Source organism: Carcharodon carcharias, chromosome 14 (genome assembly GCF_017639515.1).
Source record: "Carcharodon carcharias isolate sCarCar2 chromosome 14, sCarCar2.pri, whole genome shotgun sequence".
Classification (NCBI taxonomy): Eukaryota; Metazoa; Chordata; class Chondrichthyes; order Lamniformes; family Lamnidae; genus Carcharodon; species Carcharodon carcharias.
This window is the reverse complement of record NC_054480.1, coordinates 76,338,011-76,397,279: the sequence shown is the minus strand read 5'-3', so window position 1 is coordinate 76,397,279 and position 59,269 is coordinate 76,338,011. Positions and strand designations below refer to the sequence as shown.

Here is a 59,269-nt window from a genome sequence, read left to right as displayed (position 1 = left end):
CCTTGTTCGGAATTTTAGCTCTAGTCGTCTCTGTTCTAGCTGCATTTCACTAAATCTAGGTCTGAATCTTCTGGTCGGCGTGCGGGGGCGGACCCCGCTTGCTGATGTGTAAAATGATCCACGGTGATGTTGGCTGTGCGTCCCAATGTCACCCCGCGTCATTCCAATCTTCAGTTTGGCGGGTGCGCGCCAGAACTGGCTGCGCACCCACCCAAGCCCGCTAACACTCAGCCCCCCCAACGGGGAGAAAATTCTCCCCCTAGTTTTTCTTTATCAATTTTCTCAGGCTTGCAATCCAATTCTCTGGCCATCAGTTTTCAAATTTCCTGGATTTAACTCCAACTCCTCAGCTACACTTTTCAACTCCTCAAGGGACAGAACCTTTAAGTCTTCAAAAGTAATTCTGATCTGGTCTATGAAGGAACTGGCATCAAATGCGGGCATGGATGTTGGTATTGTAGCACTGTACACAAGAAAGCCTGGACTGATGTTTTATCACATTTATGTCTAGGAATTAATTTAGTTCCCATTTCCAATTACTCTCATTGCCTGTGGACTCAAGCCCCCAAATTTCTGTTAGGACCGTTGAGGACGCTTGTCAGGTCTTGACCTTTTTGTTTCACTCCTCAATTGATCATAACAAGGTTTTATGTAATATATAAGGATGAATGTATTAATTCAATATCTGCGCTTAACCATTTACATGCTAATTGCAAAGAAATAAATTTGACAGGCTTTCTCGAATTTAAAACACATGGGGTTAATTTTTATTGAGCTAAAAACCAACCCAGGTCATCATGAGACCATGCCTCTTTTTTTTTGAAAATATGATTTTTCAACTTTCAACTGACTGGAAATTTTGCAAGTTGAACTGAGGCAGAGCAACCTGGAGCTCACGCAGCGGCTGGAGCCACTGTGGCGCATCCGTGAGGCTGAGAGCCATGTGTTTGGAAAATTCAGAAAGTTGGTCATACCACAGGCGAGGGGCATAGAGGTAGAAAGGGAATGGGTGACCACCAGGTAGTCTAAGAGAAACAGGCAGGTAGTGCAGGAGTCCCCTGAGGTCCTGCTCACTAATCAGTTTTCTGTTTTGGATACTGGTGAGGGCTTTGGTTCCTCGGAGGAGTGCAGTCACAACCAAGTTTGTGGCACCACAGGTGGTTTTGCTGTACAGGAGGGGAGGATGAAGAGGGGAAGAGTAGTAGTGATCGGGAATCATTAGCTAGGGGAACAGACAGGTGGCTCTGTGACTGTAGATGTGACTCCAAGATAGTTTGTTGCCTCCCAGGTGCCAGGGTACCAATGACTTAGGTAGGAAAGGGAATGAGGTCCTGAAAGCAGATTTTAGGGAGCTAAGAAGGAAATTGAAAAGCAGGATGCAGTGAGCTCAGGATTACTTCCAGTCCCATCAGCTCATAAGCAAAGAAATAGGAGAATTGAGCGATTGAACATAGAGAACTGGTGTAGGAGGGAGGGCATCAGATTTTTGAGGCATTGGGATCAGTTCTGGAGCAGGTGGGTCCTGTATGAGATAAACAGGCTGCATCTTAGCAGGACCAGGGTTAACATCCTCGCAGAGATTTGCTAGGTTTTTTTTATTCATTCATGGGATGTAGGCTTCGCTGGCTAGGCCAGCATTTATTGCCCATCCCTCGGTGCCCTTGAGAAGGTGGTGGTGAGCTGCCTTCTTGAACCGCTGCAGAGTCTATGTGGTCCAGGTGCTCCCATTGTGCTGTTAGGAAGGGAGTTCCAGGATTTTGACCCAACAACAGTGATGTTGGGGAGGGTTTAAACTAGATTGACAAAGGGATGTGAGCCTGAGAGGGAGCTCAGATTCTAAGGAAGTGAAACTGGTAAAAGGAAGTAGAAAAGTAGAAAGCAAAAAAGAAGACAAATGAAGCATAGGCAAACATCAAAATAGGATCAGAATAGAGAATGAAGTTAAAAGGTCAGAATTAAAGGCACTCTATCTGAATGCATGTAGCATTCACAAAAAGATTGATGATTTGGATGCACAAATTGAGGTAAATGGGTATGATTTAATTGCCATTACAGACACGTGGCTACAGGGCAACCAAGATTGGAAACTGATAGGGATAGGCAAAAAGGAAAAGGAAGTGGGGTAGCATTCTCAATAAGGGATGAGATCGGTACATTTGTGAGAGAGGATCTTCAATCGAAGGATCAAGATATATAATCAGTTTGGGTGGAGCTAAGAAACAGTAAGGGGCAGCAAACATTGGTGGGAGTTGTTTAAAGGCCACCAAATTGTATTGGTAATTTTGGGCATGGTGGAAATTGGAGATGCATGTAACATGGGTTATACAGTAATAATGGGCAATTTCAATTTACACATAGACTGGGTTTACCAAATCAGCATTAATGCTCTAGAGGAAAAATTCCTGGAATGTGTATGAGATGGGTTTCTAGAGCGGTATGTTGAGGAGCCAACTAGGGATCGAGCTTTTTTAGGCTTTGTGTTGTGTAATGAGAAAGGGCTAATTAATAACCTTGCTGTAAAGGAGCATTTGGGAAATAGTGACCGTAATATCTTAGAATTTTGCATTCAGTTTGAATGTGGTATAATTCATTCTGAAACTAGGGTCTTAAATCTGAAGAAAGGAAATTATGAAGGTATGAGGGGCAAGTTGGCTATAGTGGATCAAGAAAATAAACTATAAGATTTGATGGTAGACAGACAATGGCTGGTATTTAAGAAAGACTACACAGTTTATAACATTAATACACTCCTCTAAGGCACAAACACCCAAAGGGAAAAGTAAATCAACCATGGTTAACATAAGAAGTTAAAGATTGCATTACATCAAAGGAAATGTCTTATAAGGATGCCAGGAAAAGTGCTAAGTCTGAGGATTGGGAGCAATTTAGAACCCAGCAAAGGAGGACCGAAAAACTGATGAAGAAAGGGAATATGAATGCAAACTAGCCAGGAACATAAAGATGGACTGTAAATACTTCTTTAGGTACATGAAAAGGAAAAGATTAGCGAGGACAAATGTGAGCCATTACAGGTGGGAACAGGAGAATTCATAGTGGAGAACAGGGAAATGGCGGAGAAACTAAATAGTTACTTTGTATCTGTCTTCATGGAAGAAGCTACAGAAAATCTTCCAGAAATGCTAGGTGACCAAGAGACTTGTGAAACAGAGGAACTAAAAGAAATTAGTAAATTAGTAAATTAGTAAATATGCTAAGAATTACACTGACAACCAATTTAAGGTTGTCAGTCAATCTCACAATGTGGCACATTTAAGTACATTGGAAGCCACATATATCAATATACAGGGCACTCTTCTTAGCAGACAGAAAGAACATGTACATACATTGCGTCTGACAGGAAAAGGAATTTGAAATGGCAAGGTTAGAAAAGGAAGAAAGAGAGTAGGAAAGAAAAAGGGTGTATCAGCTTAAAAAGCTGGACTTTAAAAAGGAGACCTCAAATGCTGAGGGAAGTTCTTTTGATGAAAAAACCTTTAAACTAAAATTAGTAGGGAAATGTTTAAATTTGTGCAAGCTCTTCTGAAGTTTATGGAAAGAGACATGGAGGCCCTCTTTATTTCATTTGAGAAGATAGTTAAACAGATGAAATGGCCACAGGAAAACTGGACATTGTTGTTACAATCTAGGGTTGGTGGGTAGAGCACATGAGGTTTCTGCTTCACTGTCAGAAGAAATGTCAGTGGACTATGATGTGGTAAAAAAAGCTATTTTGAGTGCATATGAGTTGGTTCCTGAGGCTTACAGGCAGAACTTTAGGAATATGAGAAAACAGCCTGGGTAAACTTATATTGAGTTTGAGAGAGTAAAACAAAGTAATTTTGACCAGTGGATATGGGTATTAAAGATAGAGATGACATATGCAGCTCTTAGGGAAGTAATTCGTTTGGAAGAATTTAAAGATTCTATTCCTTTGGTAATTAGAACACGTGGAGGAACAGAGGGTTAAATCGGTAAGACAAGCAGCGGAGATAGATGATGATTATGAGTTAGTTCATTGATGTAAACTGTTTTTTGTCACCCTTTTAAATCAGAGAAGGATAGAAAGTGAGAAGATGAAAGGAAGATAGATATTCAGGGAAGAGAAGGTGTAGGTGAAAATTCCCAGAAAGATTCTTTCCTAGAATAAAAATGAAGGTGCTGAGGGTAGAAGTGACATTCGAAAGTTCAGGTGTTTTCATTGTAATAAAGTTGGGCACATAAAGTCAGTATGTTGGAAATTATAGGGAAAATCTGTTGGGATTATTGGGATGCAGAAAAGTTCTGGAAATAGAAGTACTGTGGGTTCTGAGGTTCAGGCACAGGAGAAATCAATGGTTTGTGTACAGGTAAAACATGAAGAATCAGTGATAGATAAAAAGTGGGAATGTGTTCACAATTTACTCAAGGGAGTTCTGAGGAGCAGATTGCAGAAATGTTTAAAGATTTTGTATGTGAAGGGGAGGTATTTCCATATGTACAGGGTGGAGTAGGTAAATATATTAAAATGTCAAGAGACACAGGGGATAGTCAATTCTTAATGTTATGGGACAGTGATATTTGTTGTTCAGAGGGAGTATTGCAGGAACAGGTGATTATAAGCAGGGTTCATGGAGCTGCTAAACCTTTCCATTATGGATGGTAAATTTAAAGGGTAAGGGGAAAACAGGTGAGGTGATTGTTGGAGTAATGGAAAAATTATTTTAGGTTCAATTTATTTTAGGTAATGATATAGCTGGGTCACAGATGTGGGTGATGCCTATGGTAGTTTAGCAGTATGTAGAGGTGTTTTCAACAGAATTACTGCAGAAACAGCATCCTGCATTGTTTCCAGATTGTGTGATAACAAGATCACAGGCTCATATGTTAAAACAGGAAGAACAGGAAGTTAAAAGGCAGGGAGAAGGTGTTGAAGTTCAATTAGCTGACACTGTCTTTGATAAGATTGTTCAGGAAGAAAAAATGGAAGATAATATAGCTTAAGGCAGTTGGTATAGTTACAGAAAAAGGATACAGAAATAAGACAGCTATATCAGCCAGCTTAGTCAGAAACAGAGGCAGAATGTATTCCAGAATGTTATTAACTTAAGGATAATGTGTTAATGAGAAAATGGTGGCTGCATCATGTTTCAGCAGATGAAAGCTGAAGGGAAGTGCATCAGATTATTACACCATTTGGATATAGAAATGAGATCCTGAGAATAGTTCATGAAATTCCAATGGAGGGACATTTAGGAATTAGAAAGAGACAGGCAAAAATTACAAAACATTTTTATTGGCCTAAATTGCATAGAGATGCAGTCAAATTCTGTAGAGCATGTCACATATGTCAGGTGATAGGGAAACCACAAGCAGTGATTAAGCAGGCACCTTTAATTCCAATTCCAGCATTTGAAGAATCTTTTACCAGGGTCATGATTGATTGTGTAGGACACCTCCCTAAGACTAAAAGAGGAAATCAGTACTTACTGACAATAATGGATAAGTCTACAAAAATTCCTGAAGTGATATCTTTAAAAAATATTACATAACAATACTTGTGGAAGAGTTGGCTATCAGGCAGAATTTTCAGGGTGATGTGCGGGGGGCGGGCCCCGCATGTCAGTGCGTAAAATGGGATGCAGTGACATCGGGTGAGCATCCCAACGCCACCGTGCGCCAGCATGATATTTAACTGGGCGGGCGCGATGAAGTGCGACACGTGCCCGCCATTAATTAAAGGGCTAGTTAAGGCCCTTAACTTTAGCAATTGTGCCAATTTTCAGGCACCCGTGCGATCTTCAGTTTGGCGCGTAGGCACAATGGGCAGGCGGGTAAGAGACTTTTTAACAAAACACATCCACGGGCAGGATAAGAGGGCTCAGTGGGGCTGTCAATCTGGTCTGTGAAGCATTTATTGCAGAAAGTGTTTTAAACCTGCCTGTGTGATCTGTAGCAGTTCAGGATGAATTCCAGCAGCTTTCTGTGTCTTTTGAACTTTCATCTCAGCACTTTGCTGTCAGTAATCTTTATCAGGCTTGCAGCTGTCTAGAGGCCTCCCTTTAGCCTGGGGGTATGGGTTCTGACATCTCCACTGGAGGCATCTCCGAGGAGGAAGAGAGGGCTAGAATAAGGAGGAGGCCAGGAGTGGACAATCAGCCTCCAGGGGAGCCCCCTTTGGGAGTACAGGCGCAGGCACAAGGGGCACAGGGCCAAGAGGTTGTCCAAGGTGGAAGGGGCCACAGAAGACCCCACTATCCTGCTGCCAGGGTATACAGGTGGCAAAGCAGCTACCTCAATATGACTTAAGTGCAGTGCCGAAGGAGGCTCCGGCTGTCAAGGGAGTCAGTCAACTATATCTGTCAGATGATTGGCCCTGAGATCTCCACTAACTGTGTGGGCGAACACCCCATGCCAGCGGCTCTGAAGGTCACAGTTGCCCTCCACTTCTATGCCTCTGGCTCCTTCCAGGGCTCGGTGGGTGATCTTTGCGGTGTCTCCCAATCAGCTGTCCACACTTGTGTCAAGCTGATCACAGATGCTCTGCTCAGGCATGCATTGACATTCATCCACTTCTGCTGCTGCCAGGCAAGTCAGGCACAGCGAGCCAGAGGCTTCGCGGCCATTGCTGGCTTCCCCCACATCCAGGGTGCAATGGGCTGCACACATGTGGGCATCAAGGCGCCAGCAGGTGAGCCCGGTGCCTTGATCAACAGGAAGAGCTTCCACTCCATGAACGTGCAGATAGTGTGTGATCACAGGATGTTGATTCTACAAGTCTGTGCAAGGTACCCAGGCAGCTCCCACCATGCCTACATCCTCAGACACTCCCAGGTGCCGGGGCTCTTCAGTGCTCCGGCTCGGCTGGATGGATGGCTGCTGGGTGACAAGGGCTATCCCCTCAGAAGGTGGCTCATGACGCTACTACACCATCCAAGAACAGAGGCTGAGCAGCGGTACAATAGGAGCCACGCCTCCACAAGGTGGAGAGAACCATCGGTCTTCTCAAGATGCGCTTCTGATGCCTGGACCGCTCAGGGGGCGCACTCCAGTACCCCCCAGATCATGTCTCTGTGATAGTGGTAGCATGCTGCGCTCTGCACAATCTTGTGCTGGAAAGGGGGGATACAGTGGACAATGAAGACCTTGACGCAGTGGATGAGGCTGCACATGATGAATCCAGCAGTGGCTCAGAGGATGAGGAAGCACAGGGCAATGATGAGGGGTGGTACACTGACCCGGAACTACACCAAGGAGGCAGGGACACCCGGGGCACTTTAATTCAACAAACCTTCAGCTAGCTCCACACAAATGAATCTGTAGGACCAGCATTGCTTGGCGCATCCATAAGCGGCACTTAAGTGCTACATCTTCCACTTCATCAGCTGCAACTAAGGGCTTTGTACATAAACCTCAATGTCCACTCAAACACTCATGATATGTCTGTGAAACATACAAATACAGCACAAAGAAGCCACCCTCAGCCATGGTAACACATGTGGATTTCATTTTCATCCATGATATAATGCAACAAAATTAATTTCTAACATTGTTACAACGTCAAAAAATATAAATTCCCTAATCTAGGGCCAACACCCGTGGAGTGCCTAACGTGCCTTCGGCTTACGTTTACAGGTGCTAAGTCTAGGTGCTGCCCCATCACTCAGAGTGGCTTGTGAGACATCCTGCTGACTCTGCTGTCTTGTTGACTTCGATGACCTTGGCAGACGTCCTCTGGCCTGAGAAGTTTGTGCTGGCCCCGCCTGGGAGGGAGTGGCCAGTTCCACAGCTGGCATCTCCCCAGTTGTTGCAACCTCAACGGATGCAACGGTCACTGGCAGAGGGGCGGAGGAGCTGCTGCCCTCATCCAGAGTGCCCTGAGAGGAGCCCGCAGAGGCGACAGGCAGCTGCTGCGCCGACGTAAGGTCGCTTCGGACCTCCCTGTTCACGGTAAATGGATGGGCACTGAACTGGGACACATGGTACCCAGGCCATCTCCCACATTGCCAATGACCAGCTATGGCCACTGGTGCTGTGAGGGGTTGCAGATCCAAACGTATCCCCAGAAGAAGCTGGTCATTCTGCTGGAAGCCCCTCTCCAGGAGAGTCTCCAATCTCTCCATAGAGGAAGCCTGATGCTCTGACATGAGGTTCATGGCATCACTGATGCTCTAGTGGATTTCTCCAACTCCAGTGCCTGCTGTTTGAAACAGCTCAAGATGACAAGCTGGGCCTGGCCGCCTCCAGTGCGCAAACATTCATGCGCATTATGCACATTTTTCTCCTGCCGAACAAAGAAGACTATTTATAGGGGCTGATCGCTCCCAACCCGCCCTCCCAACGGTCACCTTGGACACATTCTGCGTCCATCACTTTCAGAAGTGCACAGTCTTAGCTCCCATGGCAAGGAGGCGCACCTAGGTATGGCACCAAGGCCAACAGATGGCTCTTGGCCACGACACCTTGAGGGTCCCCTTCCACCATCTCATCACCGTGAATAGGACATGTGTTGGAGCGATGAGTTTCCACCTAACTGCCTCTCCTGCAGGTTGCCCCCAGACTACACAAGTGCGACTAAGACCAACACATGGTGCGGGGACAACCCATCTTCTCATTAACAGCTAAGGCTGATGTAAGCATGGTGACTCTCTGCTTGACCACCCAGTGTGCGCCAAATGCTCAACTTGAGTCATTGTGGTCACGACACTAAGACGTGGTGGGGGGTGGGGGGGGGGTCCCTCAAAGTCTAAGGCTACCTGCTGGGTTAAATGGCCAAGGCCAACATGGTACTCATCCTTACAGAGTACAACAAATCGTTGAACCCCTTATGGCACTGGATCCAGGTTCGGTGCAGCACGTCCCGGGAGCTCACCACCTCTGCCACCTCCTCCCAGGCACGCTTCATCATGTGGGGGGCCTCATCCTACCATCCTGGGGACACAGCACCCCCCGCCATGCTGCCACCTCCTCCACAAGGGCAACAAGGCAGTCATCGGAAAAGCGAGTGGCACATTGGCCCCCCTGCTACCTACCCTGCAGCCTGCCCTGCTCCTGGCCCACACCCTGCAGCCTGCCCTCCTCCTCTGGCCTTCCCTCGACATTGGCCTGCTGTGCAGACCCCTGCGGTGCCACCTGCAGCTGGCCATTGTAAAGAAGGCTGCCTGGCCTTTTTTTATATAGACTGCTGGGTTGCCATTGGGCGCGCCCACCGCAAATTTAAGACTCCTTCTCTCCATGGGAGTGGGAAATGCGCTGGGCAGGCCTTAATTGATCCGCCCACGCAAAATGGCAGTGCCGGCCTGATCGTTGCCGGCAATCGGATCCATGGCCGCCCGCATCAGCTTCAGCTCCGCCCGCCCACCTGCCTAACGGAAAATTTAGGCCATATGGTTTTCCAAAAGAAATGCAATCAGATCAGGGTTCAAATTTCATGTCACAGCAATTAAGGAAATAATGAACAGTTTGGGCATAAAGCAGTTTAAGTCAACAGCTTATCATCCTGATCACAAGGGGCTTTGGAAAGATAATAATTTATTATTTAATAAATACTCCAGATAGAAGAAAGAAGCAGAGGGTGTGTCATGTAAAAATGATTAAAAAGTACTTTAGGGAAGAGAACCAAAAGGAGATATTAGTGGTGGTAGATAAAGAGAAATAGGTAGAAATGAAGGATTCTGAATTTGATTTTCCTCAAATCAAGTTGGATAATTGGTATTTGAAAATTTAAATGTAATGTTGAGTTACTTCCAGATAAGTGTCAAAGTGATTTGGAGAAGCTATTTCAGTCACACAAAGCTATTTGTGGGAATAGGCTGGGGAGGAAAATTTAGCTATACGTGACATGTGTGTAGAAGTTTCACCTTCAATAAGGCAACATCCTTGTAGATTAAATCTGGCAAAGTTATCACAAGTACAGAAAGAAATTGAATTAATGCTTCAAAATGACTTAATTGAGTCTAGTTGTAGTAACTGGAGTTCGCCTATTGTGATGGTACTAAAACCCGATGGAACACAAAGACTGTGTGTGGACTATCGAAAGGTGAATGCGGTGACAAAAGCTGATTCATATCCTATACCATGGTTGGATGATTGCATTGAGAAAGTGGAACAATCAAGGTTTATCACAAAGATTGACTTGCCGAGAGGATATTGGTAAGTATCATTATCAGAGAGAGTAAAGGAGATATCGGCTTTTGTGATGCCAGATGGACTATATCAGTTTAAAGTCATGCCATTTGATATGAAAAATGCACCTGCAACTTTTATAAGACTGATAAACAAAGTAATTGCAGGACTGAGCAATTGTGCTGTTTATATTGACGGCGTGATAGTTTTCAGTCAGACGTAGGAGGAGCATTTACAACACCTGGAAGAATTATTTACTCAACTACAAGGAGCTAATTTGGTGAGGGACTTGGCTAAAAGTGAATTTGCTCAAGCGCAAGTTATATATCTAGGCTATACCATTGGACATGGCAAGGTGTCTCCGAGAGATGTGAAAGTCAAAGCTATTATGGATTTCCCCATGCCTACAACAAAACAAGAGATTTTGCGATTTCTAGGCATGAATGGATTTTACCGGAAATTTGTACGTAATTTTAGCCGAGTGGTTGCTCCATTGACTGAAATATTAAAAAAGAACAAGAAGTTTCAATGGACACAAGAGTGCTAGAAGGCATTTGACAATTTGAAAACTGTATTGACTGTGATACCAGTTTTGCCACTACTCAATTATGCCAAGCAATTTTTAAGTTGGCCATTGATGCAAGGGATAGAGGCATTGGGGCTGTACTATTACAAGAAGATGAAACTGGATAACTCAAAGCCTCCAGATCAGCTGTCTCCAATTCAATTAAATCCCCCACACACACACACACAAAATATCTAAACCCCACTATTAACCCACTTTTACAATAAATCATAATAATATTATGAAAATTATTATATTTTCATGACACCCCCATATATATATATATATATATATATATAAACTCACTTTGAATTTTCCTAACCAGGGTATTGTGTTGCTTTGCTTGGGTCTGTTTAAAACTAATTGTTTTTTTATTGTTGCCTTAATGGGGGTGTAACTGGAAGCCAGATTGATTAGGGGTTTTAGGAGTTATTTTGGGAGTAATTTGTATGTATGTGCTTGAAATCTTTTTTTTTGTTAATAAGTGTTTAATTTAGTTTTCTAAAACCTCTAAGGTCGTGGTAGTCTTAATACTTCTGAATTCAGGGCATGCATCTCGAAATAAAATCCAAATTGCAAAACAGTTGTGACTGCGTGATCAAGTTCCCCTCGTGGATTTGATCCACCTGGCACACATCGTCTGCCACATCATAACAGATGGAGAATGAAGAACTACAGACCTGTTAGTTTGATGTCAGTAGTCGGGAAATGTTAGAATCTATTATTAAGGATGTGATAACTGGACATTTAGAAAAGAATGATAAAATTGGGCAGAATCAATGTGGATTTATGAAAGGGAAATCATCTTTGATAAACTTGGAGTTTTTTGAGAATGTTACTTGTAGCATAGATAAAGGAGAACCAGTGTATGTGATGTATTTGGATTTTCAGAAGGTTTTTGATAAGGTCCCACACAGAAGATTAGTAAATAAAATCAGAGACCAGGGGATTGGGGAAAATACATTAGTTATGGATTGAGAATTGGCTAATAGACTGAAAGCAGAGAGTAGGAATAAATGGGCCATTCTCAGGGTTACAGGTTGTTATTAATGGGGTGCCTCAAGGATCAGTGCTAGGTCCACAGCTGTTCATAATCGATATAAATGATTTGGATGTGGGGATCAATTGTAATATTTGCTGATGACACCAAACTGGGTGGGAATGTATGTTGGGAGGAGAATGCAAGGAGGCTTCAAGGGGACTTGGACAGGCTAAGTGAATGGACTGGAACATGGCAGATGGAATACAATATGAAGGGTGAAGTTATTCGCTTTGGTAGAACAAACTGAAAGGCAGAATATTTCTTAAACGGTGAGAGATTGGGAAGCGCAAGTATCCAAAGAGACCTGGGTGACCTTGTTCATGAGTCACTAAAAGTTAGCCTGCAGGTGCAGCAAACAATCAGGAAGGCAAATGTAAGTTACCGTCTAAGGAAGAGATGTTAAAAATGCAAAGTACTGGGTGTTGAACCAATGGCTGCCACAGACAGACACACCCAAAACCTCTTGGAAATACACAACGGCTGAACTATTTCAAGGCAATGCTGCCCAGTCACTAGAGAGAGATTGCAAGTGACACAAGCATTGTCAAGGAAGTCTTCAGCAAAGGAAACAGGCTGAAGGCTGCTTTCTCTCTTTTGGAATAAATGCATCACCCCATTCAAGAAGACAACTCTACCAGAAGCCTCCCAGTGAACCGAGATCTCATAATAATTGCTACATCTTCTACGTCTGACCACTTCCAAGAAACCAGCTAACCCAAATTGGTCACAGCATTTTAAATCTATGCCTCAAGGACAATCAAAGGACACTTAACCGTATATTCTTTTACTTTTTTTTATTGGACTCTAACTCCTCTTATTTCTGATACGTGTGTGTGTGTTGGGGTGGACGGGGTGCTGAATGACTGCATGAGGGCCAAATGCTTGATGTCATGTTTTTATTATTTGTCTTCATTTGATTGTTAATAAATTTGCTCTTTGACTTGCTTGATTGGCTTCTTATTGCTCACAGCTTAAAGAACTAAATGCATTCTGATTTGGAAAAGGCATTTCTTGTTAAAAAAAACTTAAACCTTTGTTATGACCAACTGAGGAGTTTTAGAGAGGGGAGCCAGTTCACCTATTCTCACCTGGTCGTAACAAGATAAAGGCATAAAGATATTTAAAAAGGAAAACCCATTTCCTGACCTTCACAAAACACACACACGCGCGCACGTGCATACACACACACAAACCATGCAAAATTACAAGCTCTACAGTAGGAAGTTACTCCTTGCCAAATTAAATTTCACTGATAAAAGGCAAAAAAAAGAGAGTTCCCTGTTTATGAGTCTTTTGCTGGCATCTGTGGCTGAAGCAAAGTTTTTCCACATTGGTCTTGAAATTTTAGTAGAGTTGAAGCTAATGTAAACTGCAATTTCTGGAGATAGTGAATTTTTTATTTTTTAGATATCTTCTTCATCTTCTCCAAAAGTTGATAATATTACACTTGATGTTCCTTTCAATGGAAATTCTCTATCTCTGTGCTGGATTTTAAACTGTAATAGAGATAGGGCTTGAACTTGAGAGAGTGGAGCAAGAGGGAGCTGGTGTTACTGCTCATTTGGCAGATTTCTTCCAGAATCCTGTTTTAAAGGTTTTGGTATTGTAATAAAATACATTTTACAATGTTTTTTCCAGTCACATGACCTCTCCCATAGTGATTTCAGAAGGTAATTGATTAGCTCATGTCTGACAGACTGTGACTCTATTGTTTTATGGCCTAGGCGATTGTTCCCTTAATGTCCCAGCCATTAACTCCTGAATGATTCGTCCTCCACCTTGTATATAGCCATTGTCCCACTAGACCCACTGTCTCTACTTGAAGGATAGCTTTATAGAAATATAAATGGTAAGAGCCCCACAGTTTCAGTTCATCTTTTGTGGTAGTTCTTGACATCAGCAGGTGTGAAATTCCATATGAGGTTGTTTTGGCATGTCTCAACTGTCATTCACATCAGAACTTTCCAGAAACTGGTTAACTTGGAATACTAACCAGGTGACTTGTGGCAGCCATCTTTAGTCTGTGTCTTAGCTTGATTTTTAGAAGTCCCTTTAGAGCAGTTTGATATATATTTGATCAGCTGATGAAATTAAAGATTAACATCACACATGCACATGTCACACCATGTGATGTGTGGTTGCGGATAAGCTCCTCCTTCAGTACCCGATATTGGTCAGTGAGAAATACTACATCTGATTCCCTGGCCTTTGGGACCTTTGGTTAAAGTGCGCCCAGTCTATCACTAAGTCTTGCTTTGGGCTAAAATGTGTGTTGAAGGCTTTGAGAATGGCGTCAAAGTCTGCAGAGGACTCTTCCAACCTCTACCCCAGAAGAACATCATTGACTACTGAACCCATGGCATAAAGAAACAAACTGGCCTGACATTTCTGTTGTTTAGCATGAAGGCCCGATGCTGCTTGATTCAGAGGAAGTGCTTTTTCCATAACCCCATCTTGGCCTTTCTGTGGGCCCTCAAGTCATTCAAATGGGCGAGGTAGGGGCTGTGACTGTTCACCAGGTATGGACATCGTTACCTCTCTCCTCTTGCTCCCTCCTTCGGTACATTTGTAAATTCGTGTTGCTACCAAGTTTCCCTTCATTCTCTTGCCGTGATTCCATCGATGGCATCAATCTGTGGCTAGATTGGTGTCACCACCGATGCTACATGTCTACTATGCTCTTGGCATGGTTGTTGGCTTCTGGTATGCATGACCTATCCCCCCCTAGATTGACTGTAGTCTTACTCTGGTACTTGCTTTAAACAGGTTTATTAGCCCTATATATGAGACGGGTTACAGTTTAGGCATGTTTCTCCTGAGTACAGAGTGTTCCATCCTCTCTTGAAAGAGCCTATTACATGATGATGATGTAACTGACAAATCATCATCGACATCACTCATTAGCATATCTATTCTACTAACCCATTGCACTACAATTACTGCATCCAGCTGGAATACAGGGTGTGCCATTAAAACTGGGCCCAACCATGACTCTTTACTTTAAACTTTTAAACTTTACTTTGGGGAAAGAAACCTGCCACCCTTACCTAGTCTCATCTATATGTGACTCCAGGCCCATTCCAACTTAGCTGAATCTTGATAGCCCTCCCAAGTAAGTGAGCAACCCACACAAAGTACATTACAGTGATTCATGAAGAAGGCCCACTACCACCTTCTCAGGTTGACTAGAGATGGGTATTAAATGTCAGTCTTGCCAACAATGCCCACATTCCAGGAACAAATTTTCAAAATTAGGCCATTTCCATGCAGAAGGGGCCAGGAGACAAACAAAAGATAAAGAAGCTTCCTGCCACTCCAATAGTGGGCAGAGAAGATGGTTATAGTGAAGTAACATTTTCTGGGTGAGCACACTGTATTATACATCTCCACCGACTCCTAACTCCCTCCCCCCAACTTCCCCATTATCCTGCAATGCTTTGGGAACATCTGCAAAGGCGAACATTCCCATAGGATAATCCAGCCCAGGATTTCACACCACCTGCTAAACAACAGTGTACACCTCCATTCCCCACCAGGATGGTCTGAGGGCCCTTAGCTTCTTCCTCGAACAGAGGCCCGAACAATCCCCATCCACCACTACTCTCCTCCGTCTGGCTGAACTTGTTCTCACGCTGAACAATTTCTCCTTCAACTCCTCTCACTTCCTCCAAATAAAAGGTGTGGCTATGGGTACCCGCATGGGCCCCAGCTATGCCTGTCTCTTTATGGGGTATGTGGAATATTCCTTGTTGCAGTCCTACTCTGGCCCCCTTCCACAACTCTTTCTCCTGTACATCGATGATTACTTCAGTGCCGCTTCATGTTCTCGTCGGGACTTGGAAAAATTTATTAATTTTGCTTCCAATCTCCACCCCTCCATCATTTTCACGTGGTCCATCTCTGACACTTCCCTTCCCTTCCTTGACTTCTCTGTCTCAATCTCTGGTGATAGACTGTCCACCAATATCCATTACAAACCCACCGACTCTCACAGCTATCTCGACTACAGCTCCTCACACCCCGCTTCCTGTAAGGACTCCATCCCATTCTCTCAGTTCCTTCGCCTCCGTCGCATCTGTTCCGATGATTCTACATTCAAAAACAGTTCCTCTGACATGTCCTCCTTCTTCCTTAACCGAGGTTTTCCACCCACGGTCGTTGACAGGGCCCTCAACCGTGTCCGGCCCATCTCCTGCGCATCCGCCCTCACGCCTTCTCCTCCCTCCCAGAAACATGATAGGGTCCCCCTTGTCCTCACTTATCACCCCACCAGCCTCCGCATTCAAAGGATCATCCTCCGCCATTTCCGCCAACTCCAGCATGATGCCACCACCAAACACATCTTCCCTTCACCCCCCTTATCGGCATTCCATAGGGATCGCTCCCTCCGGGACACCCTGGTCCACTCCTCCATCACCCCCTACTCCTCAACCCCCACCTATGGCACCACCCCATGCCCACGCAAAAGATGCAACACCTGCCCCTTCACTTCCTCTCTCCTCACCGTCCAAGGACCCAAACACTCCTTTCAAGTGAAGCAGCATTTCACTTGCATTTCCCCCAACTTAGTCTACTGCATTCGTTGCTCCCAATGTGGTCTCCTCTACATTGGAGAGACCAAACGTAAACTGGGCAACCGCTTTGCAGAACACCTGCGGTCTGTCCGCAAGAATGACCCAAACCTTCCTGTCGCTTGCCATTTTAACACTCCACCCTGCTCTCTTGCCCACATGTCTGTCCTTGGCTTGCTGCATTGTTCCAGTGAAGCCCAACGCAAACTGGAGGAACAACACCTCATCTTCCGACTAGGCACTTTACAGCCTTCCGGACTGAATATTGAACAACTTTAGGTCGTGAGCTCCCTCCCCCATCCCCACCCCCTTTCTGTTTCCCCCTTCCTTTTTTTTCCAATAAATTATAAAGATTTTCCTTTTCCCACCTATTTCCATTATAAAAAAAAATAAAAAAAAAACCCCACTAGAGCTATACCTTGAGTGCCCTACCATCCATTCTTAATTAGCACATTCGTTTAGATAATATCACCAACTTTAACTTTAACACCTATGTGTTCTATTGTACTATTGTCGTTGACATCTTTTGATGATCTGCTTCTATCACTGCTTGTTTGTCCCCACAACCACGCCCCCCCCCCCCACCTCTCTCTCTCTCTCTCTACCTCTCCGCCCCCCACACACACACCTTAAACCAGCTTATATTTCAACTCTTTCTTGGACTCGAACTCAAGTTCTGTCGAAGGGTCATGAGGACTCAAAACGTCAACTCTTTTCTTCTCCGCTGATGCTGCCAGACCTGCTGAGTTTTTCCAGGTAATTCTGTTTTTGTTTTGGATTTCCAGCATCCGCAGTTTTTTTGTTTTTATTTCATTATAAAGCTGTTTCAAACACAAGGAAGCTGAGCTGAAGTAAATCTGATTCAGGAGGCTATAAATCCTGGGGTTTGATAATTGATAATTGCTCCACAGTCTTTTAACAATGTAATTACCTTGTTTTCCTCGGTAAACAAACACTTTAATTAGTGCACACAGTGTACATGAGGCAATGCACTCAATGTCTGCCATTTAGTTTCAGTTCACTTAGCACTGGACAAGGGACTTCAAGTGAACAGAGAACACCAGGCCCAGCTTTTGAGATTATCTTGGAATTGCTGCCCCCCATTGAAGCTTGTGTGAAGTCAGCCTTCTGTTGAAGTTACAAAGACAAGCTGAGGGGGTGGGGTGCTCGAGATTGGCCCTATAATTGTTAATCCACCTGTGAATCTTGATCCCGTAGAGAAACCAAGAGGGAAAAAAAGAATTGCATTTAAATAGCACCTTTCACAACCATTAGAAGTCCCAAAGCGCTTCACAGCCAATAATCAAGTGTAATAAACTAATCAAGTGTAGTCACTGCTGTAATGTTGGAAACACAGCAGCCAATTTACACACAGGAGGTCTCACAAACAACATTATTGATGAAATGATGTGTTTTTGAAGCTTGAGAAGTAAATATCAGCCAGTATGCTGGGGGTTGGAGAATAACTCCTCTACTTTTCAAAGCAGCAGCATTGGATCTTTTACATCCAGCTGAGAAGGCAGACAGGGCTTTTGTCTAACATCTCACCTCAAAGATTGTACCTCTGACAGTGCAGCACCCCTTTAGCACTGTGTTGAAGTGTCAGCCCAGATTATGTACTTAAGTCTTTGAAGTGGAACAGGAGCTCACAACCTTCTGATGAGAAGCAAGAGTGCTACCACTGAAATATAGTTGACACTCGTCTCTTAAAAAACAATTTGCTGGCCCTCGTTGAAGACAGGGGCCCAGGCAGATGGGGGCAGGGCAAGGGTGGCTGAGTGTGTGAGAGGAGCAATGGAATAATGGGTGACTGGGGGTGGAAGCAGGCCCCACACTGTCAGCAGTCGTTCCTCATGGAACCAGGCCCTGGTTTGCCCCATCTCGCGCCTGAAAAGAGCATGGTTAGTGAGTGACAACCCCATGTGGTGGACAAAACAAGAGGAAAAACCAGTTCAAAATTTTCAAATCCCAGTAAAAATCAGTCATACTGGCACCACCAATCTTGGAGTTTCATTTTAAGGTATACAAGACCAGTTCAGACAAGTTTTACTGGTACCATTCCTTTTCAGGTTTTACTGGTTTTTCCACATATATGTGAGGGTGGATGTGACCCTAGAGGAACAGCATGCTCAAGGTAGAGAAAGAAGGTGAAGCCTGAGGGTTAGCAGCAGATTAGTAAGTTTAAAATTAAATTTAGTTTTAAATTAAACTGAATTGAATGAGAATACAGGACTGAATGGCTGCAACACCACTAGCAGTGTGCTGAGAGATAGACCTTGGCGAACCAGCAGTGTCACCTAGTGTTGGAGGTTTGAATGGTAAGTGTCCTGGCAAGTTACCTACCCAACACTTAATAGTAATGCCCAGGCATAACAGAATCATGACACAGGAAGTAACTGTGGCAAACAGGAAGTTTGAGCTAGGTGCAAGACAAGGGCCTCAATCGGAATACTTGTCAATTGTCCGGTTAAGTAATTTCAAAGTATGTGACAGACTAGCAAGTCCCACATTCTGTTCCTGGGGCAGCTGATCACACCCAGGCTGGTTGTACGGATTCAATGATTGGCCCAAATGCCTCGAGTTGCGCCAGACAGTAAAACCAGCTGATTTCTTGCTCCTAATATCTAATCCTCTGGCCTCTTCTGAAAATCCATCTGTTAGATATTGAGTTAAGACAGAATTAGACTTCACTGTGGTGGTCAAAAGGCCTGTGGACACCCAGGGGAGTTTTTCTATCTGCCTCTCCAACCTTGGCATGACATAATTTTCTTGGTTACAAATTATCATTTATCCTTGACTGACTCCTGGGAGCATCCTCAGCACCTAGTGGAAACCCACCACTTGTCCGAGCAAAATACAGTTGCTACTAGCTAGATGTAATAAGCTTAGAGTGCAGGACTAGTTTCTTTTAAGAAACAGTATTTATTTACAGACTCCAGATGAGGCTACATGCATGTTCCCAGACCAAGGCTAAAAAGCTCCACCCTTAAGATTCCCCGCACTTAGGGCTGATTCATCGATACAGTCACATGATCTCCATAACAGTAAGAAATGGTTTAACTTACGATCATTACACTCCTCCCCCTTTTATTTTGTTTTACCTTATTATTTACAAAAATATCTTAACCCATATTATATACAGTCCATGCCTTTATAAATTTAGTCTTTGAGGAGGTTTTCGGATTCATGTAGAGTGACACAACTCAACAACTGGAGGTTCTTCCATTGGATTAATTTGCTGCAGGAACTGCAGCATCAGGGATATCCTTAGACAATGGCTGTTCAGAATTATTTATCTCATCGGTATGTCTATTCTTTGTCGATCTGGCACCTCAGGGTTGAAGCTTTGGCTTCGCTTTCAGGTGGAATAACTGGTTATTGGAGGGTTTCTTGACTGCTGAGATGATCCACAATCCTATTTCCTAACAATCCTGTTTTCCACTTGAACTTGATAAGATAAAGGTCCTGTTTCGGAAACAATTGTACCAGGGTCCCATCTTGGTCCAGTTGCAAAATTTTGAACAAAAGCTGTCTCTCCCACAACAAACCCTCAACCTTTACTATGAACATCATGATTCAATTCCTGACTATCCTGGTTTCTCTCCACCTTCCCCTCTAGATTAGGGAATACTAGACCCAATCTTGTGCAAAGTCAATGCTTCATTAACAATTCTGAAGATGTTAAACCAGGGGTCGCATGAGGAGTTGTGCGACAGCTGAACAGAAATCTTGAAATTTGCTTGTCTAATGTTCCCTCTGTTAGTTTCTTCATGCCTGTTTTAAATGTTTGCACTGTTCTTTCTGCTAACTTATTGGGCGAGGAATGATATGGTGCTATTCTGATGTGTTTAATCCCATTTAGATTCACGAATCTTTGGAATTCACTGCTGGTGAAAGCAGTACCATTATCAGATTCAAAAACTTCAGGTAAACCATGAACGCTGAAACTCTGGCACAGTTTTTCAATGGTTGCAGATGAAGTGGGTGATCTCACTTCAAACACATCCATCCATTAGGAATGTGTGTCTATAATCACCAGAAACATGGAACCTAGAAATGGACCTATATGGTCTATATGTAGCCTAACCCAGGGTCGACCAGGCCATGGATGCAGTGAGGCTGAAACGGGCCATGCCTGCTGTTGCTGACATTGGAGACAGTGTTTCAGCATTTTTTCTATATCACTGTCTATACCTGGTTACCAGATATAACTTTATGTGAGTATCTTCATTTTCGAAATACCAGGATGTGCACTATGAAGTTCTTCCAAAACTGGCTCTCTTCCTTGAACAGGGATAATGACTCTTGCTCCCCATAATAAGATACCATCGTGACAACTCAGTTCGGATCTATGTACAAAGAATGGTTTTAATTCTTCAGGGACTTGTGCATTTGACCATTCTCGTAATACTTGTCCATAGTCTCTTGCTAAAATTGGATCCCGGTTTATCCAATCCTTTACCTGTCTCGTCCAGCCTGGTGAGGAGTCCAAGAAATTCAACATAAGCATTACCTTTTGAGGTATTGGAACATGCATAATACTATCTGGCAAAGGGAGACGACTAAGGGGTCTGCATTTGCTATATGCATACCATGATGGTGCATGAAAATGTCCTCATATTCTGACAAAATTAAGGCCCGTCTTTGAATTCTAGCAGAGGTTGTCTTATCTTCACTAACCAGCCCTAACAGCAGTTTGTGAGCTGACAGCACAGTGAAGTGTCGGCTGTGCAAATATTGATGGAGCTTTTTTACTTCACACACGATAAATAAGCAAAAAAGCAAAATACTGCGGATACTGGAAATCTGAAACAAAAACAAAAATTACTGGAAAATCTCAGCAGGTCTGACAGCATCTGTGGAGAGAAAGACAGAGTCAATGTTTCGAGTCCATATGACTCTTCTTCAGAACTAAAGAGAAGTAGAAATGTGGTGAGATATATACTGTTTAAGGGGGGATGGGACAGGTAAAGCTGGATAGAAGGCCAGTGATAGGTGGGAGCAAAGGAGAGATTACAAAAGATGTCATAAACAAAAGGTGGCAGGGGTGTTGATGGTGGTGATACTGGCTAAAGGAGGTGCTGCTAATGGTGACATTAAGAGTAGAAAGCAGGATGGGCAAGTGACAGTTGGCCCTCGAGGGGGTGGGGTGGGGAAAGGGGATGGTGTGGGAGAAAAGATCGAAAAAGGTGGGGATAAAACAATGAATGGAAATACATTTTACAAATAATAATAGAAATAGGTGGGAAAAAATATATATATAAAAATTAAAAGATAAATATTTGAAAAAAGGGATCAAAAAGGGGTGAGGATGGAGGAGAGAGTTCATGATCTGAAGCTGTTGAACTCAATGTTAAGTCCGGAAGGCTGTAAAGTGCCTAGTCGGAAGATGAGGTGCTGTTCCTCTAGTTTGCATTGAGCTTCACTGGAACATTGCAGCAGTGTGGGCATGACAGCAGGGTGTGTGTTGAAATGGCAAGCGACAGGGAGGTCTGGGTCATGATTATGGGCAGACCGAAGGTGTTCCACAGTCTGCATTTGGTCTCTCCAATGTAGAGATCACATTGGGAGCAGTGAATGCAGTAGACCAAGTTGAGGGAAATGCAAGCAAAGCGCTGCTTCAATTGAAAGGAATGTTTGGGCCCTTGGACAGTGAGGAGGGGGAAAGAAAAGAGGCAGGTGTTGCACCTTCTGCGATTGCATGGGAAGGTGTCATGGGGGGGATTAAGGTGTAGGGGCTGATGGACGAGTGGACCAGGGTGTCCCGGAGGCAACAGTCCCTGTGGAATGCCGCCAGGGGGTTGAACGGAAGATGTGTTTGGTGGTGGAGAAGTTACCCATTTTGAGTGTTGGAAAGTTCCATGATTTTTCCTTCCAGTGCCTCTTTTGTCTCAATCAACTGATTCCTCAGTTCTCCTGTCTCCCTTTTGTATCTTTTGTTTTCCTCTTGGAACATTGAACACTGTTGGGTTTTTTCTTCCAATTGTTTCTTCAGTTGGTTCAGAGTGACACTGTATTTGTTTAGCTTCTTTTCATGATTTCCCTGTGGAACTAACTCTGACCTAAGGGATCCTTGCTTCCTGTGAAGGTCTTTCGGTTCTTCCACCTCATTCCAAAAGACACCACCATATTCTCTTCTCAACTCAGGATTTCTTCTTGCTCGGACTTGAAATATTTCTGACCAGTTTAGTTTGATTTCTTTCAACCGGTCACAGCCCAGGAGACTAGTTCCTTCTCCTGATACAACAATTACTGGCAGCTGACCTGTCTGTTGCCTGTATGATACAGGTACAGAGGCGATGCTTTTCGCCTGTGTGGCTTCTCCTGTGTATGTTTTTAACTGAGCAGCAGTTTTCTCCAAACTTAATGGCTGGGTACCTTCTCTGAAGAATTTAAAGATGTGTTCTCCCACTACTGTGGTTGACTCTCCTGTGTCCACCTCCATGGGCAGAGGCTTTCCATTTACTTGATGTGTAATAGTGACTGGTTCAGTTTTCCTGGCCTTCAGATTGTGTAGGGAATAAACGTCAGCCTCACTAGCTTCTGACCCATCTATATTGTGCACTTCATTTAACTAATCTTGATGTCTGAATGGCTGTCTTGATTTCATTCTGCACTGTTCAATAACATGCCCTTTTTTGTGGCAATAGTGTCATTCTGCCTCTTTAAATCTACAGATTTTGGGTACATGAATCCCCCATAACGATACCACTTTAACTTCTGGATTACTGGTGAGCCACTTCCAGTATTTCTTTTTATTTTACGAGCAGTAAGGGCTGTGCCCCACTTCGTGGTAGCCTCCCTGATCTTTGCAACACACCTGGTGGCAGGTTCCCACCCTAGCTGCAAAACAGTGCCGTGTTGCACACTCTACAAAGCCTGCGAGTCCCGCTCAGCACTCTTCATTGCTAGTGCTATCTCCATGGCACGCTTCAGGTCTATCTCAACTTCTGCAAGTAAATGGCGCTGAATGGCATCATAGTTTATGCCACAAACCAAAGGATCTCGCAATATGACGTTTAAAGTATCACCAAAGTCACAGTGCCCTGTTAGCTGTTTTAACTTTGCAATGTACATTGAGGTTGACTCACCGGGGGCCCTTATTTGAAAGTTAAACTTGAATCTTTGCATGATCACAGAGGGTTTAGGCTGATAATGTCCTTTCATGAGGTCTACTAGCTCGGTGAAGGATCTGGAATTTGCCGCATTTGGACCCATCTATCTACGGATTAGGGTATAGGTTTTGCTCCCGCAGACACTTAAGAGAATTTCCTTCTGTTTTTCCTCCAACATTATTTTGTTAGTTACAAAGTAGAAACCTAATCGACAAATGTATTGACTCCAGTCTTCGACGGATGAATCGTAGGCGTCAACTCTACTGAAGAGTGACATTGCTGGTGAGTATACTTCTTTTCTTTCTTCCCTTAAAATATCAGAATATTCACAGTCATGAGGTGATGTGCTGCGTCGGCGCAATTTAGCCTCGTCGCCAGTTGTAATAAATTTGGAATGCAGGGCTGGTTTCTTGTAAGAAACAGTAAACTTTATTTACAGACTCCTAGTGAGAGTACACGCTCGTTCCCAGACCAAGGCTAAAAAGCTCCGCCCCTAAGATTCCCTGTGCTTAGGGCTGATTCGTCAATTCAGTCACAAAATCCCTATAACAGTAAGAAATGATTTAACTTATAATTATTACACTAGACTACTGCAATAATGGTCAAAGTGGATGGAGGAAAATTTAACACTGAGACAGAAGCTCCCAGCAGACAAGGAATTGAAAGGATAAAGGGAATTGAAGGTCCAATAGGCCCCTACTAATCTGTCTCCTTCCATTAGCTGCTGCATCTAGTAGTCCTGAGGGTAGATGGGAGAAAAATAGGTCATGAACCTAGTTGTTATGTCTCGGGCAGTGCATACGTTTTAGCAGATGGGTGGTGGAAGAGTAGGAGGTGACAGACCCTGAGGGATAAAGATTGGCCAGGACACCAGGGAGCATCCCTTTCCTCTTCAAATAGTGCCTTGGGATCTTTTACATCTTTACATCTCATCCAGAAGATGGAATGTCCAACAATGCAGTGTTCTCTCTCAGTACTGAATTGTCAGCCTGGTTTATCCACTCAAGTCTTTGAAGTGGGAGTCAAACCCATGATCTCTGACTCATGATGGCTGTTTGGGTGAATTAGTAAAGATTTCTAGTCCCTATAGAACGGCATTTCAGCAAAGGACAGAGCCATCAGGGGAGGAAAGAAGGCAAAGAGAATGGCTTTGAGAAGGAACAGATTGTGAACAGAGCACATAGGCTGCTCCCATTCACTGCTCCCCGAGGCATGTAATTCCTGTTCAATCATCTTCAAATCTCAGGAACCCTACTGCGTTTGGGATTGCACAGACTGAAGACTAGACACAAACTCACAGAGCGAGAGAGAGAGAGAGTGTGTCACTCAAGACAGCACTCTTTAACCTGCAAGAATAAAAGTTAGAAGATTCTTTCAGTTTAAGACCTGCAACTGTTTACATGCCTTCCTTAAAAATAACCCAACCCATTTTGGAAAGGGATTTGTGATCTGTCTCATTCTCTTTGATCTTCAGGACCAGTCCTAACACTTTCCCCATTTCACAACAACAATAACAACAACTTGCATTTCTGCCAAGCCTTTAGCTCAGAAAAATATCCCAAGGCAATTCACAGAGGTGTAATCAGAAAAACTGGCAGCTCTCCCAATTGTCAGCCTCTTTCAGCAGAATCCTGGGGAGACTAGGATTGGGGCTGGTGATAATGTAAAACATGGAGAAACTTGAGAGAGGGGCTGGGGGGAAAGACCCAGAGACAGAGTCTGAAACTCAGCCCAGCATTCATTTTGATCCCAGCCTTAACAACAACTCTGATCTCAGTAATACACCTAACCCAAACACTAACACAAAAACTTCTTTTAATCTTGACACAAATATTAACAATCCTCTTAAACCACAGACCAATCCTAACATTAAAACTAACCTTAACACTAATAGTAATGCTAAACCTTGCACTATTTTATTCCTAACACTAATCCTAAATTTATAACACCAACACTAACTGTAACACTAACACACCTTTAGCATTAACAGTAGTGCTAACCCCAGCATTAACACTAACATTCTGCTATCCTTAATACTAACACCAACAATAATGTTATCACCCACTCTAACGCCAGTACTAACACTAACATTAATCTACTAACATTAATACTAACAAAACATCAAAACTAACCTTAAAATTAACATTAAAGCTAACATTAACAATAAAGTTAAATACAGCACAATCAATAGTATTACCACTAACCCCACAACTTATATTAATAAAAGCCATTAAGGCTAGCTATAACACTAAAGCTAACATTAACAAGGGCATTGACATTAGCATTACTAGAAAAGCTTGGATTTATATAGCGCTTTTCAGAACAACCGGACATCCCAAAGTACTTTACAAATAATGAGGTGTAGTCACCGTTGTCATGTAGGAAATGCAGCAGTCAATTTGCACACAACAAGCTCCCACAAACAACAAAGTGATAATGACCAAATCACCTGTTTTTTATGTTGATTGAGGGATAAATATTGACCTGAACAACAAGGATAACTCCTTGCTATTCTTCAAAATAGTATTGTGTGATATTTCCATCCATCCAAGCAGGCATATTGGGCTTCGGTTTAACATCGCATCCAAAAGGCAGTACTACAAAGCACAATGCTCCCTCAGCACTGCACTGGAGTGTCAGTCTTGAATTTGTGCTCAAACTCTGGAGTGGGACTTGAATGCAGAACCTTGTGATTCAGAAGTAAAAGGGCTCCCAACTGAGCCACTACTGACACACTTACAAACCTTAACATGAGCTCCAACCAAAGTACCAACACTACTATTAATTTTATCACAAATGCAAACAGTTAGAGGTAATGTTAACACTAACCTTAACACTAATACTATTCCCAACAATAACATTAACCTTAACACTAACAGTAACACTAACACTGACATTAACAATATCACTAAATACTTTTATTAGCACTAATCTTAGACAAACCCTAACACTACTACTAGAGTACAGCTAACACTAACACTACCCTAACCTCAGTACTAACCCTGACAATAATACTGACGTTAACAGTGTCACGAACAGCCCCACTAGCTCCGACACTAACACTAATCATCTGACTAGCAGTAACATTAACATGAACAAAAAGCTTGCATTAGCACAAACACTGACATTGCTAGTCAGTTGTGTGTATTATGAGGAGGTGGTTGTGAAGGTTACTGCCAAGTGGCACACAGCCAACTCCCTCCCTTCCTCCTCCCCTGTCCTGGCTGTGTTCCAGCTGTGTACAGGTGTGTTCCTTTTGCCGCCATCCATCCAGCTTCACCTGTGAGCAGTGGCGGGAATGATTCCAAACATTGAACACAAAGGTGCATATCTCGTAAATGAGGTCACTTGAGGCTCAGGTACTGCATCATTTTATAAAAAGTGATAGGATTATAGAGCGGTACAGCCCCTTGATAGAGCAGTACACTGCTTACTGATAACACAGCCCCTCTATTGAGCAATACACACACTACAGAAAACACAGCCCCTCTATAGAACAATACATAGATTACAGATAACACAGCCCCTCTATAGAGCACTACACAGACTACAGAGCACAGCCCCTCTATAGAGCAGTGCACAGACTACAGATAACACAGCCCCTTCATAGAGAAATATACGGACTACAGATAACACAGCCTCTCTATAGAGCAATACACAAACTACAGATGACACAGCCCCTGTATAGAGCCGTACACAGACTACAGGTAACACAGCCCTTCCATAGAGCAGTACACAGACTACAGATAACACATTCCCTGTATAGAGCAGTACACAGACTATAGGTAACACAGTCCCTGTATTGAGCAATACACAGACTACAGATAACACAGTCCCTGTATAGAGCAATACACAGACTACAGATAACACAGCCCCTCTATAGACCAGTACATAGACTACAGATAACACAGCCAATCAACTACTCTCAAATTACCCCAATAGCACCAAAACCTGCAGGACATAAAGCACACCAAATCATAAACTAATGCACCCCAAGAAATAATGTGTTGTTTCTTATGTCAACTCATGCTGTAGGTATTATATCCTTATAATAATTTTATAATATTGTGAACTCATTCAGTGTAATATTCTGCATTTTTAAAATTTCTGTTACAAACAATTTATATGAATGAAGGAGTTGATTGTTGATCCAGCAGCGTGTGGGAACAGCATCTCATTCCTGAATCACCAGCTCAGAACTCCCTAACTCCACTCCACCACTCCCACTAGACTCCTCAGCTGCTCCACTGGTCAGCAGTAATCCTAGATGGAGGATGGTGGTAGGGAAGCTGTTCACTGGTTGTTAATGCTGTGAAAGGGGCAGCTCGTCGGGTGAAAGGTCAGAGCAAAGTGTCATTCAGCGGTCAGTTCTGAAACATTTAACAGTGTAAGTAAACATCGATACAGATACAGTGTCAGCCCAGAGTATATTGTGTGTGCTGTGTTCAGTTAAAGACAGGGTCACACCAGTCCTGCCTTGGCCCCACAGCATGGCCTGCCAATTAGCACCACTGGAACCAGAAGAGACCATTCAGCCCCTCCAGCCTGTTCTACCATTCAATTAGAAAATTAAATGAGATGAATGACCAGATAATCTGTGTTGGTGATATTAGTTGAGGGATAAATATTGGCTAGAAAGTAACTACAGTAACATGATGGGAGTGTCACTGGGAAGAGTGGCATTTATTGCCCATCCCTAGTTAACCTTGAGAAGGTGCTGGTGAGCTGTCTTCTTGAACCACTGTGGTCTGTATGGTGATGGTCCTCCCATAGTATTGTTGGGTTAGAAGTTCCATGACTTTGACCCAGCTACCATGAAGGAATGGCACTTCTAAGGCAAGATAGCGTGTGACTCGGAGGTGATCGTGTTCCTGACGTGGCCATAGCCGCTTCTGTTGAATTCACCACCCGACATCCTTTTTATTTATACCTGAATTGCTTATTTTAGTTTGAAGCTGGGTTGATAAGATCGGGGGTGTGGCCTGAAAGTTCCCTCAGAAACAGAGTCTAGAGCGGGAAGAAAATCCCAGAGAGATTTAGAAGGGATTTATCTGGCCGAAACCAACCCAAAATGCAACAAACGAACACAATCCCGCGCTGCGAAATGAATGGAGAGGTGCTCACTGGGTTCAGCTCTCTGAATCCCCAATTAATTTAATCCCCATTAAAAAGATCAAGGCTTCATCGGTTTGACTTTTGACCCGGTAATCTCTCTCTCTTTCTTAAAAATGAGCCAGCTCCCTGTGTTTCAATGAGTCTGTGATCTATCTCACTCTTTAAATTTGCCAATTTCCCAGCCGTGACAGCCCCAGTTAAATACAAGGAACAGGAATGGTGTATCGTAAAGGATAGTACAGCCTTTAAAACTCCCTTTGGCCATCTTGTTCCTGCTGGTTGTAAAGCGCACTCCCTGCTTATTCTCTGTTTTCATACACGATTCTCCGTTTATCTCAGCAGACTGCTCAGTGTTAAATGTGCTTGGTTTATCTCCATCTCTCCCTGAACTGGCTGGATAGACGGGGGCGAGAGAGAGAGATACCAGCTTCCCTCAGATGGGACAGGGAAATCGCATCCCCATTCATTCCGACACTCGAAGTGGGGAATCACTGATAACAGTTCAGCTCTGTCCTTAACCCCGGCAATAAATCCCGCAGGAGACATAGCAAGTTCCTTTCAATAAAAGAGCTCATTTTAAATGGAAACATTTGATCTTTGGGCCCATAGGCATTGCAAGCCCTTATTTTTTGCACAATCTGGTAGTTTGAGATTGTGACAGACCCCAATAAATGCAGTTGTGTTGGAGGTGGCGATGTGCGGCTCCTCTGTCACTCTGCATTCATGTATCACATTCTGCTCTGTTACAGTGGTTGCCATGGCCACCGGGTGGCGACGCTTGTTCATGAGAGTCTGGAGGAAGCTCTTGTCAATCCAGAGCTCTGTACACGCGGTGTTGCTGGGTGGAGGGGGAGGGAGCTGCGTTCATGTGTGGAGCTTTCCTGGGTTCAGATCTGAAACTTCACTGGGTTAATGTATAAAACTCCTCAGGTCGATGTCTGCTTGGAGGAGCCCTGCTGATCCAGTGTCTGTGTAGCTGACACCAGCTCCACTCTGCTCAGTGTCTGTTATTTCCTCTTTTTATTCTTATTATTTTCAATAGTTTTGTGAAGTGTTAGTTTGTGAAAGTTAATTACACAACGCTAAGAGGCATTTGTCATTCTGATTACATTAGTGGAAAACGATCTCAGACTGTCAGGTGCAAAATATGGCAGTGGAGGCTGGGAATTGTAGTTCACAGACCAGCTGTCAGTCAACATGTCAGACGCAGCAAAAACAGAATTACCTGGAAAAACTCAGCAGGTCTGGCAGCATCGGCGGAGAAGAAAAGAGTTGACGTTTCGAGTCCTCATGACCCTTCGACAGAACTTGAGTTCGAGTCCAAGAAAGAGTTGAAATATAAGCTGGTTTAGGGTGTGTGTGTGGGGGGCGGAGAGATAGAGAGAGAGAGAGAGAGGTGGAGGGGGGGAGGGGTGTGGTTGTAGGGACAAACAAGCAGTGATAGAAAACAAAAACAGAATTACCTGGAAAAACTCAGCAGGTCTGGCAGCATCGGCGGAGAAGAAAAGAGTTGACGTTTCGAGTCCTCATGACCCTTCGACAGAACTGTTCTGTCGAAGGGTCATGAGGACTCGAAACGTCAACTCTTTTCTTCTCCGCCGATGCTGCCAGACCTGCTGAGTTTTTCCAGGTAATTCTGTTTTTGTTTTGGATTTCCAGCATCCGCAGTTTTTTTGTTTTTATATTTTAAGCAGTGATAGAAGCCGATCATCAAAAGATGTCAACAACAATAGTACAATAGAACACATAGGTGTTAAAGTTAAAGTTGGTGATATTATCTAAACGAATGTGCTAATTAAGAATGGATGGTAGGGCACTCAAGGTATAGCTCTAGTGGGGTTTTTTTTAAAAATAATGGAAATAGGTGGGAAAAGGAAAATCTTTATAATTTATTGGAAAAAAAAGGAAGGGGGAAACAGAAAGGGGGTGGGGATGGGGGAGGGAGCTCACGACCTAAAGTTGTTGAATTCAATATTCAGTCGGAAGGCTGTAAAGTGCCTAGTCGGAAGATGAGGTGTTGTTCCTCCAGTTTGCGTTGGGCTTCACTGGAACAATGCAGCAAGCCAAGGACAGACATGTGGGCAAGAGAGCAGGGTGGAGTGTTAAAATGGCAAGCGACAGGGAGGTTTGGGTCATTCTTGCGGACAGTCGAAGGGTCATGAGGACTCGAAACGTCAACTCTTTTCTTCTCCGCCGATGCTGCCAGACCTGCTGAGTTTTTCCAGGTAATTCTGTTTTTGTTTTGGATTTCCAACATCCGCAGTTTTTTTGTTTTTATAACATGTCAGACACAACCTTCAGATTGGATAAAAGCAAAAAACTGCGGATGCTGGAAATCCAAAACAAAAATAAAAATACCTGGAAAAACTCAGCAGGTCTGGCAGCATCAAGGAAAGGAACACAGTTAACCTTTCGAGTCCATATGACTCTTCAACAGAACAAAGGAAAAATAGAAAGGAGGTGAAATATAAGCTGGTTTGGGGGGGGGGTGTGGTTTGTGGGACAGGTAGAGTTGGATAGAGGGCCAGTGTTAGATGGAGATAACCAAAAGATGTAATAGACAAAAGGACAAAGAGGTGTTGAAGGTGGTGATATTATCTAAGGAATGTGCTAATAGGTGACATTAAAGGTAGAAAGCAGCACGAGCAAGGTACAGATAGCCCTAGTGGGGGTGGGGTGAAGGGAAGGGATCGAAATAGGCTAAAAGGTAGAGATAAAACAATGGATGGAAATACATTTAAAAATAATGGAAATAGGTGGGGAAAAAAAATCTATATAAATTATTGGGGAAAAGGGGGGGGGGGATTGGAAAGGGGCTGGGGATGGAGGAGACAGTTCATGATCTAAAATTGTTGAACTCAATATTCAGTCCAGAAGGCTGTAAAATGCCTAGTTGGAAGAGGAGGTGCTGTTCCTCCAGTTTGTGTTGAGCTTCACTGGAACAATGCAGCAGGCCAATGACGGACATGTGGGCATGAGAGCAGGGTGGTGTGTTGAAATGGCAAGCGACAGGGAGGTCTGGGTCATGCTTGTGGACAGACCGAAGGTGTTCCGTAAAGCGGTCACCCAGTCTGCGTTTGGTCTCTCCAATGTAGAGGAAACCACATTGGGAGCAACGAATGCAATAGACTAAATTGAGGGAAGTGCAAGTGAAATGCTGCTTCACTTGAAAGGAGTGTTTGGGCCCTTGGACGGTGAGGAGAGGGGAAGTAAAGGGGCAGGTGTTGCACCTTCTGCGGTTGCATGGGAAGGTGCCGTGGGAGGGGGTTGAGGTGTAGGGGGTGATGGAAGAGTGGACCAGGGTGTCCCGGAGGGAACAATCCCTGCAGAATGCCACCAGGGAGGGTGAAGGGAAGATGTGTTTGGTGCTGGAGTAGGCGGAAATGGCGGAGGATGATCCTTTGAATGCGGGGTGATAAGTCAGGACAAGGGGGACCCTATCATGGTTCTGGGAGGGAGAGGAAGGTGTGAGGGCGGATGCGTGAGAGATGGGCTGGACACGGTTGAGGGCCCTGTCAACGACCATGGGTGGAAAACCTTGGTTAAGGAAGAAGGAAGACATGTCAGAGGAACTGTTTTTGAAAGAGACATCATCAGAACAGATGCGACGGAGGCGAAGGAACTGAGAGAATGGGATGGAGTCCTTACAGGAAGCGGGGTGTGAGGAACTGTAGTCGAGGTAGCTGTGGGAGTCGGTAGGCTTGTAATGAATATTTTTGGACTGTCTATCACCAGATATTGAGACAGGGAGGTCAAGGAAGGGAAGTGTCAGAGATGGACCATGTGAAAATGATGGAGGGGTGGAAATTGGAAGCAAAATTAATACATTTTCCCTGGTCCAGACAAGAGCATGAAGCAGCACCGAAGCAATCATCGATGTACCAGAGAAAGAGTTGTGGGAGGGGGCCGGATTAGGACTGGAACAAGGAATGTTCCAAGTATCCCATAAAGAGACAGGCATAACTGGGGCCCATGCGGGTACACATAGCCAAACCTTTTATTTGGAGGAAGTGAGAGGAGTTTAAGGAGAAATTATTCAGTGTGAGAACAAGTTCAACCAGACGGAGGAGAGTAGTGGTGGATGGGGATTGTTCGGGCCTCTGTTTGAGGAAGAAGCGGAGAGCCCTCAGACCATCCTGGTGGGGGATGAAGGTGTAGAGGGATTGGACGTCCATGGTGAAGAGGAGGTGGCTGGGGCCAGGGAACTGGAAATTGTTGATATGATGTAGGATGTCAGAGGAATCACGGATATAGGTGGGAAGGAACTGGACTGGGGAAGAGATAATGGAGTCAAGATAGCAAGAAATGAGTTCCGTGGGGCAGGCATAGGCTGACACGATCGGTCTGCCGGGACAGTCCAGTTTGTGGATTTTGGGTAGGAGGTAGAAGCGGGCTGTCCGAAGTTGGGAGACTATGACATTGGAAGCTGTGGAAGGAAGATCTCCAGAAGAGATGAGGTCAGTAACAGTCCTGGAAACAATGGTTTGATGTTCAGTGGTGGGGTCATGGTCCAGGGAGAGGTAGGAGGAAGTGTCTGCGAGTTGACGCTCAGCCTCCGCGAGGTAGAGGTCAGTGCGCCAGACAACAACAGCACCACCCTTGTCAGCAGGTTTGATGACAATGTCAGGGTTGGACCTGAGAGAACGGAGTGCAGCAAGTTCAGAGAGAGACAGGTTTGATTGGGTGAGAGGAGCAGAGAAATTGAGACGACTAATGTCACGCCGACAGTTCTCAATGAAAAGATCAAGAGAAGGTAAGAATCCAGAGGGAGGGGTCCAGGTGGTGGGAGAATATTGGAGGTGGGTAAAAGGATCCGTTGAACGGGTAGAGGACTCCTGCCCAAAGAAGTGAGCATGGAGACAAAGGCGGTGGAAGAAGAGTTCAGCATTGTGCCGAGCCCAAAATTCCTTGAGATGAGGGCACAAGGGTATGAAACTAAGTCCTTTGCTGAGCACTGAACGTTCAGCATCGGAGAGGGGAAGGTCAGTAGGTATAGTGAATACATGGCCGGGGCTGAGATTGGAAGACGGGATGGGGACAGAGGGATGGTCAGGGGTGGAGGGTCCTGGATGGGCATTGGTGTCGATGAGTTGTTGGAGCTTGCGTTCCTTTGCACTGGAAAGAAAGAGACAAAGTTTCTTGTTGAGGCGTCGGATGAGACGAAGAATAAAATAAAACTGGAGCATGCGCAGCTTAGAAATAGGGTGCAGCGGTGCTGCTGAAGGGAGAGGTCGAGTGTGTTTATATGGCGGCGCATGGCACTGAGTGTGGATCTCAGAATGCTCATTGGATACGTTCCTGCATGTGAGATAAAAGCAGCTAACTACATCATGGGCATTTGGGGCTGTCCAAGTGATGGGAATGTTTACCTCTTCCATTTCTGCTTCTGGTCCTCTTACCTTATTCTCTCCTTCAGTCCTCCCAGGCAACCTTAAACTGCTCAAGAGAGAGGGAGGGTAGAGAGAAGGAGGAACGAGAGGGAGCGAGGGAGAGAGGGGGGAGGAAGAGAGATAGTGAAGGAGAGAGAAGGAAATAAAGGAGAGAAATAGAGTGTTGGATTCTGGTCACTAGTTTAGTTGAACTAATGGATCCGAGTTGCACACTTGTTTCAGGATGACTGAGTTGGTACCATAGAGATAGCAGTTCAGCAGACAGGTCTTATGTAGAACACATGCTATTTATTTAACAATCGAACTCAGCAGCTACACTTGTGTGCTTACAACTGAAACCCTGTCTCTACATTACAGACTGTTATCCTAGACTACTCACTACTCACTACAGAGTATTTATTACTGACTACTAAGGAAGCCTGCGCTACTCTGTCTTTGGATAATAAGATCATGTGATCTTCCAATATAACATTCTTCTTAAAAGTATATTACACGTCAGTTTACTACATTCTTCCCCGTTTACTCAGAAATATATTTTACAGTTACAATTACAATTCACAGGTAAATAATTTACAAATTCAGTCTTTCTGGAGGTTTCCTTGCGTGTGTAGAATGTCTCAGCTCTATAGCTTCAGATGTTTCGTCAGGAACCTGCTTTTTTGGTGTTTTCCGAACAGAAGGAGAAGTTGATGCAGTCGTGAACACTGGGAGAATCATCTCCTGATACTTTGTTTCTCTCCTCCTTAAATGATCTATATGTCTCCGTATGACTCGGTCTTCCACTTTCAAGTGGTAGGAAAGAGGTCCAGTGACTGCACTTATTTCACCTGATAACCACTTAGGTCCTTCAGCAAGATTTTTCACATATACCTTCTCTTCTATGCTAAACTTTCTGTCATGACTATGCCAATCATGCACAATTTTCTGGCTTCCCTGACTCCTTTCCACCTTCCCCCATAAATTTGGCATTATTAAGCTCAATCTTGTCCTGAGACGGCGTTTCATCAACAATTCCGCAGGTGTGACAACTGTTGTCATGTAAGGGGTGGTCCTATAATGGAAAAGAAAACATGCTAACTTGGTGCTATGGAGTCTCCAGTTAATTTCTTCATAAAATTTTTGAATGTTTCAACTGCTCGCTCGGCCAGTTCATTCGAAGGAGGGTGGTACGGTGAAGGTTTTACATGAATAACACCGTTGAGATAAACTATTGAAACTCAGCGCTCGTATATACCATGCCATTGTCTGATACAACCACTTTTGAAAGTCCATTGATGGCAAAACTTTGTCGTAGCTTGTCAATTGTAGTAGAAGATGTTGGTGATTTTACTTCATATACATCCATCCATTTTGAGTGAGCATTAACAATAATGAGAAACATTGTTCCCCTAAAAAGTCCCACATAGTCAATGTGTAATCGCACCCGTGGCCTTCCTGGCCACTCCCATGAGTGTAACAGAGCAGTTGGAGATAACTTTTGCACTTGCTGACACTGCATACAACTTCTCACTAAGCTCTCTATTTCTCCATCCATTCCAGGCCACCATACATAGCTGCGTGCTATGGTCTTCATCCAGGGAATATCTGGATGTGCACTATGTAATTCAGTTAACAAAGGCTTTCATCTTTTTGGAGGAACAATCATTCCAGCTTTCCACAGTAAACTGCCATCCTGGCTGGTTATCTCATATCTTCTGTGAAAATATGGTTTTATTTCATCAGATATCTGCTTTTGTGACCAGCCATGAAGAACTTGTTCTTGCACTTTGGATAAGACTGGGTCTCAACTTATCCAATCTCTGATCTGTCTCACACATACTGGTGATGGATCTAAGTTCAATAATAAAATCAGTTCTTGAGGAACTGGGACATCATCATCATTTTCTTTCAAAGGCAAACAACTAAGTGCATCAGCGTTTGCAATCTGATTTCCAGGCCTGTGGATGAAAGTATACTCATACACTGCCAGGATCAATGACCCTCTCTCTATTTTTGCTGAGGCTAAAGGTGGTATAACGTTGTCTTCGCTGAACAATACCAGCAATGGCTTATGGTCTGAAACGATAGTAAAATGATGACCGTGTACATGCTGGTGAAATTCTTGACACCAAAGATGATGGACAAGCCTTCCTTTTCTATCTGTGAGTATCCCTTTTCTGCTGTGTTGAGCTTTCTTGATACATATCCAATAGGTCATTCTGAGCCATTGTCTGTTCGATGGGAGAATACTGCTCGCACTCCATAATGAGATGTGTTACATGTCATAGCTAACTCTTTTCTTTGGTCAAAATGTACTAATAGGGTGGATGCCACTGTTGTTTCACCTTTGTGAAAGCTTCTTTCTGTGGTGTTTGCCAAGGCCAACATTGGTTTTTCTTGAGTAGGTAATACAAGGTGCCAGTTCTGTCAATAAATTAGGCAAAAAGCGCCCATAGTAATTGATCATCCCCAAGAATGATTTGAGCTAAGAGATGTTCCTAGATGCTGGTGCCTCTCTGATGGCTCTCACTTTTTCTTTAACTGGGTTGAGGCCCTGTGAATCTACCTTGTGACCTAAATAGGCTACCGCTTTCGCTTGGAACATGCACTTTTCTTTTTTTAAACACACCTGTGAAAAATGTTTCAAAACTTTTTTCAGCTTTGCCAAATGCTCCTTTTCAGTGAGTCCCTGTCACCAGAATGTCATTCATATAAATCACAACGTGAGGCAATCCCTGCAGTAAATTTTCTCTTTCCTCTGGAATATGGCGCATGCAGAGGATACACCAAAAGGCAAATGGGTATATTGGTACAACCCTTTGTGTGTATTAATTGGAATAACTTCTGGGAGGCCTTCTCTAACTCCAATTGTTGATAAGCATGGCTCATATCAAGCTTCGTGTAGGTGGTCCCACCTGCTAACTTAGCATACAGGTCTTCAATTTTTGGTATAGGATGTCTGTCCAACTTAGCCATTTTATTGACAGTCAATTTGTAGTCTCCACAAATTTGAACACTCTGGTCAGGCTTAAGTACGGGGACTATTGGTTCCGCCCATTCTGAGAACTGTACAGGTCATATCACTCCCAGTTTCTCTAATCTATCCCATTTGGGTCTACCTTTTTTCCTGCATTGCATAAGGTACTGGTCTTGCCTTCATAAATCGGAGGGTAGCATCTGGGTCCACATGAATTTTTGCTTGTAGCCCTAGGATCTTCCTGAGTTCATCTTGGAAAACTGAGGCGTATTTTTGTAATAGCTCAGGTAGCCCACTGGCTCTCAGTTGGAAGATCTCAGTCCAATCCAATTTAATTTCTTTCAGTCAGTTTGGTCCAAGGAGACTTGGCCCCTCACCTGCTACCACCATCGAGGGTAATTTCACTGATTGACTTCCATACTGTACAGTAACCCTGCTTATGCCTTTGATTTTGATGTCATCTTCCATGTAAGTTTTCAATTTGGCATTCATTCCTTCCAAATTTAATTTACATTCCCCATGATTCAGGTATGCTCACCTATTTTTGTAGAAGCTTTTGTGGAAGCTCCTGTATCCACCTTCATTCTGATAGGCCTATTATTCATCCTCACTGTTACATAGACAGATTCTGTTCTTCCAACCTTTAAATTTACAATGAATAAATATTTGAATCTGCTACTTCAGGTTCTTCTTTGTTATGAATCTCAATGGGTTTTTTTCTTTTGATTGAAAGTCTGCCTGATTCTATCCTTGCAATGCCCCATGAAGTGTCAGTTTCAAAGACAGTGCAAACAATCGATTTTTTAAAACATTGTTTCATTACAAGGGTGGTTGCTTCCCCTCTGTTACCATTATCCCATGTTTTTACTGCTAAATCATTTCTTTTTATTTGTCTGCAAGCGGTAGCTACTTCCTGCTTCTCATTAGAGCTGTATATTTTCGTGTCCTTTTTGGTTGGGGCTTCCCATCCAATGTGGAGGACGGTGCCATTTTGCGCTCCCTTTTGAGTCCCTCACTGCACCATCCATAGCCAGTGCTATTTCTTGCGCCTTCTGAAAATCCAAATTTGTTTCAGACAGTAATCTCTTCTGAATTGAAACTTCATTTATACCGCACACCAAATGATCTCTAAGCATTTAATTTATAGATGTACAAAACTCGCAATATTCTGTTAACTGTTTCAGACTTGCCATATAACAAGCAAATGTCTCCTTCGAAGCTCTATTTTTTAAGCTAAATTTAAACCGTTGCATCATTACCGAGGGCTTGGGCTGGTAATGATTCTTCACCAAGTTCACTAAATCATCAAAACTTTTCGAATCCAGGGCACTGGGTGCCATTAAACTTCGGATCAAATCCATAAGTCTTACTCCCACACGTGGATAAGAGGATTGCACTCCTCTTCTCCTTCCCTGCTTAGAAAAAGAACGTGAGGTGTTCAACGTAATGAGACCAATTGTCCACTGTTGGGTCGAAAGGATCAACTCTTCCAAACTGGGCATGCTTCGAGGGGACTGCTTCAACGATTAGGACAGAAATTCAACTTACAATTACCTTGCGAGGTACAGCCTGATTTCGGATCACTTGATTTCTTTCCTTGCCTTTCCTTGCTTTTTTCACCTCGTCACTAGTTTGTTGGATCCTGGTCACTAGTTTAGACGGACTAATGGTTTGTTTCGGGATGACCGTGTTGGTACCATAGACATAGCAGTTCAGCAGACAGTTCTTAGGGAGAATGCATTCTATTTATTTACAAATTAACTCAGCAGCTACCCTTGTGTGCTTACAACTCAAAATCTGTCTCCACATCACCCTAGACTACTCACACAGACTACTGACTACAGACTACTCAGGTAGCTTGCGCTATTCTGTCATTGGATAATGTCATGTGATCTATTATAATATTCTTTTTAAAGGCATATTACACATCAGATTACCACAGAAAGGCAGGGGTAGAAGAGGGGGGGGAGAGAGAGAGAGGGAGGTCAGGGATAGATGGTGAGAGAGGGCTCGAGCAAAGGATTGGAGGCAGGCAATAGTGATGATGGAAGCTCTTGTTTATACCCATTAGTCTTAATAGAGTGTTTCTGCTATTGCTTGGGATGCTGAGATAGCCACACTTCCATTATGTTCCATTACTAACATTGAAGGAGACCAAGAGCAGGGAATTGGCGGCACAGTGTTACAGGTATCAGATTGTGACCCTCAGCTAAGACAACAACACACTAAAGTCCCATGGACGAGTTCTCTACTGACAAGGGTGATAGCAGGATTGAACCATTTCACTTATGAAGACAGATTTGAAAAATTAGAGCCATTTGCTGAGACAGGGAAGAATCAGCACAACTCTGACAAAGGCCTTCAATACAATGGAAGGTTACAACATGGTAAGTTGTGCTCTGCTGTTTTCATTAGTTGATGAGAAAGTAATAGTGAGGTTCAAATTTAAGGAGGTGGAAGTTATTGTCGTTGGTGGTGTAGAGGATATGGGGCAGAATTTTACATCTCCAGCAAGGCGGGGGCAGGGCTGTAAAATGTGGCAAGCTGTTCAAAAGTCTATTGACCTTGGCGGGTCTGTAAAATCCCACCCCATGGAGTCAGAAGCTAAGCATAGGGTCAAATAGAATTGTCAATGTTGCAAACTGACTCATTAGACAAAGAAAGTGGTTGGAATTTAGAATATTCTTTGTTTCTGACTATTGTGGAAGTAAGGAGGTTAGTTAGTTGCTTGAAAAAGATGAAGAATGTAGTTAGCAAGTGATGAAGATGGGATCAGACTAGTGGATTCTGTAGATAAAACACCAATGCAGCTTTACACAAATGCAGAATATTGCAGCTACTGGAAATCTGAAATGAAAACAGAGAATGCTGGAAATACTCAGCAGGTCTGGCAGCACCTGTGGAGAGAGAAACAAAGTTAACGTTTCAGATCCGTGACCTTTCATCTGAACTAGAAAATGTCAGCAAGTACAGAGGCAGAGAAAGGCAAGGAGAGAGGAGAATAATAAAGGGAAATCCCGTGACAGGGCGGACAGGATGGAGAGATTAAATGACAAAACAGATGATGGTGAGTTGTAAAAGTGGATAGTAATGGGACAATTAAAGAAACAATGGATACATCTCGAGGTGGTGTTGATGGGAAAACGCAGAATCGACCAATTGCTGCCATCCAAAGATAAGCAAACAAAAAATGGAAGCAGAGATTATAATTTGAGATTGTTGAACTCAGTGTTGAGTTCAGAAGGCTGCTTAATTGAAAGGTGAGGTGTATTTCTCAAGTTTAGGTTGAAATTCATTGGAACAGTGTGGGAGGCCAAGGACAGAGGTCAGAGTAGGAGTGAGGCAGAGAATTAATGTGACTTATCAGAAAAAGTGTAAGTCACTCCTGGGTGTCTGGTATTCTATATATAAAACACCAAAACTCTCTATTAGATTCTCAACCAGTAACTCACTCATGAGTATCTGTTATTCTATATATAAATCACTCGAACCCCTCGATTAGATTCCAGCCTGTAACTCATTCTCGGGTGTGTATTATTTTATGTATAAACTATTTGATTTGATTCCAGCCTATATCTCAATTTTTTGGATATAAATTATCCAAAACCATTGATTAGATTCCAGCTTTTAATTCACTCCTGAGAATACAATGGGTTCATTATTTGGAGGGGGGAGGTGAGGTGATTTTTCAATGTCTATTTTCTAAACCAACAAAGATTTAGGGAAGCTGCTTTGTACCTTTGCAATGACCTTGTGTGAAAGCAGTGAATTATGAGTTCATGTTAAAGCACCAACGTTAGAAATAGAAGTTGCATCAGATCCCGCTCTACAAGCGAGATGGCAGAGCTGAATGCATTCTGCTGACAAGTGTACTCCATTAGTCTCCATGAACTATTGCCTCAATGTCACATTTTAAAACTACTGTACTTAATTTATTTTGACAAAGACAAACCTTTTGCTCACAGAATCAACACAGATAGCAAACTCTTCAGCAGTGAAATAAAGTTTGAACAGAAATGTTTTCCCCTGAATGGGGAAGAACTAGGAACACAGGAAGTTTGAAAGCATGGCAAATAAAATTACATTTTTATAGCACTTTTTACATCCCCAGGGTGTCATAAAGCTCTTTACAGCCAATGAAATGCATTTTGAAATGTAATCACTGCTGTAAAGCTGGAAACACAGCAGCTAATTTGCACACAGCAAGATCCCATGGACAACGATGAGATAAATGACAAGATAACCTGGATTTGGAAATATTGATCGAGGAATAAATATTGGACAGGGCATTGGGGAGAACTCTCCAGCACTTCATTGAATTGTGCTATGGGAAACTTTTATGTTTCAAGAAGACAGGAGCTGTGTTTAACATCTTGTTTAATATCTTGTCTGAAAACTGAAGTATCCTTGCTGTTGCACTCCTGTCAGCCTGGATTATTTGTTTGAATCTTTGGTGTGCGCTTTGATCCAATTACTTTATGAGATTACAACCACTTGGCCAAGCTGACATTAGAGGTGAAAAGTCCCTTTATCCAACAAATCCACCTTTTTTCAAGCAATGTCAACCCTTCCCTTCCTTCTTACCATCTCTGCAACCTTCTTTCCCAAAAATATATTCAGCTGTCTGGTGAAACCATTCTGCTGGTTACTTCCAAGATCCTACCAGCAAAAGCCCACACTCTTGTACTGCAGTGAAACCTGGACTGTATATCAGTGACATACAGGAGTGCCAGAGAAATTGCATCTACAGTGCCTCCGCTGCATCCTCCAGATCCAAAGGGAGGACTGTTGAAGAAACCCTAGTGTCCTTCTTAAAACTATTTTCACAAGCATTCAAGGAAAACTCCTGCAAAATCAATTTCAATGGACTGGACACAATATCCAGATGGTTGAAAACAGTCTCCCCACCAGATCCCGCTTTTTCAACTTTCACATGGCCAGTATTCCAGGGGAGGACAAAGAAAATGCTTCAAAGACACTCTGAAGCTCTCCCTGAAGCAGGGCAGGATTGACCTTAATGACTGGGAGCAGCTTGCTACCAATTGTTCAAAATGATGACAACTTGTCCATCAAGCTGCATCACGCTTTGTGTCACAACATTTTAATGAGGCAGAGCGGCGGCAGAGGAAGAAAGAAAAGGAAACAAATCCTGCACTTCAGTTCCCACTATCTTGTGAAATGTCCTGCCCCATGTGCCCAAAGATCTGTGGGTTGAGAATTGCCCCGTTCAGTCACATGAAGACCCATGGCAGAAACTCTCAACCCTGAGTGGACGTCACCCTCGAATCGTGGGACAGCCGATGACAAAGACTGGTAACTTATTTTCTATCAAATTTTGCGAAATAGTTCGCCACGCCTAATATCTTCCACTGTGGATTGGCATCCATTTTTTATGATTACACCTCTGTGAAGCACTTTGAGTGTTTTATTTGTTAGGTCACAGAATCACAGAATTGTTACGGTGCAGAAGGAGGCCATTCGGCCCACTGTGTTTCCAAACGAGCATTATGACCCAGTGTCATTCTCCTGCCTTCTCCCTGTAATCCCTGCACATTATTTAAATAGAAACAATCATCCAATGCCCTCTTGAATGCCTTGATTGAACCTACCTCCACCGCACTTCCAGGCAGTGCATTTCAGACACAAACCACTCACTGTGTGAAGAAGTTTTTCTCACATTGCATTTGCTTCTTTTGCAAATGACTTTAAATCTGTGCCCTCCCGTTCTCGATCCTCTTATGAAAGGGAACAGTTTCTCCCTATCTACTCTATCCAGCCCCCTCATGATTTTGAACACCTCTATTAAATCTCCTCTTAGCCTTCTCCTCTCCAAGGAGAACAGTCCTAACTTCTCCAATCTATCTTCATTTCTGAAGTTTCTCATTCCTGGAACCATTTTTGTAAACCTCTTCTGCACTCTCGCTAACGTGTTCATATCCTTCCTAAAGTATGGTGCCCATAACTGTACACAATATTCCAGCTGAGGTCTAACTAATGTCCAGTACAAGTTCAGCATAACCTTCTTGCTCTTGTACTCTATGCCCTTATTAATAAAGCTTGGATACTGTATGCATTATTAACTGCTCTCTCCACCTGTCCTGCCACCTTTAAAAACTTATGCACATATACACCCAGGTCCCTCTGCCCCTGCACACCCTTTAGAGTTGAATCCCTTATTTTATATTGTCTCTCCATGTTCTTCCTACCAAAGTGAATCACCTCACATTTCTCCACATTGATCTTCATCTGCCACCTATCTTCCCACTCCACCAACTTGTCCATGTCCTTTTGAAGTTCTATACTGTCCTCCTCACAGTTTACAATGCTTCCACGTTTTGTATCATCCACAAACTTTGAAATTGTGCTCTGCACACCAAGATCTAGATCATTAATATATACCAGGAATAGCAAAGGTCCTAATACCAAACCCTGGAGAACATCACTACAAACCTTCCTCCAACCCAAAAAAATATCCATTGACCATTACTCACTGTTTCCGTTTTCTCAGCCAATTGTGTATCCATGTTGCTACAGTCCCTTTTATTTCATGAGCTACAACTTTTCTCACAAGTCTGTTGTGCAGTACTGTATTGAATGCCTTTTGGAAATCTATGTACACCACATCAACAGCATCTGCTTCCTCTTCAAAAAACTCCAGCAAGTTAGTTAAAGACGATTTTCCCTTAAGAATTCCATGCTGGCTCTTCTGAATCAGCCCACAGTTTTTCATGTGACTATTAATTCTATCCTGAGTAATTGTTTCTAGAAGCTTAATGGAGGAGAGGGAGAGGTTTAGGGAAGGAATTCCAAGTTTTGAGCCCAGGCCAGTGAAGGCACAGCCACCAATGGTGAAATGATAAAAATTGGGGATGCTCAGGGAGCCAGAATTAAAGGAAAACAGATATCGGAGGATGTGGGACTGGAGGAGATAGGGAGGGGTCATTTACAGAAGATAGTTCCAAACTTCTCCCACCCTTTGTGTCCAGAAGTATTTCTTAATTTCACTCTCAAAAGGGTTTCAGACTGTTGTTAGATTTTTAAACCATGGTCCTGGTCGTAGACTCCACAACCAACAAGAGACCTTTCTCTCTATCTACCCTATCAGTTTCCATTGTTGTCCTGAAAATTTTGATCAAGGCCCGCCCAGCGGCATCCCGGACAGGAAGAGGGGGGAGGTATTCCCCAGCTATCAAAATGTGCTCTTTCAGGCAAAATCCTGTCTCAGGGAGAATAGTGACAGTGGAAAAAACTTTAAAAATAGAAACAATAAAAAATTATTAACATGTCCCCCTCATGTGACAATGTCACACGAGATGGGACATGTTAATAAAGAACACATAAACTTTATTATTTTTGTACAAAATGGACATGAAACTTCATCCCACCAGTGGATGAGGTTTCATGAATAATCAGAAGCCCGCTGGGGCTCCTGGCCTGCCCGCCAGCCTTAAGGTTGACCGGCAGGTCTTTAAGTACTTTTACTAGCCTGTCAATGGCCTCAGTTGGCTATTGACAGGTCGGTGGGCGGACAGCTGATTTCACTGTCTGCCCGCCTTTCTAAAAATTTAAATGGCCCGGGATGACGTCGGGGGTTCCTCCTGACATCATCCTGTGTCATTTTCCCCTCGGCGACCGGGCCCCGCCACCAAATCGCTGAGGGGAAAATCCTGGCCCATGTGTCTGTTCATCCTTGTAAGCAGTTCAACAAAAACCTGCTTTTACATTGATTCTTTAACAGAGCAAATCATCTCCAGGCACCTCACAGGAGCATTATCAAACAAAAGTTAACACTGAGTCACATAAGGGGATATTTGAACAGGTGACCAAAGGCTTGGTCAAAGAGGTAGGTTTTATGGAGTGTCTTACAGAGAGGAAGACATGTGGAGAAGTTTAGGGAGGGAATTCCAGAGCTTGAGGCCATGGTATTTGAAGGCATAGCCACCAATGATGGAATAAAGCAAGTCAGGGGTGCTCAAGAGGCCACAGTTAGAGGGCAGAAAGATCTCAGAGGGTTAAGGGGTTGGAGGAAATTACAGAGATAGGTCATGGGGGGATTAGAATATAAGAGTGAGAATTTTAAAACTAACCACCTCTCTTCTAAGTTGTTGCCTGACCTGTTAAGCGTTTGCAGCATTTCTGTTTGTATTTCAGATTTGCAGAACCTGTGGATTAATTTAGTATTTTGTGTTGCTTTTGTTCTAGATGATGTGCTCAGATTGTGTTTCTCAAACCTTGTTGATTGAGAGACCCCTTTTCCAATGGATTAGCGATCACAGACTCCCCAATATGACCTAAATTATAATACAACATCATACAAAAGCATATAAAGAGTGTTTTAATAATGCAATCAAGAAAGCTGGTAAGTAACTTACAGTTATGAATGAGATGTGTGGGATTGCTTCTTACTGCAAAATTTGTCCATTCATGCTAGGGGCATGGAGAAGGGAGGACCATGAGTAGAGCAGATCATGAGAAAGAATATAAGAGGAACAGGGGGAGAACAGGGGCAGAGCAGGGTCAGGGGAGAGCAGGAACGGGGGAGAGCAGGAACAGAGGAGAACAGGGGGAGGGGGAGGAGGAGGGCAGGAGCAGGGGAGGGCAGGAGCAGGCGAGAACGGGAGGAGGGAGAGAACAGGAGCAGGGGAGAGCAGGAGCAGGGGGAGAGCAGGAGCAGGGGGAGAGCAAGAGCAGAGGGAGAGCAGGGATGGGGACAGCAGGAATAGGGGACAGCAGGGGAAGTGCAGGAGCAGAGAAAGAACAGGAGCAGGGGAGAGTAGGAGCAGTGGAGAGCAGGGGCAGGGGAGAGCAGAAGCAGGGGAGAGCAGGAGCAAGGGAGAGCAAGTAGCAGAGAAGAGCACAGAGAAAGCAGGAGGAGAGCAGGAGCAGGAGAGAGTAGGAGCAAAAGAGAGCAGCAACAGGGAGAGAGCAGAGCATGAAGACAGCAGAGTGTGAGGAGAGCAGAGCACATCTGTGGTCACTGCTGACTTGCTTACTCTTGGCCACAGTACCTGGGCAGCTGTTCCCCTCCCCCACCCATAAGGCTGGCCTTACGTTCAGACCTCCTAGAAGGTCTCCGCGGACCCCAACTTGGGAATGACTGTACTAATAAAAGCCTAGTCTGGATCCTCTGCCCTTGATACACTGAATAGCCATCAAAATCCGTGACCAATTGAAGTCCTTGAATCAAACAGCAACGATACATTTTTTCAGGTACATCAAATCCAATTGCACTGCTCCCCTTGAGTCACTGTTTCACTGAAAACATTGTATAAGATCTTCAACCGGCTGTTACATTGAAGGACACAAGCACATTCATGTGTCTATGAGTGCATCTCTCTCTCTCTGTCTCTCTGTCTCATATATTGTGCATGTGTGCATGTTTCAGTGTAGGTGTGACAAATCTATGAATGCCTTACAATTGTTGGGATCTGAGGGTGGAGAGGGCAGGGCAGAGGAGTTTCAGGAGGTGTGTTGGTAGTAGAGAAAACAAGCCAGGCTTTCTCTTTGCCCTCCTGGATGATGCTGATGTGATGAGCTGTATTCACAGAGGGGAATGTTGTCTGATTGCACTTGATGTGGTCCAGCCACCCACACTCACCCACGCAATTACTACAACAACAGCTTGTATTTATATAATCCTTTAATGCAATAAAATGTCCCAAGGTGCTTCACATGAGCATTATACAACAAAATATGACACTGAGACACATTAGGTTTGGACAAATAAGTAGATTTTAAGCAGTGGGTTAAAGGAGGAAAGCAAGGTAGAGAGCAGAGGAGTGTCCAGAGTCTGGAGCCAAGGTAACCCAAGGCACAGCCACCAATGACGGAGTGATTAAGATCCGGAATGCACAAAAGGCCAGATTTAGAGAAGCACAGATATTTCGGAGGATTGTAAAACTGAAGGACATTACAGGGAAACTGAAACTTGAAAACAAGGATGAGAATTTTAAAATCAAGATGTTGCTTATTCAGGAGATAATGTAGGTCAGCGAGCACAGGGGTGATAGGTGAACAGACCTTGGTGCGAGTTAAGACCTGGGCAGCAGAGATTTGAATGACTGCAAGTTTATGGACGGTAGAATGTGGAGACCAGACAGGAGTGTGTTGAATTATAGAATCATAGAATTGTTACAGCACACATTGAGGCAATTCAGCCCATTGTGTCTGTGCCAGTTCTCTGCAATTTACCTCATGTCATTGCCCTGCCTTTTCTCCATAGCCCTGCAAATTATTCCTCTTCAGAAAATAATTCAAGTATCTTTTGAAAGCCACGATTGAATCTGCTTCCACCACACTCTCTGGCAATGCACTTCAGATTTTAACCACTCGTTGCATGAAAGAGTTTTTCCTTGTGTTGCCATTGCTTCTTTTGCTAAGTACCTTATATTGATGTAAGGACTGGGCACAATAGTCCAGTTGAGGCCGATCCAGTGTTTTATACAAGTTTATCATAACTTCCTTGAGTTTGTGCTCTATTTATAAAATCCTGAATCCCATATGCTTTATTAACTGTTCGCTCAACCTGCCCTGCCACTTTCAATGATTTGTGCACATACACACCCAGGTCTCTCTGCTCCTGCACCCCTTTAGAATTGTTCCCTCTTTTTTATATTGTCTCTCCCTGTTCTTCCCACCAAAATGAAGAACTTCACACATCTCTGCATTAAGTTTTATCTGTCACCTGTCTGCCCATTCAGCCATCATGTCTAAGTCCTTTTGAAGTTCAACACTATTGTCCTCACAGTTCACAACAATTCCAAGTTTAGCATCAACCACGAATTTTGAAATTGTGCCCTGATAAACTAAAGGTCATTAACATATATCAAGAAGAGCAAGGGCCTGAACACCAGTCCCTGGGGAACGCCACTACAAATCTTCCTCCACTCTGTAAAACAACTGTTCACCACTACTCTCTGTTTCCTGTCACTAAGCCAATTTTATATCCATGCTGCTCCGGCCTTTTCATTCCGTGGGCTCTAACTCTGCTCACAAGTCTGTTCTGTGGTGCTTTATCAAATACATTTTGGAAGTCCACATATGCCACAACTATATTACCCTCATCTACCCCCTCTGTTACCTCATCAGAAAACTCAAGCAAGTTAGTTAAACATAATTTTTCCTTAACAAATCCATGCTGGCTTTCCTTAATTAACCTATGTCTGTCCAGGGGTGTGCTGGTTTTGTTCCATTTCCAAAAACCTTCCCAGCACTGAGATAATTGTCTATAATTGCTGGGATTATCTTTACACCCTTTTGAAACAAGGCAATTCTTCAGTCCACTGGAACCATCATCCCTGTATCTAAGGAGGATTGGAAAATTATGGCCAGTGCCTCTGTAATTCCTACCTTTACTTCTCTCAGTATCCTTGGATGCATCTCATTTGATCCTGTTGACTTATCAACTTTAAGTACAACCAGCCTTTCTAAAGCCTCCTGTCTGTCAATTTTTAACCCATTAAATATCTCAACCACCTCCTCTTTCATCATGACTTCAGCAGCATCTTCTTCTTGGTAAAGACAGATGCAAAATATTCACTTAATACTTCAACCATGCCTCCTGCCTCCATGCTTAAATCTCCTTTTAGGTTTCTAATTGGCCCCTCTCTTCTTTTTACCATCATTTTACTATTTATATGCCAATCAAAGACTTTGGATTCCCTTTTATATTAGTTACAAGTCTCATCTCATACTCTCTCTTTGCTTCTCTTATTTGTTTTTTTCAATTCTGCTCTGAACCTTCTAAATTGATCCTAATTCTCAACTGACACCCGACATCTGTCCTAGTCACCCTTTTTCTGCTTCATCTTTCTCTCTATCTCGTTCATCATCCAGGGAGCTCTGGATTTGTTTCCCCTACCTAATCCTCTCATGGGAATATACCTTGACTATATCCGAACTATCACCTCTTTAAAGGCAGCCCATTGTTCAGTTATAGTTTTGCCTGCAAATTTTTGATTCCAATTCATTTGTGCCAGATCTGTTCTCACCCCACTGAAGTTGGCTTTCCTCCAGTTAATTATTCTTACTCTGGCTTGCTCCTTGTCCTTTACTATAGCCAACCTAAACATTTTGTTACAATGATCATTGTCCTCCAAGTATTCCCATACTGACACTTGATCCACAAGGCCTGCCTCATTTTCAAGAACCAGGTCTAGCAATGCTTCCTTTCTCATTGGACTGGAAACATATTGATGTAGAAAATTCTCCTGAACTTATTCTAGGAACTCTTGCCCCTCTCTGCCCTTTACATAATTATTATCCCGGTCCCAATTTTACTATTCTATAATTTAGCACTTCTCTGTAATTTCCTTGCACATTTGCTCGTTTATATCTTTCCCAATAAGTTGATAGCCTATAGACTACACCAAGCAATGTAATTGCGCCATTTTTGTTCCTTAGCTCTAGCCAAATAGATTCTGTCCTTCATCCCTCCAGGACATCCTTTTTCTTCAGCATTGCAATGCTCTCCTAGATCGATACCGGTACCCCTCCTCCATTCCTTTCTTCCCTATCTTTCCTGGACATCCTGTCCTGCCCTTCTTTCAGCCAGGTTTCCATTATCATCACGCTATATTTCCAAGTGTCTGGCTGTTCCTGCAGCTCACCAACCTTATTTACCATACTCTGCACATTCAGTTACGTGCACAGTAACTCTAATTTAGACCTTATTGCATTGTCTCTTACTCTGACCCTGCTTAATACCTATTTCCTAAGCTAGTCAAGTTAGTACACACACTGAGGCATATGCAAATACACGTGCTTACTGGCACACACATTTACACATGCACAGATACACAAATGCACACACAGGACGGAATTTTACGGCTCCTCTCATTGGCGGGATTTTACGGTCCCACCAAAGTTAATGGACTTTTGAATGGCTTGCTGTATTTTACAGCCTCATGCCCAATAGGACAGGGGCGTAAAATTCTGCCCATATATTCTGACATACACGCTCATACACATATGTATATACATATCCACACAAAAGGAGAGAATTTAATCAGTGGCATGCTGTTCCCGACAGCGGAACCGGAAGAGGCTGCCACTTTCATTCTTATGTCGGTGACCAGCTCCTAAGCAAAGCTTATTCAAGCTTAAAGTGCCAGTGGTGGGGTTGGAGACACAAGCGATCATGTGGCAGGGAAGCTTTTCAGTGGTGGAACCCACTGTCAGCTGACAATACATCAGGTACAGTGCAGGTTATAAAAGAGCCTTTGGTCAAACAGGGAGGCTCTTCATCACAGCCATAATTTTCTTGCTCAACTCCATTGCCATTAATGTAAGACTCATTGAGAGCACAAAGGTGGCACAGGTATTTTCAAATTTACAGTTTACCTTTGTAAATATTTCACCTTACATTAGTTTCACTTTATTCACATGTGCCTCATCATTATTTGTTGAGACTAGCTTAATCAGAGAGCTAAATGTACTGGAATGCCTCATGGTTGGCACATTGATGGTTACAGGGGAGTTCAGGACATTTTTTTTTATTATGGAAGAAACGATGTTCTGTGCTTGTTTTTCTTCCTTATTGAATGTTCATGTTAGTGTCCAGTGTTTACTCACTGTCCGGTGGGTCATGGCTGAACTTGCAGGATCAGCTTGTCCTCCCTTCTCAACGGATTAATGGAAATGCTGTTGATGAACTCAAAGCCCTGTAAGGATGGTGCAGCATCTGATTTCTTGGTCATGATAGGCTGATTCACATATGTCCAATTGTGACACAGATGTTGTCAGTGTTCACTAGGGAAAGTGTGTGTGTTGCCTTGCTCATCATGGTGGCAGTGGGAGCAGATTCAGAGATAGCTCTGCCAGGGAAGCTGGCAGGGGCTGGTCTACATTCGAAACAGGCACTGCAGTTCCAGTGATGATCGTGTAGGTGCCTCACTCTTGGGTGAATCTGGTGTATATTAGGTTGTCCCTGATATCCTGTACACTTCTCTCCATCGCTCTGGCATCCAGTAAAGGCCATTGCACATTCATGGCCTCCTGATCAGGCACATCCAATTCATCCCCATATAAGGAGGAGTGCTACTCCTCCCTCTTGTCCTGTGTTGCATGGCCACATTCTACAGTGTACAGCAAACCATGACTATTCATGATACTCTGTGTGGTCCGTATGGCAGAGCCCTTCCCAGACCAATCAAGGAAGTGGACATTTTCAGCAAGCCAATGATGATGATGGCTCTGGTGGAGGTGTGAGCTGCGATGTAGTGCTTTTCTGCCGCACAGTGGGAGATGCTTCACTGATGTCATCAAGCAGGTTAGGAGCAGACAGCCCTTGACACCAAGGATCCAGCCGGACACCTGGGCAGAGGTCTTGCAAAGCTCTGGGACCTGAGAGTTGTGCAAAATGTGTGAGTCATGACAGCTCCCTGGGAAATGAGCACAGACATGCAGGATTTTTTTGCCTGTAGTTACAGACTATTTCCATGTTCATAGAGAGAAAGCCCTTGCAATTCACAGCTGCCGCTGGCTGGTCCCAGGGAGCTCTAATGGCCACATGAATGCAGTCGATGACCCCTTGCAATCTAGGGAAATGAGCAATCACCCCAAAGCTCAATGCTTTTGCCGCCTGGCTCTCCTCATCAGCGGAGTAACTGATGAATTCATTTGCACGATGAAAGAGGGCATTGGTTATCTCCTTTATGCACCCTTAAGTGGCAGCCCGTGATGTGCCACATATGTTGCCTGTGGAGTGCTGGAAGGGACCGATGGCAAAAACGTTGAGCACTGCAGTCACCTTTCAGGCCACTGGCATGGGGTTCCCACCAAATCCGCATGGCTGCAGTCTTGCTGCACAATCCCATATATTTCAGTGACCACTTCCCAGGACAGCCTCAGGCATCCCTGGCATTGCCTCTCCAGCACCTGCAGGTAATTAGTTCTCATCCTGAAAACATGATAATGTGCCAGTGCCCATCCTCTATGATGAGTTATCTGGATGGCTGCATCCTGACTAGTCGCCTCCTCTGGTGCTGCCTGCTGCTGGCAAGAGCCCTCCTTTGTCACACCCTTTGCTCTTGTTCCTGAGGGTGCGAGAATATTGGGTGTATGATACCAAAAGGTGTTCCAGCAACTGAACTGTGTGAAGAAGGCAGACAGTGAGGTGAGAACATGTGTGTCCATGGATTTCGCCCTTAGAACTGATGAGCAATGAGATTTTAAAACCTTCCATTGTCTATCACCAAAACTCCACCCACCATACACTTGGCTCTTTCCACTTCGATCTCCAAGCCTGAAACCCACATGTGCTTCTGGAGACATGATAAAAATGGGAATTGTAAGGTTAGTGTTAGAAGCCATTACCCTCCATCCTTGTCCTGTCACCTTCATGCTTGTTCACCTTTGTCCCTCCCAACATCACTATTGACCTTCCCTTTATACCCCATCAACCTCTCCCCATTACCCTGGACCCTGTCATCCTTGAACTGGAAAGGCCATCTCTCTCCACTTAGCCTACACCCATCCCCATCGACACTCCACCTTTGATCCTAGGCCCTCTCTGCATCAACCTTAGAGTTTTTGTTAGATCCATTCAATTATCCAAACTTCATATTGAACTTGCACCCATACTGACTCGACCTTCCCCTGTGACTGTAAATGTTCCAACTGTGAGTCAATACCCTCATATGGACCCATATGTGGACAGTACTAACATTAGGTTCCCCATTTTCTTACCTTGAATGACTATTGTCACCACCCCCACCCCCAACACATCCAGAAAGCCAGGCTTTTCTGGCCTAAATCCCCCATGCCCCCAACCCCACCCTCTGTCCTTTCTTGGGTCATTCCTCATGCCCCCTGACTCCACACCACACAGCCCCCATTGTGGACTCACCACAGCCAGTCCCAAACGTCCATACAAGCTGCCATTCTCCTGCTCTTGTGCCGCAGAATTCAAACTGCTGGCTTCAGACGCAACTTCATCAATCTGACTGTTGCCTGCCACTTTTAAACAAATGTGAACTGGATGCCACAAGGTTCCTGTGTGCCTCTACTCTTAAAGGTAGGACTCAATTTCATAAAGTTTTAATATAATGAGTATTCATGGCATGCATATGTATTAAAAGTAGGAACACGCCATGGGACGGTGTGTGGTCTGACTCTACCACTGACTTAACCTCTGGAGACATACACTCATACAGACATGAATACACACACACGCACATGCATGCGCACATGCACATGAACAGGTGCGTGTACACACGCACATATACATGCACAGGGGCAAGCATTCACGTACACACATGTACAGGTGCGTGCACACATGCACACACACGGAAAATCCTCTGGCTTCAGACTGGACAGCGTCACTCAAACCCTCTATAGAACTATTCATAACAACTATTATTCCCAGCATCCTTTCAAAAATTCCCCAATCAAGCGCAACTGCTAAATGTTAACCACAAATGACTGCATTCTCATTTTATAGATTTTATAGTAATATTGCCTTCCACTTGTATTCCATCTCTCTGTCTCTAGCCACTGAAACATTAAATATTAACATTCTTGTTTCCCAAGAAGAGTCATGTTGGACCTGAAACATGGGGGAGAATTTTCTCGATGTTGGGCGGGTGAGGGAGGACACAGACCCAATCCATGATCAGTTCCTTGCTGCCATTTTACACAGGCGGACCAATTAAGGCCCCCCCAGAGTATTTCTCGATTCCCGAGGATAGCGGGAGTGGGCGGGTGGCGGTGGGTGTGCACTGACTGCCGGGTCCAATGGCGACCTGGCGGCCTGTTTAAATGAAGCGCTGGCAGCCTTTACAAGGCTGCTCACAATGGCTGGTAGAAGGGCTCACCAGAGGGCTTCTGGTGAGCAGACCAGGTCGGAGGGTAGGGCAGCTGGGCAGCATGCCCCTCGGTTTTCGGATGAGTGCCTGGCTGCCGTTCTGGAGGAGGTGACAATGCAGCAGGAGGTCCTGCTTCCGAGGCACAGGAGGTGGAGGCCTCCCCAACTGACCAAACGTGTGTGGGAGGAGGTGGCTGACAGTGTAAGCTCCCATGATGTGGTGTGATGCACATAGGTCCAGTGCTGCAAAAGATTCAACTGCGCTTGGGAAGGGGATGTACCATGTTGGCTGAGGTCGCTTAATGCAGCTGGCAGCCTTTCCCCCAAAGCGCGTCCCTCCCCCACAACCCACCAACTCTTGAGTGCAGTTACAGCATTGAATCCTTCATGGCATATACCCCTTGCTGGGTGGGCCAGCAGATATTGCCCATGCCATGTCACCCTGAGAGGTTTGAGCTAGGATTGGTTCTGCACCCGCAGCATGTGTGACACTGACGCCCAGGGTATAGAATTGAGGGGAAATTCAAGGATCTGCACCTAGGCGCAGTGCTGGAATAGTGAAGCATGTCAAAGTCAGGATGCTAACATGCTGGAAGGGGAGCTTCCAGATGGTGGGGCACTGATCCATCTGCTGCCCTTAGCGTTCCATGTGCCTGTGGCTCCTTGCTTTGCAAGGTTAGACCCTGTGGTGCCAAATGTGATGGAGGCAGCATTTGAGCAATGGTGGGGTCTGCTCTGGCTTCTTTGTCTGAGTGTGCAGCAGCTGCAGGGTGATGAAGAAGTGGAGACCTGCAATGTCCCACTCTGGCTGGGTTGGCAGGGATGCGATGGGAATTCAGGTACAGGGTAGACTAATCAATGCTCCTCTCTCCTTTTCAGGAGAAGACTGCGCACAGTTCCGCAGAGCGGATGCGGACTGGCAGAGGCCAGGCCAAGTTGGCCATCTTGACTCCTTTTGAACAGCAGGCCATGGATCTGGAGAGGCGCCATGCACCCAGGTCCACTGGTGACGGTGAGGCTGGGGTGCCGCTGGGAGGTATGTTTGTCGAGCACTGAGATCACCATGTGTGTCCCAGCAGCCATGGCACTGCTGAATACTCAGTGATTGAAGTTTGCAACACGGATTGACCACTAATTATGGAAAGATGAGCGCATAATGATCCGGGGGACAGGGATGCACATTGACATTATCTGCACTGTAACTAATCAAATGTTCTTGTCCTTCCTTTCAGCATCACTGGGGCAGGGCCGGGAGGAGGAGGCAGAGGGGGCCCTTCTCACATCTGAGGGCCCAGAGGAAATCCACTCATCAGCTTCACACCATCTCTGCCAGGCAGGCACCAGCGCAGATACTAGCACCATGGCGGGAATTAGATCTTCAGCTAGTGTCCCGGGGCACAGCGGTGAGGGCATTTCACACTCGCTTGAGGTGCGGGCAGAGACAGAATGCCCATGGCGCCAGCAGTCGGAGGACTGGTGTTGTCCCTGAGGCAGCAAACGCTGGAAGTGCAGCAGGATATGCGGGATGATCTGGCAGAGATACATGAGGCAATGCGTGGCATGGTGCCTGTGCTGGAGTCCACACGGAGATCACTGATGCAATGAGCCTCATGGCCAAGTGCCATGATTCCTCCATGGAGAGAACGGTGACTCTCATGGAGAGGCTCCTCCAGGAGAACAATCAAGGCCTCCTGGCGATGCGCTCGGACCAGCAAGCCCTCACAGCAGTATTGACCTTAGCTGACCAGTGCCAATGTGGGAGATGGTTTAGGCACCAAGTGTCCCAACTCGGTGCCGATCCATCTACAGTGAGCAGGGAGGTCTGGAGCGACCTCATGTCAGTGCAGCAGCTGCCTGCTGTCTCTGCCGGCTCCTCTCAGGGCGCTCCAAATGAGGGCAGTAGCTCCTCCGCCCCTCTGCCAGTGACCGTTGCATCCAATGAGGCTGCGGCAACTGGAGAGATGCCAACTGTGGAACTGGCCACTCCCTCCCAGGCAGGGCCAGCAAAGGCTCCACCGGCCAGAGGATGGCCGCCAAGGTCATCGAAGCCAACAAGACAGCAGAGTCAGCAGGATGTCTCAGATGCCAGTGCCAGTGAAGGGACAGCACCTGTAAGCATAAACTTAAGGCACATTAGGCACACCATGGGTTTCTCACTGGTGCTTTTATGTTGCCCCACTATTAGTTCATTAAGACTTGGTGTGATGTGAAACACTTTTTTTTTGGTTTCTGAAGTTCATTTTGTAATCTCATTAAATTTGATATGTGAGCGTGGCTCAGGGTGATTCCTTACTTGTGCAGGTGGACAGGAAGCCATGGTGTTATGAGTGACTTGTTTGACATTGAGCTTTATTGACAAGGGCCTTAGTTACTGTTCCTATCCAGGCAGATTTAGCACTCAGGTATCAAGTGTGGAGCCTGCACCCCTGACGTGTGTTGAAGGTCCACATGTGTTGTGTTAGCTGAAGGTTCATTGGATTAAAGCCTCCCAGGTGTCCCTGCCTCCCTGGAGTATGCAATGTCTACCCCCTCAGCATTTCCCTGTGTGTGCTCATCCTCGGACTCACTGCTGGACTCATCGTGTGCAGCCGCAGCCACTGCTTCGACATCTTCATCGTCCATTGCGTCCCCCCTTTCCAGCGCCAGATTGTGCAGAGCGCAGCATGCAACCACTATCAGCGACTCATGATCTGGGGGGTACTGGAGTGCGCCCTCTGAACGGTCCAGGCATCGGAAGCTCATCTTGAGAAGACCGATGGCTCTTTCCACCACAGGCCTTGTGGAGGCATGGCTCCTATTGTACCACTGCTCAGCCTCTGTTCTTGGATGGCAGAGAGGCGTCATGAGCCACCTTCTGAGGGGATAACCCTTGTCACCCAACAGCCATCCATCCAGCTGAGCCGGAGCACTGAAGCGCCCCGGCACCTGGGAGTGTCTGAGGGTGTAGGTGTCATGGGAGCTGTCTGGGTACCTTGCACAGACTTATAGAATCTGCATCCTGTGATCACACACTATCTGCACATTCATGGAGTGGAAGCCCTTCCTGTTGACGGAGGCACCGGGCTCACCTGCTGGCACCTTGATGGCCGCATGTGTGCAGTCGATGGCACCCTGGACACGGGGGAATCCAACAATGGCTGCAAAGCCTCTGGCTTGTTCTGTCTGACTGGCCTCGTGCCAGCGGTAGTGAATGGTCAATGTACGCTTGAACAGAGCGGCTGTCACCTGCTTGACACAAGTGTGGACAGCTGACTGGGAGACTCCGCAAAGATCACCCACTGACCCCTGGAAAGAGCCGGAGGCATAGAAGTTGAGGGCAGCTGTGACCTTCAGTGCCACTGGCATGGGATGCCCACCCACACAGTTGGCACAGATCTCAGGGCCTATCATCTGACAAATGGAGATGACTGTCTCCCTTGCGAGACGGAGCCTCCTTCGGCACTGCACCTCAGACATATTGAGGCAGCTGCTTCGCTGCCTGTAAACCCTGGCAGCAGGATAGTGGCGTCTTCTGCGGCCCCTTCCACCTTGAACTTCCTCTTGGTCCTGCACCCTTGTGCCTGTGCCTCTCCTCCTAAAGGTGGCTCCCCTGGAGGCTGAATGTGCACTCCTGGCCTCCTCCCCCTTCTGGCCCTCCCTTCCTCCTCAGAGGAGGTGTCTCCAGTGGCGAGCACAATTCTCATTCCCAGGCTAAGGGAAGGCTTCCTGAAAGCTGCAGGCCCCAAAAATGATCTTTACTGTAGATTCCTGATCTGAAGGCTGTTACTCCCGTCCAAGCAGCTGGTATGAGTTTTGAAGTATTCCTGCTCACACTGGTAAGTAGCAGTAACTTTCACAATTAAATGTCTAACAGATACCACTCGCAACCCCACTCACCCCTGTTATCCTGCCCGTGAATGAGGTTTATATAAATGTCTCCTACCCACCTGCCCATTGCGCCCGTGTGACACCCTGAAGATCGCACAGGCCCTGAAAAATCTCTGACAATTGCTGCCACGAGGGCCTTAAATAGGTGATTAATTAATGGCGGGCGTGCCTCTGAGAACATCGCGCACCCACCCACCTAAATATCGCAATGGTGAGCAGTGAGATTGGGACACTCGCCTGACATCACCGCGCGTCATTTTACTCTTGGCCGTTAACTCGATTTCTTCCTCCACAGATACTGCCAGATCATCTGGGCAGAATTTTACGCCAGTGGGATTTTACGGTTCAGGAAAAGTCAATGGACTTTTGAGCGGCTCACCACACTTTACAGCCCCGCCCCCAGCGTGATGGGGCTGTAAAATTCCACCCAGTGCATATTCCCAGCATTTTCTGTTTTGTTTTCAAATTTCCAGCATCTGCAGTATTTTGCTTTCATATTACAGCCACAGTTATGACTTGTAACAACACTTCATTATTTGTTCAATTGTAACATGTGGGCCTTCCTCCTGACACTTTAGGCGGGATTTTCCAGCCGCTATGGCAGGCCTCGCCGCACGGGATGCACCGGACCAGCCAAAACTCCATTGACTATCGGTAGGACCGGAAGATCTCAATGGCAGAAAATCCTGGCCTCTATATTTAATCAAAAGCCCTTCATCTTTTAGCACAAACGTGCATTACCTTGTATTTGTCAATTAAAAAAATTATTGCACAGTTACACAGTCTGTGACTCTCAATTTCATCCCTTTTCTCAACATTCTACCCTCACACATAATTTGTTATCATCCCCTGTTTGAAATATTCTTTTGTTAATAATTTCCTCCATCCAAGTACTAAGCAGGAACAATCCTACTTTGCTCCAGAGAGCAAGCAAAGTAATTCCGACAGAAGACTTGTCTGACCCAGCCAGACAGTTCCCCAGCCTTTATGCCCTCAGCAAGAGAATGGTGGAGCAAGTGGACACTGGAGTGGATTAAACACTGACCTTTCACCAATGGGTTTGAGTTCAGCTGAAGCTCAGGCCAATGGGGACTCTCTGTTGGGTTCATCTATGAGGTGTTAGATCCGGCTCAAACCACTTCATAGTGAGAAGAGGCCTAAGCACAAAACTGGCACCAAATCTCACTCAGAGAGACTACAGGAGTGTGGGGAAATGGGAATGTCACCCCAGTGCATTTAGAGGGATTCTTTCTGAGGTTGGGGCTGATGCAGAGTAGAAGGGGCCTTGATGAGGTCAGAATTCACAACTGGAGGAGAGGAGAGACCAGGCTAATCCTGGGAACCCTTTGCTGGTTACAGCAGATAGAACTATCCATTAGTCTGCTCTTATCTAGAAAATTCTTTATCCAGTCCAAACCTTTCTCTTTTTTCCCAAGGGGTCTCTTGTTAGTCACAACCCATTTGCCTGGGAACCTTATCAAAATCAAGATAGATCTAAACACTATTTGACTACCAGGCACTAATTCTGTTAAATCTCAATGAACTGCATCTACATCAATGTGTTGACATAGGCACATGATGCTTGCAACAACTGCCTCTATTTAAATGTGCTTAAATTGCTGCTTTTTACAACAGACTGTTGTTTAACAGGCTTATAATCATCAAACTGGTGGCATTATCCACTGGGTGATGATTTTGGAATGGTTCTTGCTTCAGTTCTGTTCCATCACTAAGCTCTGGCTT

At 44.6% G+C, this 59,269-nt stretch overlaps 1 long non-coding RNA gene across 1 annotated transcript; it reads left to right on the top strand.

The window, feature by feature from the left end:
* The first annotated feature begins 23,180 nt into the window (after positions 1–23,180).
* On the top strand, positions 23,181–58,247 carry LOC121286728. The gene is made up of 3 exons (XR_005945037.1): positions 23,181–23,676; positions 45,058–45,214; positions 58,105–58,247. It is a non-coding gene; the product is annotated as an uncharacterized LOC121286728 (long non-coding RNA).
* Positions 58,248–59,269: the final 1,022 nt, after the last annotated feature.